The following is a 72,089-nucleotide window of genomic DNA, read 5'->3' as shown; positions in this document are numbered from 1 at the left end:
ACAAAGGGGTTTTTTAGTAACATTTTATGAATTTTTATGGTAGATTGTATGAAAAAAATATGATTAAATGAGTTTACATGAGACCTAATGAAAATAGACCTAATTCTGCACTATGAATTGCAGGTAACAGTATCAAAAAAAGTGGAAATGACTAAATTTTAATTTCCACATGTGGAGAAAAAAAAGAAAGGAAAGCTAATTTTAAGATTCCAGCACTGCTGAAAAAGCTACACTAAATTAGAAATCACACTATCTTTCAACAAGCTAGTTTAGGTGCCACTATATCAAACAAATTGTAAACAATTCCTGATCTGCATACTTGAAATGCTGCTGCTATCATCCTACAATTTATGTTACAAATGGGCTAAGCTATGAGAATTAAAATATGTACTTGTAATATTGAAATGATAAATCCTGACCATGGCAGTCATTAGAAACATGATAAAGGACTATTGTGTCAGCTTTCACAGTTATAACTAAAATAGTAGTAAACTGTAGTGTTGGCTATTAAAAAACAGGTAGGAGAGGAGCAAGAGCAGGCATTCAATGATACGGAACTTCATCACTTCGAAACTGTTCTAGGAGAGAACCAAGATAGTGGAGAGAAGTCAGGAAATTGCCTGAACTCTTCCCAGTTTCTCCCAAAGATGACATTAAATCAAGCCTCTAAAATAATTCTGGAGTGACAGAATCCACAAAAAAGGATTGAGTAAAACATTTTTTCCAGCCCAAGATAACTTAGAGGTACTTCAAGAAATGTCTGTCTCTTTGAGTAAAAAGAGAGTGCAATCTAGCACAGGCAGTGTCCAGGCAAGCTACCAGAAGGTTCTAAGCCACAGCACAGATCAGAAACTAAGTACCCATGATTCTGGCTCAGCAGTCTAGTCACACAGTAGGCCAGTTGTGAGGCCTCTAGCCTCAGCAGAGTAAGCAAAGTGCCAGCACCAGAACGCAGGGCATAACAGATACAGTTAGAGTGGGCCACCCTAGCACAGTGGGAAAGCCACCAAGCAAGAAGCTTGGGATAGAGCTCACTATACCTCAATAGCAGAGCTCAACTTTGAAAAATGAGCAAAAAAATTACAAAAAAAGAGCCCTGACCATATAAAGTTGTATGACAACAGAGAAGATCAAAACACAAACTCAGAAGAGTACAACAATGTCAAAATGCCTACATGTAAAGCCTCAAAGGGGAATATAAATTGGTCTGAAGCCCAAAAAGTCCCCTTGAAGAGCTCAAAAAGAATTTTAAGAAACAAGTAAAAGAGATGAGAGTTTGTAAGAGAATTATGGGAGGGAAAGAGTGAACAATTTGGAAAGGAAAACACAAAATTGAATGAAGAAAACAACTCTTTAATACATAGAATTGGCCAAATAGAAAAAGTAGATATGAAAGCTAGCTGAAGAAAATATTTTTTAAAAAAATAGAATTTTAAAAAATTAGAAGGTGGAACACTATGAGACATCAAGAATCAGTCAAACAAAATGGAAAGAATGACAAAAAATAGAAGAAAATGTAGAATAATTCATTGGAAAAATAAGTGACCTTGAAAATAGATCCAGGAGAAATAACTTAAGAATTATTAGACTACCTGAAAGCCATGATCAAAAATAAAAAAGAGCATGGACACTATCTTTCAAAAAATTATCAAGGAAAACAGCCCTGATATTCTAGAAACAGAGGGTAAAATATTAATTTAAAGAATCCACTAATCACCTCCCAAAAGAGATCCCAAAATGAATACTCAAAGTAATATTGTAGCCAAATTCCAGAAATATAAGTTCAAGCAGAAAACACTGCAAGCAGACAGAAAGAAACAATTCAAATATTGTGGAGCCACAGTCAAGATTACACAGGACTTAGCAACTTCTACATTAAAAGATCAGAGGGCTTGGAATATAATATTTCAGAAGGCAAAAGAGCTTGGATTACAACCAAGAAACTACCCCGTAAAACTGAGTGTAATCTCTCAGGGGAAAAGATGGACGTGTTATGAAATAGGACTTTCAAACTTTCCTGGTGAAAAGATGAAATTCAAGAGAAGTATTAAAAACAAAACAGGAAGGAAAAAGGAAACACATTATTCAATAAGGTTAAACTGTTTACATCCTAGATATTTGTAATTCTCAAGAACTGTATCTCTATTAGAGCAGTTAGAAGAAATATACTGAGAAAGTGGGTTTGGGTATAAGTTAAGTTTGAGGTGATGATAAAAAAATAATTAAGGGTAAAACAAAAAGGATTGTACTGAGAGAAAAAGAAAAAGAGAGCCAGAATGGGGTAAATTAAATCATTATGAAGAGACCTGAAAGAAGAATTACAGTACAGGGAAAGAAGAGAGGGGGTAAGCATTTTTTGAATTTGAATCTCACTGGATTTGGCTCAAAGAAGGAATAAAATGTACACTCAGGTAGAGAAGTGTATCCTATGTGATAGGGAATTAGGAAAGGAAAAGAGAAAGAAAAGGGTAAGTGCTAATAGAAGGGAAGGCAGACTTAGGCAGGTGGTGGTCGAAAGGAAAACTCTACTAAGGAGGGAATGGAAGAAAAGAGAAAGAAAAGCATAAACAAAGGGGGAAATAGGATGGATAGACACAGATAGAAATCATAACTGTGAATGCAATTGGAATGAACTCTCCCATAAAACGGAAGAGGATAGCAAAGTGCATTAAAAACCATAATCCTACAAAAAGTTGTTCCCAAGAAACATGTTTGAAGCAGAATAGATTATGCTTCAGCTGAAGTGACAAAAGTAGGATTTATTCATATCCTGATCTTAGACAAAGCAAAAACAAAAGTAGATCTAATCCAAAGAGACAAGAAAGGAAACTATATCTTGCTAAAAGGTACCATATACAAGGAAGTAATATCAATGATAAACATATATGCACTAACTGGTATAGAATGCAGATTCTTAGAGGAGAAGTTAAATGAGTTACAGGAAGAGATAAACATCAAAACTATACTAGTAGGGGAGCTCAATCCCCACCCCTCTCAGAACTAGATAAACCTAACCACAAAATAAACAAGAAAGAAATTAAGGAGGTGAATAGAATTTCCTAAAAAGACATGATAGATATCTGGAGAAAATTGAATGGAAATAGAAAGGAATAAGCCATCTCTCAGTGGTACATAGCACTTATACAAAAATTGACCATTTATTAGGGCACAAAAATCTCACAGCCCAATGCAGAAAGGCAGAAATATTAAATATGTCCTTTTTCAGGTCATGATGCAATAAAAATTATATGAAATAAAAGGCCATGGAAAGATAGATTGAAATTAATTGGAAACTAAATATTCTAATCCTAAAGAATGAGTGGATCAAACAGCAAATCATAGCAACAATCAATAATTTCCTCAGAGAGAATGACAATAATGAGACAATATACCAAAATTTATGAGATGCAGATGAAGCAGTAGTTAGGGGAAATTTTATATCCCCAAATGCTTACATGAATAAAATAGAGAAATAGCAGATCAATGGAATGGACATGCAATTAAAAAAGCTAGGGGTAAAAAAACAAATTAAAGTCCCCAGTTAAATACCAAATTAGAAATTCTGAAAATCAAAGGAGAGATTCACAAAATTTAAATTAAGGAAACTATTGAACTAATAAATAAAACTAAGTGCTGGTTTTATGAAAAAAAAACACAACAAAATAGATAAAGCTTTGATTAACTTGATTAAACAATAAGAAAAAAGAAAGCCAAATTACCAGTATCAAAAATGAAAAGGGTTAATTCACCACTAATGAGGAGCAATTTAAAACAATAATTAAAAGCTATTTTCCTGTATTCCAATAAATCTGACAGTTTAAGTGAAATGGAGGAATTTTTACAAAAATATAAGTTTCCCAGATTAACAGAAGAGTAAATAAAGTATTTAAATAGCACTATTTTAGAAAAAGAAATTGAAGAAGCCATCAATGAACTCCCTAAAAAAATCTCCAAGGCCATATGGATTTACAAGTAAATTTTACCAAACATTTAAAGAACAATTAATTCTAATAGTATATCAACTATTTGGAAAAAAATAAATGGAGTATTACTATATTCATTTTACAACACATAATGCTAATACCTAAATCAGGAAGAGCCGAAAGAGAAAGAAGATTATAGAGTATTTTCTCTAATGAACATTGTTGCAAAATTTTATGTAAAATATTTGCAAAGAGATTATAGGAATTTATAGTAAGGTTTATTATACATGTTATACATATACTGTGACTAGGTCAGATTTATAACAGGAATGCATGGCTGGTTCAATATTAGGAAATTATTAGCATAATCGACCATTTCAATAAGAAAACCAACAGAAATCATGATTATCTCAATAGATGCAGAAAAAGCTTTTGACAAAGTATACCATCAATTTTTATTAAAAACACTAGAGAACATAGGAATAAATGGATTTTTCCTTAAAATGATAAGTAGTATAAATCTAAAACCATAAGTAAGCACTATATGCAATGGGAATAACCTAGAAGCTTTTCCAATAAAATTAGGGATGAAGCAAAGATGCCCATTATCATCTCTATTATTTAATATTGTACTAAAACTGTTAGCTTTAGCAATAAGAGAAGAAAAAGAAATTGAAGGAATTAGATTAGTCAAGGGGAAACAAAATTATCCCTCTTTGCAAATGATGTGATGGTATTTTTAGAGAATCAACTAAAAAAACTACTTGAAATAATAACTTTAGTAAAGTTGCAGTATATAAAATAAACCCACATATATTATCAGCATTTCTAGATATTATCAACAAAGCTCAGTAAGAAGAGATAGAAAAAGAAATTACATTTAAAATAACTATAGACAACATATTATACTAAGTAGTATACCTGTGAAGACAAAACCAGGAACTATATGAAAATAATTACAAAACATTTTTCACACAAATAAAGTCAGATCCAAAAAACTGGGAATACATCAATTGTTCATGGGTAGGCTGAGCTAATATAATAAAAGTAAAAATTCTACCTAAATTAATGTACTTATTCAGCACCATATCAAACAATCAAAAATATTTTGCCAAATTAGAAAAAAATAACAAAATTAATCTGGAAGAAGAAAAATGTCAAGAATGTCAAGGGAATTAATTTTTAAAACTGCAAAGGAAGGTGGCTTAGCAGTACCCAATCTAAAACTCTATTATATGGCAGCAATCATCAAAACTATTTGGTACTTGCTAAGAAATAGAGTAGTGGATGAGGAATAGATTAGGTACATAAGAGACAGAAGTAAATGACTATACTGATCTACTTTTGATAAACCCAAAGATTCCAGCTTCTGGGATAAGAACTCACTATTTAATGAAAACTGCTAGGAAAAATGGAAAAATTATGGCAAGAACTAAGCTCAGACCAACATCTTATACTATATGCTAAGTTCAAAATAGGTACATGATTTAGATAAAGGGTATACCATAAGCCAATTAGAAGAGCAAGGAATAATTTACCTGCCAGATCTGTGGAGAAGGGAAGATTTATGACTAAACAAAAAATAGAGAATATTATGAAATACAAAATGGATAATTTTGATTACATTAAATTAAAAAGATTTTGCACAAACAAAACCAACACAACCAAGATTAGAAGGAAAGCAGAAAGTTGGGAAACAATTTTTACAACCAGTGTTTCTGATTAAGGCCTCATTCCTAAAGAATATAGAAAACTGTGTCAAATTTATAAGAATACAAGTCATTCCCCAATTGATAAATGGTCAAAGAATACGAATAGGCAGTTTTCAGATGAAGAAATTATAGCTATCTATAGCCATATGAAAATGGTCAAAATAATTATTGATTAGAGAAATGCAAATTAAAATAACTCTGAAGTACCACCTCCCACCTATCATAGTGGCTAATATGACAGAAAAGGAAAAATGATAAATGTTGGAAATATGAGAAAATTGGGACACTGATGCACTGCTGTGGAGTTGTGAATTGATCCAATCATTCTGCAGAGAAATTTGAAACTATGCTCAGAGGGCAATCAAGATGGGCATACTCTTTGAACAAGAAATATTATTACAAAATTGGTATCCCAAAGAAATCATAAAAAAGGGAAAAGGACCTACACATACAAAAACATTTATATCAGCTCTTTTTGCGATGGCAAAAGATTTGGAAACTGAGGACTTGTCCATCAACTGAGAAATGACTGAACAATTTGTGGTATGTGAATGTAATGGAATACTATAGTGCTATAATAAGTGATGAGTAGGCAGATTTCAGGAAAAAAAAAACCTGGAAAGTCTTACATGAATTGTTGCAGAGTTAAGTGAGTAGAACAAAGTGACCATTGTACCCAGTAACAGCAACATTGTGTGATGATCAACTATGATTGACTTAACTTATCTAAGCAACATAATGATCCAAGACAATTCCAAAAGATTCACGATGGAAAATGCTATCCATATCCAGAGAAAGAACTATGGATTCAGAACGTAGATCAAAGCATACAATTTTCACTTTTTTTTTGTTTTGTGGCTTTTCCCTTTTGTTCTGTTTCTTCTTTCAGCAATGACTAATGCAGAAATACGTTTCCATGGTTGCACATGTATGATCTATGTCATATTGCTTGCCATTTGGGGGAGGGAGGGCTGTCATGAAGGGAGAGGGAAAATATGAAACTGATAATCTTACAAAAATGAATGTTGAAATCTAACTTTATATGTAATTGGAAAAAAATAAAATATTATTTACCAAAAAAAAGAAATTAATCTAGAAATAACTGTAAAATACAAAGAAATCAACTGAAATAAAATCTAAGATTCTAATGGACAGAACTGTAGCAATTTCTATTGTCTGAGCAAGTAATGTTTCAGTGAAGCTATTTTTAAAAATATGTCAAGCTCCTACTATGTGCCACAGAGCAAGAAATTGACATATCTTTTTCAGAAACAATAGTAGTACTCATTTAATTTAGACTGAAGAAATAAGAGAAGGGGAAGAGAGAAATGGCGAGTGAGATCCAAATATAACAATATGATTGGGAAGAAGATAGATGGATAGTAAATTAAATATGTCTTAAGGTGGATTGATATACAGGATCATTCTCTAATAAAGACAGAATAGTCTTCATGGTAAGAGTTCTGGAGACAAAAAGGGTTGACTTTCACTTACTACCAAAAATAGAGGGAGTATACTCAGAATGATGTACCCCCTGAAACACTCCCATCTTTGATGTAATGCACCAATTACTTTGCACAAAAATTAAAACATTGTACCAAATCAGAAGTTTCATTGTAGAACCACTTTCTTCTCCTGGAATATAGAAAATCATGGGATCATAGATGTAGAACTACAAGGAATGCTAGTGGTAATATCATTCAATCAACTAATTTTAAAGTTGAAGAAAATGAGAGTTAGAGTGAATTTTCCAAGGTCAAACATGTATCATGTGGCAAAGATGGAATTCAAAAGCAGGCCCTATGAATTTTTATGTGTGTGTATGTGATTATATATGCACATGTATATCTGTATATGTATGTGTATATTTATATGTGCATACACACACACAATATATATGTGCATATATATATATATATATATATATATACATATATATATATTTGCTTTTGACTATTTCATTATTCTTTGTCTAAATATACAGCACTTAGCCTAAATTATGTCCAGGAGGAAGAAGGGGGAGAGGAGAATTCAATATAGCAGTAGTATCCAAAGTGTCTGTCCCTCATGCTAGTTTCTATCTGCCCTTTTTATTAACCTCAAGATAGTGTTAGTGATGAAAGGAAGTAATAAATTCAGGAAGTGAATTTCTTAATATCTAATCTGCATAGGATGGATATGAATACTTTGAAGGTGCTATTTAGTGCACCGTGTTTGGTAAGTGTGGTACAAATATATATTGCCCAGTTGTGGTGTAGATAATAGAAATGTAGATTTTACTTTATCACCATGAAGTACAGATGAATCATCTCTTTGAAGACATCCTGCTTTGTGCCAGTAGAATTTAGAATGGTTCATAAGGTCTAAACTGAGCTTAGATCTCTTAGAAGAGCTCAGAGTTCAGCACCTTCTCAAGAGAGATCATTGGTCACTTCACCGGAGAAACCTCCAGCTAGTTCTAAAAAGAGACCTCAAAGCTTGCAGCACCATTTTCTGCTTGAAAGTGCTGATTAGAGGAAAGTAAAGGTTTTTCTCTTAACTTTTTTCCTGAACTATCACCTGTTGTTTGGTAGGCAATCCAGTAGGAGGTTACAGCTCTCTTAACCTCAGGCATCCAGAAGCTAAAGATGTGAAAATGACTCACTCAACATAAGAGGTAAAGACACATAGTGCAAAATCAGACATAATAATAGTTGCAGTCAGAGGATGGACTCCACATTCCTCCTTTTTATCCCCATTGTGAGGTTCATCCAAATTCATAGCATCACAGCAGTCACCTCCCATTGAGGGCCTTACCAGGTAAGAATAGCAATAATTTCCCTCCATGCAATTGCTTTTAACACCAAATGATGGATGCTGCGTTAGCCTGGGGCAAGGGTGGAGAACCTGTAGCCTAGAGGCCAAATGAAGTCTTCTAGGTCCTTGGATGCAGCTTTTTGACTGTGTCTAAGTTTTACAGAACAAATCCTTTTATTATGGACAGTTTTTTCATGAAGTTTGGACTCAGTCAAAGGGTAGCACTTGAGGATCTAGAGGGCCACATGTGACCTCAAGACCGCTGGTTCTCCACTCCTGGCTTGGGTGTTACTCAGACAATTGTCAATACATGTTTGCTGACTTGAGTAATATGTTTTTTACATTTTACTGCTCTTAAATTTATTTCTGTTTCTTTTTACCCCTCTTCTATTTTGCAACCTTGTTTTCCTGCTGTCAGCTACTAAAATTTTTACTGTACTCACTACGATCAGAGCATTCATCTGTGTCCATAAATTAGATTATAGTAGGGATTGTAACTGGGACTGGTCAAAGCCTTCATAGATGGAAACCTATCAGATCCTAGCCAAGGGAGCCAAACTGGAAAAGCTTTGCAGGTCCCAGGGTTAGAGTCATTATTATTATTATTATTATTATTATTATTATTATTATTATTATTATTATTACTATTATTTTCTGAAAGAGTACTTTACTATTTCAATAGCTATGAAGAAGAGTAGCTCCACCTCTCAGTAAACTGTTGTATAGACTGCTTCTGAAGGAAATAAATGATATGAAGGCTAGAAATTCAGTTATTAGTTGTCCCAGGCATGTGTGTTTCCTATCCACATGCTTCTTTCCTATAGTTCTATAATTTCCCCCTACTCTTTCCACAAAGACACTATTTACATCCGTGGGAAAATGTATCCCTGGTTTATGAGAAATATCATAATATAATTATTCATGTGTTGCCCTATATTTAGTAAATGTTACTGAGTTAATAAAGTTAAGACAGCTTGATTTGTTAAATGAGAAGCACACAAATAGGGACTCAGTGGCTACAGTGTGCAGTAGTACTACTCCCTCTATCAATCTTACCCCTACAACCCTGCAAGAATTAAATGTAGCATTGTAGCCACCGGCTTTGGGAAGCTCCAACCATTTAGCAAGTGTGAATGTAGGCTGGAGTGATCAATCCAACCAGAGAAAGAAGAGAGAAGAGAGTGACATATTATGCCTGTATTACATGTAAAATAAGGGTACACTAGATAACCTTGGAGAATACTTCTAACTCTACATCCATGAGCCTACGAATTCATTTCTAGGAGTCCGGTTATAGGGAGATGACCAGGACTATGCTACTTCTAACTTTTTCTTTTTCTACTCAATACAACTGTCCTTCTCCCATGTGTTTCTCTAACGGCCTTAGACATTACCTAATTATTGAAACTCAATTCCATATCTACAGCCATATACTTCATAAATTGTAGCATTCTTCTATATTCTTGGCCCTAAAATCTTACAATATCCTAAGATATTTGGGATTTGTTTTTCTGTGATTTCAGCGTCCAGTCTGATTTACTTCATAATTTTTCCACATCAGTGAAGCCTGTCATATAAATACAACCCTATGCACTACCAGATGTGCAGAACAAAATCCTGCTAATATTCATTCTTATCCTTTTCCTTCTGTGGTGTATTCAAAGCCACTTTCACTACATATGATATTTATGTCATGTTTAAGAACAATAATGATAGGTGGCATTCATAAAATACCTAAAGATTTATGAAGCACTCAATACACATTATCTCATTTCACACAACACACACACACACACACACACACACACACATCAATCAGGAGATGTTTTTGGTACACTATAGTGATCATTTTGCCTTTGGGTTTTTGCTTCATAGTTTTATGTTGCTCTAATTTCTGCAGAAGTTTTGCAGAAATAAAATTCAATCATGTTCTTTCAGAAGTATGACTAGCCTGGGGTGAATAGGACTTTGCTCCATGACAATGAGATTCAGTGAGGAGGAAGGCATGCTTTCTTAGTAGGAAGCTGTGCTTCCTCCTTTGGTGGCTACTATTGAAATGCTTCACCTTGGCCTAAACAGCACACGTGTAGAGATATCACTGCTAAAGCCCTTTCATTATGCCATCTTTGTTGTATGATTCATTATGCCTTTCCCAACCACCCCAGAGAAAAGTGCCAAGTGACTTCTTCTCTCATAATGTTAATTCTCATGGGGCAGCTAGGTGGCACAGTGGATAAAGCAACAGGCCTTGGAGCCAAGGGAACCTGATTTCAGATCCGACCTCAGAGAAAAATTTAGAGCTCAAAATCTTACAAAAATGAACATTGAAAACTATCTTTATATGTAATTGGGGGAAAAATAAAATCTATTAAGTACAAAAGAAAGAAAAATGCATGAAAAATGTCAGGATCTGCACAAAGGTGGATCAGATAGTTGTAATTTTGGCCAGACTATATGCAGTACATCCCTGAACAGTTCATCTAAAATTATTGGCTAAGATGTGTTTAGTACCTTGAAATTGATTCTGTTTTGCAAAGTTCTATGAGGGGGTTTGAAACACGTCAAATTGCTCAGCTTTACTGCCAAAGTCATTTAATCTTTAGTAGGAATTAACAAAACAAAGTTTCCTTAAAAATTTTTATTGATTTTTCAGAAATATTCTAGAGGAAGAACGGTTGTGGTACTTTTCTTTGAATGGTCCATTACTCACTTAATTTCATCTTAAATTTGTTACAAAACCAAAACTCTAAAACAGTTATTTGATGAATCCAGACTATCCAGATATTATAATTTCTTACCATGGATTTTACTCTTAATTGAGTTCAAAGTCATTTTTTAGTGAGAAGTTTGTCTAAATTGTCACAGACATAAAACATCAGTATTGTAAACTGATGAAAGCTTAGTGTAGAGTAATATAAATGTCCTGAAGTTGAAGATATATTCCTAAGACTTCTCATCCTTCAAAGTGTCACTCCATGGTAGGCAACAGGAAGACGTCCAACCGAATTAGCAATGAGAAAAAAACTATTAATACACACCTCAACTGGCCTCTGAGGCCTCTTGTAGCTCTATGTTATGATCCTATGAGTTCTATTTATCCAGACTTACCTGACAACTTACAGTATAAGGCAAACTATAATGTAGTCAGAATCATAGGTTGGTAGAATGTGAAAGGACCTTACAGATCATCTGGGCCAACACTTTAATTTTAAAGATGTGAAAACAAATTCCCTGTGAAATTAAATGCCTTTCTCAAGGTCACAATAATAAAGTAGCATTAACTCTAATATGATAGAGTGAGAATCAAACTCATTTCTTCTGAATCTTAGTCTAGAGCCTTTACCATATAAATACTACTTTCTAACATATACTTAACTAAATTTTACGTGAGACATAATCTTTATTAGGGTTTTAAAACTATGCTAAGGTGAATTATTGCTTAATTTGGGCCATGGGAACTATGTTATATACAAATTCAGATAGGACAATATGGGATTACCATGTTAATCAACTGAAAACTTCATTCTTCTTCAGGTATCTTGACAGTAATAGCAGAACTGTTACAACTATCCCTTCTGCATTCATCTTTTTCTTCTGGCCTCATATTTTGTTGGTTGACTAGAGGCACAAAGTCAAGGAAAGCATAATTCAGTGGCCTCCCACAAGTGAAGTCATCTGAAATGTTCTCTTCTGTTCTCAAATCACAGAAACCACCTCTCAAAAGAGTATGATTTTGTAGTGACAGTAGCCAAAGGGAGAGCAAAGTCAAGGTGCACTTGCAACAGTATGATTTTATTCTCTTTGATGTCTTCTTTATTTTATATCTTCTCAGTTGCCACAGTTTTATGTTACAGTGATATTAGATTGTTTTTACTGCTATACTATTCAGTCATGTTGATGTCCTGTTTGTCTCTAAATTGTAAATGATTCAGCAATAAAGCAAGTCAGAGGCATTGAGGAACAGATTTAAGCAATAAATACAATAGGGGAAAATATGTGGTTTTTTATGCTCTAGGCTTGGAAGCACCATTCTTAAACTCCTGCCCTAGCTCTGGATGTTCTTGGCCTGGCTTATGTTTCTAAATTTGGCTTTTGATTCTGGTGCCAGTTGACAAAATCTGAGATATAAAAAGGAACTGGGATTCCTGAGAATACACAAGCTTTGCCCACATGCTTCCCAAACGGTCCAATTCAATGACTTGTTAAACATTTACCAATGTGGCTCAGAAAGTGGGCAAAGAAGGAGAGATTTAAAAAAAAAGCAGGCTTAGAGGATATTAAAGATATTCATAGGGTTCTGTGAGTCATTAAAGTGATTTCTGATTCCCTAGAAGATCCCTAATTCTTTTAGCACTTCCTTTTCACTTTCCACACTTTTAGAGGGATTTGAGGGATTCAGGCTTCTGAAGACTCTCTGCTTTGAACAAGCTGAGATCTGAGAGCTTTCCATCTAAAATATAAAATGGAAATGTTAAAAAAAAAGATGAAGTCACACTTCTAAGTAACAAAGGTAGCAGGAAGCACAAGAAAGATTTCTCTAATAAGTATTTATTAGGTGGCTACTATTAAGGAAAAGGAATACATCAGATACTTTATATTATCCAGAGTGCTTCCCACAATGTTTTTCACATAGCAATAAATGTTTGCTGAATTGAATTAAATTCAAATGAGCTGAATAGTAGCTAGCTAATAAAAAGTAGATGGATGACAGGGTTTATCTCTGCTAGAGAGAAAGCCTATCTCTTCTCTTCTAAGAAAGCTCTTGCTACATGTATATCCACAGAGCAGGGCATCAAAGGTTTCAGGGTCAGGACTGGTCAGCTAAGCAGTGTCTGTACTCTATTTGAAAGAGTAGGAGCGAAGAGCCTCCCCTTCTGTCCCTTGACTTTTGTTAAATGTGAGTCTTGTTGGAGCAATCAGATCCTTTTTTTTCTTTTTTTTGGGGGGTTAGGGGAGGATTTCCATTTCTCTGAGGCTTTCAGTAGGGACAGTTTCTTGAATGGGCTGTTACTGATTTTCATCAGAACTTAGTGTTTAATCTTTTCCAAGATACCAATCTCCAGGTGCTTCTTTAATTTCTGCTGCTAGATGGCCTAAATCTTCTTGGAGGATATAATGTGTCTTTACTTCTTCTGACTTCTACAAGGCAAAGAAGCTCATGCCAATTGGCATTGCCTTCTTTGAGGGTCTAGGGGTTTGAGACTTCTCTTCAGTGCTTGGCACATAGTAGGTGTTTATAAATAATAGTTGACTAACTGAAGTTTGTACCTCCCAATAGCTCAACCAAAGTGACATTATTTTCTTTACCTGTAAAAATAAAGTGATTCTAACAGATGATGTCTAGCTGATCACTAAACCTCTGATCTAGGAGTATTGAATACAAAGTATTATCCCAGGCACTAGGGCTACAGTGATCATATTTTCTTTCCTTTTGCCTAAATGATCATACATATCCTGAAAAAGACATGAAAAGCTTCCTTATAAGTATAATCCCTCTTTTCAAAACAGGGGCAATGACCATAATTATAGGGGAAATAGAGCATTGGACTTGTTCTCAAGTCCTTTACTTCAGTATAGTTAGGGAGAGAAGAAATGTTGGTATGAAGCAAGTAGACAAAAATGTAAAGAAATATTAATCAATCAATAGGCATTTATTAATCACCAGGTAGAATGCTAGGAATGAGGGACAAAAATACAAAACATGAAAAAGTCCCTATGATAAGAGCTGACATTCTAATTAGAGAGACTAAAAGTACATATAAAATATATGTAAAATAACTACAAAGTTAATAAATACAAATATATGCAGGGCAGTTAAACACAAGGTAGCATATTAAAACATTAGCAGTTGGGGAAAAGAGAATGGAATGTATTTATACATTACTAAGCATTTATTAAGTAATAACTGTGTGCCAGGCACAGGACCACCCAGCATGCCATGCCTTTATCAAAGAAGGCACTGTGCTCTATAAGCAAAGCAGAATTAATAATACTTCAAAAGAAATGGAAGATGCACAAAGTTAGAGATATCTTTGCTTCAAATGTTCATGTGAGCTATTTGTGCCCAATCTGTGGTACAGCCCTCTGAGCTCATTATTGGTCTGATTGGCCACAATCCACACACTACCTTTACCACAATATAGTGATGTCATTTTGGTCTTCTTTGAGAACAAAGGAGAATAACCAAACAATTGTGTGTGAGACACTGTGCTATTGAACAGAGAATATAAATACAAGCAAAACCAGTTCTTTCCTTTAAGGAATTTACACTGCAATGGGGGGGGGATGAAATATAAAAAGGGATTGAAAATATGGGGGTTGAGTTTTGAAAATGGGAAGTACCTGTGCCAGGAGAAAGTGCAGAAAGAGTCTTGGGATTCATGGGCTAAACTAAATTAGTGTTAAGCATGTCTGGTATGAGTACTTCCTCAAATGGAATTTTGGAGGTGAACTCAATCAGAGAAGACTGTAAAGATTAACAGGGTGAAGAAAGTCATTGCAATAGAGTTCTAAAAGACCAGGGAGCCATTGGCTGAACACTCATGCAAACAAGATTATGCAGAAGAAGTCAGGATGGATGATTTCTTGAAAGACAATGCAGTGCAGTGATCTAGGCTCTGAAGACTTGCCATTAAATCCCTGTTCTGCCATGAGGTCACCTGTGCGACCTTGATCATTCACTTAACTGCTCTGGGTCTCGCTGTCAAATAGAAAAGGTGGCCTCTAAAGTTCTTTTCAGCTCCAAATTTAGGGTCCTATCATCAATAAAGAGTAGAGTTTTTCAGAGAAGACTTTAACTAGGAGATATATGTAGAACTATAGGTTGAATGTTTTCTCAATTAAGGCAAGCAAATGGTCACTTTACTAAAGGAAAAAAAACCAAGATTATGATTCTACTGAATTAACTATTTGATGATCCACTGAATAATTGTTCCATCCCTTAATCTGTTGTCCTCTGTAGACAAAGCAAAGAATTAGCTAGGTTGGAGCCGCTGGTGCCCTGTCCCAGGACAAAAATTTAGAGTTGTTAATACCACCATTTCAATTTTCAAACCTCCCAGATGAGCCTCTTGCCTCTCCTCATCCTCAGCCTTGTCAAAGTACATAAATTGCTAGTTAGGGCTCTGAAACATAGCCATGTGACCTGAACATTGCTTTTATTTTGCAGGTTAAAATCTTGTAAAACTGAATGTAATTACCATACTTATCCACAAATAAATTATAGATGGCCTAAAATAATAGATCCCATTTTTTTTCTATCTAGGATTAATAAGGATTAAAAGTCCATAATGGATTGCAAAGAGTACTGACATTCTGCAAGTTAATAAACCCCACAGTAGGCTTACTTTTAGTAGGTAATAGTCAAGACACATAGAAGAAGGTAGTACTGGGGGATTTTATAAGCCAGTTGAAATAGTTTCAGAATTATTATATTGCTCATAAACTACAAATTGAGGACCAATGATCTATAATAACAAGAACTTTCTACACACCTCAAGACTTTCGCTTTTCAAATATATTCTGTCAGTCTTCATTTTTTTATTCTCAAGCTCAGCTTTTTTCTACATGTTCTCTGTTACAATGATTACTAATGTGTAAATGTTCATTCAATTTTAAATGTACACCTTTTTCAAAGGTACAGATCAAGGGTGAAGGTAAAATCCTTGACACATTTCATTTTTTTTTCCAGTGGAAAGGTTAAGATATTCTGGCTATTTATATTTCCTTTTATGTTTTCAAGGCTATTTCCTCCTCATAATGATTCCTATGCCTCCAACAAAGGGCAAACTTCATCTATGATTCACTATCTTCTGATTTCTGACAGGCTTTGTTTATACACAATGGGACTTGTCTTTTAATATTCAATACGCACATACTGCCTGTCTTACTGGTTACCCTCAAAAGCTGACCTCATCAGGGCAAACTCCTACTCCCTGTGTTTCCAAATATGGATAGGGGATTCTCATAAATACTCTTTCTAGTTATATATTTGTCCTTGTTCTCCTTAAATTGAAGTATATTAGCTCATAACCAATAAATTATATATATGCATCATTATTCACCATTGTCTGATTTTACTTGCTTTTTTTTTTAATATCACTATTTGGATTTCCTCTATATGAAGAACAAAGATACACCTGTCTTCTATAATAATAGGGATATGGTTTATGTAATTAGAAAAATAGATTTAGAGTTGTAAAAGAACTTAAAGGTCATTGAGAACAATTCTCTTGCTTTACACTAGAGGAAACTGAGATTTAGTGAGGTAAAGTGCATTGCCCAGGGTCAAAATACTAGTATGCATGAGGTAAGGTTTGAAGCTGGACTTACTTTTAATAGACTTTTTATGTCTATCACTTTTTGTACCATGACCCCTTGGGGAAGCAAGCAAGGAAGGAAGGAAGGAAGGAAGGAAGGAAGGAAGGAAGGAAGGGAAGGAGGAAGGAAGGAAGGAAGGGAGGGAGGGAAGGAGGGAGGGAAGGGAGAGAAAGGGAAGGGAAAAGGAGGAATAAATATTTATTATATACTATGTTCCAGAAACTGTGCTAAGTGCTACAGATACATATACCAAAAATGAGTTAGTATCTGCCCTCTAGCTTATTTTCTGAGGAAAACAAGAAGTTAACATGTATAAAGAAACTGTGACCAGAGGTCATTTTGGTCAGGACAGTCACAAAGTAGTGAGGTGATATATTTGGCAATTTATCCTCTCTCCAGATGGAATGGTACTATGGATGTGATTACTATGCCTAGAGCAAGAAGTAGAAATGAGGGTGGAATATGTGCAGTGGCAAGGCATATGGCTAGATGGCCTATTTGGTTAGCTAGATGATTGGATGGGATGTGAAATGTGATGTTGTGGCTTGCTACATAACAAATTTCTCATTCACTCAGTCTCTGGACTGAGGGCTCAATCCCTAGACATAAACTCCAGAGTTAAATGAATTCAATTCTCCAAGAATATTGTTTTTGAGGGTCTGGTGAAGAAGTTTATCCAATTAGAGAATTGAATGTCTCATACAAATAGACTTTTATGTAATATGTGTGTGTACCACATGCACACATAATGGGAGTCCTGATTAACTGATAATTACCTATAGTTCACTCTCGCTCATTATTTGGATGCTAAAATGAAGCCACGTTGTCTATGTCAGATGTTCATGTTCTTAAGTGTTAAAAACATTGAAGTTCAGTGTTGGATTGAGGAATACCTGGGTCCAGGTCCTTCCTTTGATTTTTCCACTTAACCTCTGAATATTCTAAGATTTTAAGTTATAGTTAATTTGCTAGTTGGCATTGGTGAAAGTTTTGTACACAAATGAAATCATAAGTCTTGACAAAAAATAAAATACAATTTTAATATATCATTGCCATCTTCCAAATAGAAGGCAGTAGTAGAACTGACAAGAGTCTATGATTTTTGTGACTTACAATTTAGTCCATTGCTGATAAGATTCTGATTCAAATCCTTCTGGACCCATGGCTAATAGAATAAGCTCAATGTTGCTAGCCTATGCAAAATCTTCAGCCTCAGAACTATCCCAAATATTCACATTCTTTTTCCAAAAGATTTCATCTTAGAATTATATAATATCAGAATTAGAAGAGAGTTCAAAGGTCACTTAGTCAATCATGTACCTGAATAAAGATAAGAATCTACTCTACTATACCATTGATAAATAATATGAGGTCATACCTTTTCCTCACCCAGCTCTTCCCCTTACACAAATACCAATAGTCAGCCTGAAGACTAAGCTCCCTACAGGATCTGGACATGCACTCCAGAAAAGATGTTGACCCCTACCCCATTACACATGCCACCTATATGCACACCCACACCCACACCCACATACCCACACAGACACACAGACACACACACACATACACACACACACACACACACACACATGCCTGTCTCCCAGAATCCCAATCTACTCTGATCTTTGGGTCCAATATCCCCTCTCCAAAAATCCTTGGTCAGAGACATGGATACAAATGCTGGTTAGATGAGAAGGGAATCACTAACTACAATCTTTCTGGTAAAATATTAGACCACTGGTCTTTAACATCTGCACAGCTATTGTTATTTAAGGTCCATCAGGCCTTACCACCCTGCTATGATAGTCTCTGGATCCGCAGGTATTGCAATCTGGCTTATTTTTGCAACCTAAGAACTTCTCAATCTCCTTTGCTGTTGTACCCTAAGGACTAATGACCTCTCTTTCATGTATTGTCTCTCCTAATTCAAGTGTGAGCTCCTCAATCACAGGAACTAACTTGATTTTCTCTTTGAATTCTTAAAATTGTCATTCACCTTTGGACATGATATCAATGTTATTCCTAAAATATCACTGTTAACTGAATGTAATAGTCCTGCTGTGTTCTAATCAAGTAATATAAGTGAAGATTCACTTCCCTCTTTCAAGAAAAGGGAAAGGTTTCAGACTCCTTTTACTATGCCTATGTGAGTCATTCGGTATCAGAGTTAGTTGTAGCCCTGTCAATAATGCAATGCTCAGTTTTCTTTATAGTTCACTCTCATAGCCATACATTACTGGAGACACCATAACTATGACTATATGGATCTTTGTTGGCAAGGTGTTTTCTCTGCTTTTTGATATGCTCTCCAGATTTCTCATAGCTTTCCTCTAAGTAGCAACCATCTTTTAATTTCTTGACTGAGTATCAATAAGTAATTAAGTTACTAACAAAGACATTTAAAAAGACAGGTAAGACTTGATCTGATATAAGAATGCAAGCACATCTTTTTTATGCCTCTAAGTATCTATGATTTTAATGGATTAAGTAGTTAGTAGATCCTTTTTAGAAAATTATCTGAGGGTCAAAATGGTTGAGTGATTATGCCCAGGCAGAAAGTGTGAGAAATGTGTTTTGATTTGAATTTATTCTTATATTTCCAGCATCTAAGATAGAGGAATTGACTGATAGATGATAGACATAGATTTAGATATAGATATGGATACACATACATATATACACACATGCACACATAAATACATAGGTACATAAATACACAATATATCTATGTATGGGTAGAAACTATGACAGGGATTGGACTCATGATTTTATTGTATGAAGATGTGATGAAGGTACCATATTTGCAACTGATACTTGGGGGTTCTGAATCTTTTTTGTGTCATGGACCCCTTTGTCACTATGGTGAAACCAATGGACAATGTTTTTCAATTCATTAAATAAAATACACAGTATTTCACAAGAAACCAATTATATTGAAATTGTGAAAATTAATATCTTGATTTGCTTGCCCCTTCCCCAATTTAACCAGGTAACTAGAAGAACTGCATAAGGACTGGCTGTATTAGCTAAGGCACAGAGTGGCTTGACATATCAATAGTCCTTTGCAGTGACCAAGAATAAACCTAGCTGACCATGCACAAAATCAGCAGCTCTGAAGCCAAATAAGCTGATTCCGGCTTTGAAGCAGACCCTGAGCCATTTTGTGATTTATGGACTTTCCAGAGACATCCTTATCTACAGAGACTCCCCTAACTTGGTTATGGGGTTCTCAGACACATCCTGTTTTGCATCCCCTTATCTTATTGTTTGTGTTCAAGCCTTGAACTGTCAGGCTGATTCATGTATCAAAAGGCCACAGTTCTGACACCTAGAAATCCTCATTCCTCCTCCTGGATCTCCCCATCCCTTTGGAGGATTTCTGGCCTTTCTCCCCAAAGTCCCTGCCTACCTTTGTTTGAAAAGTATAAATACCTCACCATTTCCAACTGTGCCTTGAACATATCAAAACACTGACCCTGTTCCACCTTGCAAGCTTCTTCTTCTCAGGCAATTTATAATGCATTTGTAATCTGTGTAAACTGTGATTGGACTCTAGTTAATTCCAGGCCCCCCTCATGGGTATGAGATTTCTTTCATTTAACAGTTCACAGAGGTTTTTCTTTAACAAAATATAGTGAGCAAAATATATTTAAAAAGAGATTTTGTAGATCCAAGGTTAAGAATCCCTGTCTTCAAGAGTTATGCTGGGTACTAAGAGGTAAAGTGATTTTTTGGGGGACACTTAGCCAATGTTTGTCAGAGGCAGGAATTAAATCCAGATTTTCCTGAATTTAAGGCCAACTCATTACCATAACATTCTGCATTTTGTAGTTCAATCCTGGAAATATAGTCCCAATACCTAGACCTAATATGTTCATCCATGTTTGGATCATTTACCATGTGTACCTTTATATTTTGAAAAGACATATAGCCTCAGTTCTATCTCTCTTTTTCATGCATATTACAATGAATGATTCATAGTTAGGAAAAAAAAATGTATGAGGCAGAATCCTTTTATCTCTTGAAAAACTATTGTTGGTTCAATTTTTCACTGCCTGTATAAAAGAAGAATGATGGAAGGTTAAAGAAACAATTGCTAGAGCATCCTTGGGTCTCCAACATTCTGTGACTCTGGTTGTTATGGAAATTGCTCTTACCAATTTTTTTTTCCATTCCAATCTTAACATTCTATAATATGGAAGATATGAAGAATTATGAGTGGTGAATGCAGAGACATATGGAATTACAGTGGACAAAGTAGGAGATGAAGACTAATGGTCATAGTTCTTCTACATCCTTTCTCCGTTCTTCTACCTCTCCTGTTCCTCTTACAACCACTAAGGTGGTATTCTCAAAACAAAGGGTATCTTTTTGGAAAATATCATTAATTAAGGGAGAGATGATAAAATAAAAATGTGTTTTATTTAAACATGAACTCATTCATATGAGAATGCAACATATGGCATTTTAAAATATTAGGTTTTATTTTAGAAGAACAGCTAAGGAAAAGTGTGTGACATGTGGTGTTGCATTCTAATTCACGCGTGCCTGCTTACTGCTATGTCAGCATCTGCTGTGTGTATGCAGTATGATCAGCATCAGGTAGATCTTTGTTGTTCTCCAGGGAAAAAAGGAGGATGGAGTGTTGATTACATAAAAGGGAGCACCATATTTAATGTTGGGAAAACATAGCAATAGAACCTGCACAGACAACAGTTTGTATGAATGTGAAAGTTACATGCTTACCAAATGAAAGAGATCGCACTGATAGGAAATTAAATCATCCATAAATCATGTAGTGAATTTTAATGTGAAAAGTATAGCAAGACAGGCAACAATCCTTTTTAAATATATACTGATGCATTTCTCAGCCATAGACTTTTGGCAATAGATTCTTACTTATATAATGATAGGTTGTGAAAGGATTTTCTGAGTCCATCTACTCCCTATTCCTGCCTTCAGAAAGGAATACAATGGATGCCTCAACAAATTCATCATGTAGGTCAGTTCCTTCTTACACTTCTGGAAGCACTGTTCCTAGGAACAACTGCTTCAGGTATCTGCAGAAAAGTCCTTCCTTCCTCTAGCTTGAAAATTGTTAGAAAGTCATTTCTTAAGGATGGTCCTCCTAATTATTGGGATAGTCCTTGCATCGCAGCTGCTCCACAGTTGTTTGTTAATATTTCATTTAGATACTGTATTTCTTCCAAAGACATGATGGGTTGTATAATTTTATTAGCTCTTGTGATAATTATGTCCATCGAAAAGCTGCCAACATCTGAAATTCAATTTATGGTTTATCATCGTGACTGGAAAGACAAATCCTAACACCATAATGAGCAGGTCACTAGTCAATGCTAGAGGCATTGATCCCTGAATATTAGTCTTCAAGTGGGGAAAAAGAGGGAGGAAGAAGACCATCAAGCAAATGTCACAAAGAAAAACCAGGAATTCAAGTCCTCAATATGCTCCCCCTAAATTTCCCCAAAGGATTCATTAACAGTAAAGTAGATAGGTAGAATTCCACGTCAATATCTATAGTAAGTGAAGACCCATACAGTTCTACATGGAAAACTCAAGGTCAAGGGCTATTAGATTTTTAATGGTATGTTATGTTCAGTCTTTTTTTTTTCCCTTAAAAAGTTGCAGCACGAACCTTCTGACCTTGCATTTATTTCTTGACAAGAAGAGAATAGGTAAGTATTACCAATTGTGGAATTTTTAGCAGCAACACTGAAGTCCCAAATCTTTCTTCAGTTCCATGTCTAAGAGATATGAAAGAATGAGGAGAGGGAAGGACTGGGGACTTTAATGAGCTGATTGCCATAACCTTTCCCCTAGCTTGTCAAATATAGCCTTGAGCCATGCAGAGAAACAAGTCTGAATTTAGCCTGAATTTTGTCTTTCACCTAGTGAATATTTTTCACCATCTATATAAGGTCTTGGTGGTCTGTGTGTGTGTGTGTGGGGGGGTGTTGGGTTGTTTTTTTGTTTGTTTTTTTGTCTCTCTGCAACCCTTTCATAACCCTTTGTTTCTGCTTTGGTTCGGATATGACATAGAATGATAATCAATTTACTCAATACACTATAGTAATATCATGATAATAATGGAAAAAGGCAGGATGAATTAATTTGAACACCTCAGAAAAAGAAACTAATTCTAAAGAGGCAGAAATATTTTAAAATTGTATATTTTGAGGCTTGGAGAATATAAGATATAAATGCCATGCAAGATGATATAGCCAATTTTTTTTTTAATGTTCAAAGGAGGAGAATATTTTATGGAAGATGAAATTCAGATTTAGGGTAGGAGAGGAAAAGGATTGAAAGGATATTTTCGAAGTTCCAACAAGCCCTAGCATTCTTTTTTTCTTCTTGTTCATGATTTGGGTATATAGAAGAGAGGAAGAAGGACAAAAAGGCAGGGGTTAGTGAAGGTGAAAAAAAAATGACTAGACACCACAGAGTGGGTGGGAAAATTCCAAGTGGTTTATTTCTGTGTAGGGGGCAGATTAAAGTAGGGGGAAACCTTGGTATAGAATGTAAGCTTTTTGAGGGTAACTGAAGCTTCCTTCCTTCCTTCCTTCCTTCCTTCCTTCCTTCCTTCCTTCCTTCCTTCCTTTCTTTTTTCTTCCCTCCTTCTTTCTTTCACTATCCTTCCTTCCCTCTTTTCTTCTTTTTTCCCTTTTTAATAATATTTTTTCAGAGAAAAGTTTTCAGCATTCACTTTTATAAGATTTTGAGCTTCAAAATTTTTCCTCCCTCCCTAACTCCCTTGCCCCCTTCCCAAGACAGCAAATAATCTGATAAAGGTTATACACGCATCATCATATTAAATATATTTCCACATTAGTCATGTTGTGAAATAAGAATCAAAGCAAAAGGGAAAAACCAGGAGAAAGAAAAAAAAAACAAAGAAAGGTGAAAATAGTATGCTTCGAACTACATTCAGACTCCATAGTTCTTTCTCTGGATTGTATTTTCCATACAGTCTTTCAGAACTGTCTTAGAGCATTATATTGCTGAGAAAAGCCAAGTCTATCAAAGTTGATTATCGCACAATTTTGCTGTAACTGTGTACAATGTTGTCCTGGTTCTGCTCTCTTCACTTAGCATCAGTTCATGCAAGGCTTTCCAGGTTTTTCTAAAATCTGTCTGTTCATCATTTCTTATAATAGTATTCCATTACATTCATATGCCACAACATGTTCAGCCATTCCCCAACTGATGGGCATCCTTTCAATTTTTAACTTTTTACCACCACAAAAAGATCTGCTATAAATATTTTTTTTACATAGGGGTCTTTTTTCCCTTTTTTATGATCTCTTTGGGATATGAACCTACTAGTGGTATTGCTGGATCAAAGGGTATGCACAATTTTATAGCTCTTTGGGCATAGTTCTAAATTGTTCTCCAGAATGGTTGGATCAGTTCACAACTCCACCAACAATGCATTAGTGTTCCAATTTTCCCACATCTTCTCCAACACCTATCATTTTCTTCATCTGTCATATTAGCCAATCTCATAGGTGTGAGGTGGTACCTCAGAGTTGTTTTAATTTACATTTCTCTAATCAATAGTGATTTAGAGTATTTTTTTCATATGACTACAAATATATTTAATCCTTTCATCTGAAAACTGACTGTTCATATACTTTGACCATTTATCAATTTGGGAATGACTTGCATTCTTATAAATTTGACTCAGTTCTCTATGTATTCTAGAAATGAGGCCTTTATCATGTACACTGACTATACAAATTATTTCCCAGCCTCCTGCTTCTTTGCTTAAGGCATTTGGAGTTAAGTGACTTGCCCAGGATCACAGCTAGTAAGTGTCAAGTGTTTGGTCTGAGGCTGGATTTGAACTCAGGTCCTCCTAACAGCAGGGCCAGTGCTCTAACCACAGTGCCCCCTAGCCATCCCCCTGCTTTCCTTCTAATCTAGGTTACATTTGCTTCATGTATTTTTTTTTAAGTTAATGTAACCAAAGTCACCCACTTTGCATTTCATAATGTTCTCTATCTCTTGTTGGTCATAAATTCCCTTCTCAATAGATCTGACAGGTAAACTGTTCCTCACTCTCCTAATTTGCTTATGATATCACATTTCATGTGTAAATCATTTACCTATTTTGATCTTATCTTGATAAGATATTGTTCCATGCCTAGTTTCTGCCATACTAATTTACAGTTCTCCCAATAGTTCTTGTCAAATAATGAGTTCTTCTCCAAGAAGCTGGAGTCTTTAGGTTTATAAAATTGTATATGACTATAGTCATTTATTACTGTGTCTTATGTACTTATTCCACTGATACACAATGCTATTTCTTAGCCAGTACCAAATAGTTTCAATGATTGTTACTTTACAATATAGTTTTAGATCTGGTACAGCTAGGCTACCTTCCTTTACATTTTTTTTTAAATTCCCTTGACATTCTTAACTTTTTCTTCTTCCAGATGAATTTTATTATTATTTTTCGATCTCTATAAAATAATTTTTGGTAGTTTGATTGATATTCCATTGAATAAGTAAATTAATTTAAGAATAGTCATTTTATTATATTAGCTTGGCCAACCATGAGAAACTGATAAATTTCCAATTATTTAGATCTGACTTTATTTGTGTGAAAAGTGTTTTGTAATTGTGTTCATTTAGTTTCTGGATTTGTCTTGGCAGGTAGACAGCCTCAATATTTTACATTGCCCACAGTTATGTTAAATGGAATTCCTCTTTCTATCTCTTGCTTTGTTGGTAGTATATAGAAATGCTGATGATTTAATGCGGGTTTATTTCAAGTCCTGCAACTTTGCTAAAGTTGTTAATTATTTTTTAGTTGATTCTTTAAGATTCTCTAAGAATACCATCATATCTGCAGAGAGGGATAGTTTTGTTTCCTCATTGCCTGTTCTAATTCCTTCAATTCTTTTCCTTCTCTTATTGCTAAAGCTAATATTTATAGTACAATATTAAATAACAGAGGTGATAATGGGCATCCTTGCTTCACCCCTAAGCTCATGGGGAAAGCTTGCAGCTTATCCCCATTACATACAATGTTTGCTGATAGTTTTCGATAGCTACTACTTATGATTTTAAGGAAAATCCCACGTATTCTTATGATCTCTGGTGTTTTTTTATTGGAATGAGTGCTGTATTTTGTCAAAACCTTTTTCTGTATGTATTGAGATAATTATATATATATATATATATTATATATATATACCCATATATGTATATATGTGTCTATATGTGTCTATATACATATACATATGTATATACATATGTATACACATATGTATATACACGCATATACATATACACATATGTATACATGCATATACATACATACACACATACACACATATTATAGTGTGTGTGTGTGTGTGTGTGTGTGTATATATATATATATTATATATATATATATATATATATATATATATATATATATACATGCACCAGGGACCAGGATGGGAAAAAGGGAAGTCCAAAAAAGGAGGGAGAGGATTGGAGGGAAAGGGACGCAAAGAGGAGAGGAACCACGGAGCAACAGAGGGAAAAGGTGGCAAAGAAAACCCCAGACTGAGTCTCTTGCCTGCATGCGTGCACGTGTGTCTGCGTGTCTGCTGTCTCACTGTTTCTATGGCTTCAGTCTCTGTTGCTGTTTCCATCTCCCTAGCTCCGTGTATGTTTACATGTCTGTCTGGATCAGTACCTCTATCTGTGCTTTTTCTGCATCCCTTGCCCACGGCACCCAGCCCCCACCCGTGGTTCTGAACTCTTCCCCTCGTCTGCTTATTGGGAAGTAGCCCGCTCTAGGATCCTCGGCTCATAGTTCTTTTTGGCCACTTGAAGTTTGAAGCCACTCACAGAGCTCCTGAGGCAGGGGGAGGCTTTCTGGGCTGCCAGAGGCTGGGGACCGCAACCACAATGGTGTGTAAGGCAGCGAGGTCTGTGTCCTGGACTTTTGTGGCCGTCCAGTTGTTGTCTACCTCCCCCCACCCCCACCTCCCACCCCGCCACCGCCTCCTGGCAGCCTCTGAGGGTCCTTGAGCCATTGAATCTTGGCTGTGGACATTGCCAGCTGCGTGAAGAATCTGTCGGCCTCTGTGCGGGTGATGCCCTCAGGGAGATCTGTCACCTCCAACACCCATCCCAGGACATCTGCAGTCCTCACATCGGTGGATGCAGATTTGAGTGCCTGCCTTTTTCTCTGGTTTCCATGCTTCATTCTAGTTTGTCCCTGGTGTGCTGTGTAAGTCCTCTCGCCGTGGAGCAGGGGAGGACAGATGGGCTAAGTGTACTGTAATGGCTAGGCCAGGAGAGAATAGGGCCCATTGCTCTGGGTAGAGCCAACAGACCCAGGGAACTGTGTAAGAAAGAGGGCTGAGTCCTGTGCAGACGCTGCAGAGCTGGTAAGGGAAGATGGGGCTGGGGACTAAGTGGGAGATGTGATAGGACTGCTACTCATCTGTAAGTCTGCCTGAGGGCTGCTCTCAGAATTCTACAGGTCTTCCAGCTTCTGCCTCCACTGGTTCATGCTGTAGTATCTATAGTAACTCCACTGATCCATAGATGAAGCCTGTGGGGACTGGGAACCACTGGGAACACTGGGAACATTCAACTGCATGACTACCACACCTGGTCCAGATGGGGACATTCCTGAGTACTGTTGTGCATCTGTGGTGGGCTGCAGGGGAAAGGCAACTGAGGCATCTGGTATTGCTCAGCACCAGGGGGCTACAGAAACCCTACCAAAGGGCTTGTGCCATTCTGCTCTGCTGGTGGGATCACATTGTAGTACACAGGCTTGCTCCCTGCTGGTAAGCCCCCTTGTAGTGACTGGCTAGCAGGGACAGCATAGGTTGCTGAAAGGGCTGCTGGACCACATTCTGGGACTCATTTCCCACTGGAACTTGGTATGAAGGTAGTGTAGTATACTGGCCTTGCATCTGCCCTCCCCCCCCCATATTGCTCCTCTGGTTGCTGAGAAGGCCTTGGTTCTGTGGCTGCTGGACACCCATCAAGCCCAGGTAAGCTGCTGGCCGCTAGTTGGACATTATGGGCTATAACCCAGCCTGCTGAGATGGCTGAGGCATCTGTTGACCATGTTGGGGGCTGTAGGCCACGAGGCAAAAAATAAGTCAGTATTGCTGGTTGGACTTGGGATACAGCCCAGGAGGGTAGTAAGAAACCTGTATCAATTTGGGGGGCTGTATGCCTGAGGCTGCAGGACTTGTTGGTCCAGGCTGGAGGTGGAGAAGTTGGAGGTAGGGAGAGGCTGGCCTATAGAGGCCATGATGAAGCCAGGCTATTGAGGGTTCTGGGAGAGAAATGGGGTCACGAACAGGGCTGAAGATGGATCAGCTGCTTAGGTGGAACCTTGTCAACTAAGGCTCATCAGCCCAAAGGGGTTGCTGAGATCATGTCTGTGAGACATGCATTACGCAAGGGTGGCTGCTGGTGGGGTTTGGCTGCTGCCGCTGTTGGGTAATGCAAGGGAGAAGGCCCCAGACGGGCTGGGATGAGGTGACCTGGTTGCACACTCTTGGGGCACCTAGTGCTAAACCTGACCTGGAGATTTTTCCTGCTCTGCCGCCTTTATTGCTCCCAATGCTGTCACACCAGGTGAGAATTGAGATTCCACCGAAGCTTCTGGCTTTGGTCACAGGTGGAGGCATACTACGGACAAAGCCATCTCAAGGGCCAAGGCTCCAGGGATTTGATCTCACCATCTGTGCTGCTCTGATGGCTGCTCAAGGGACAGCTCAGCCCTTCACGGTTCCCCTGATGTCATTTAAATAGTGGTTCTGGCCAGTCTCTTGGGCAAATATTCTCTCGAACCCTTTGATATTTCTCTTCTTTCTCCTCTATTGACTTGCTCCTCCTTCCATTCTATAACAGAACTCTAATCTGGTTATGATCCTGGTCCATGATGGTATCATCATCTGTCTTCAGGATGAACTTCTGTTGAAATTCTACATCCTTCTTTGATATGCTCTAAGAACCTCTGTTTAGGGATCCTTGTGTTACTGATTTTCTTTATGATGACAGCTTTTCCAGTTTGGTTGACATTGTGGCACATTCCAAAACATGCAGCAACCCAGTGTGATGGCATCCGGTGATATGAGGTTATCTGAGAAAACTTCTTTTTTTTTTTTTGACAAAATTTCTTGAGCTGGTTATTGTCATTAATGAATTCCAGATTCTTTTGTTCGAACTTTAGCAGTATCATTCCATCCCTTGTTTTTTGCTTGTTTGTTTGTCTTCATTTTTTGTTTTGTTTGTTTTGTTTTGGTTTTTTGGGTTTTTTCAGTGTATTTACTAGAAATTCATGTAGGTCTGCTCCAGTAGAGTTGGTATATTTTGACTGAAGTCTCTAGAAAGAATTTTCCTTGGGACTTTTTCTTTATTTTTGTCTTTGTCTTCCTTTTCAGAGCCATCTTTCATGAACTTCTCTTCCTCTTTGTCAGAGGGGCAATTGATATGCACTTGAATTATATCATGGGTTTCCAGTTGCCCATCAACAAAAGGGGTAGAGTACTCCTAACACATTGTCAGGCTCTGTACCAGCTTCAGTTTAGGGTTAGACTTGGCTCTTTTTCTTCCATGCCTATGGCTGGAAGCCTGTCTCTGTGTCTCCTGCCAAACACTAGTATCCTCACCCTCCTCAATCTCTTCCTTACTTGGTGACTTGGATACAAATTTATTCTTGATTACAGACTCTTACTAGCTTTTTTTCCCCCGATTCTTTCATTATTTCCAGGGTCTCTTGAGTAGCGGTACTGTTAGGCATCTTCAATAGAATATAGCCGTGTGTATAAACGTGGGCTCTGGCTAAGGCCCCACCAGGTAGTGTGCTCCTGGGGACAGGTTCTTCCTAGAGGGGTTTCCGCTGGCAAAGAAGGGGGACAGGAAAGGGGTAAGGGGCTAGGGGGAAAGGGGAAGAGAAGAAGGGGGAGAAAAGGGACCACAGCAGGAAATGGAACAAAAGGGTGGGAGAACCAGAAGGGGAAGAAAGGCCCAGAGTACCCTCCCTCTGCATGACCTGTGCACTACGAATTTTTTTCATTCTTTTGAATTTGTTTGATTCTTGATGTCTCACAGAGTCATTAGCTTCCATTTCTTCAATTCTAATTTTTAAGGAATTATTTTCTTCACTTAGCTTTTGTATCTTTTTTTCCATCTGGCCAATTCTACTTTTTAAGGAGTTGTTTTCTTCAGTGCATTTTTTTTTCCAATTTGGCCAATTGTATTTTTTTAGGAATTGTTTTCTTCAGCCAGTTTTTATACTTTTTCCCCCAAGCTGTTGACTCTTTTGTGCATAGTTCTCATTTCTTTTCCCATTTTTTCTTCTGCCTCTCTTATTTGACTTTTAAAATCCTGTTTGAGCTCTTCCAAGCAGGCTTTTTTGGGCTTGAGACCAATTCATATTCCACTTTGAGGTTTTGCATGTGGATATTATGACATTGTTGTCCTCTTCTGAGTTTGTATTTTGATCTTCCCTGTCACCATAGATGCTCCTATGGTCAAGGTTCTTTTTTGCTTCTTGCTCATATTTTTGTCTATTTAGTGGCTTTTAAAGTTGAGCTCTGCTTCTGGGGCACTGTCCCAAGGTTTTTATGCTGAGGGCCAGGGGCTTGGTCACTGGTTTGTGAGCTGGAGCCTCAGGTGCTGGCAGCTTGCTTACTGTACTGGGATGGCCCTGCCTTGTTGTGCCTGTTGTCTGGTTTCTGGGGTTGGCAATTTGCCTTCTGCCCTGGGCCTTAAGGCTTTATAGCTGGCCTGCTGTACCACTGGCCTGCTGAGCCAGAACTCAGGGGGCCTCAATTGCTGATCTGTGCTTTGGCTAAGAGCCTCCCTCTGGTCTTCCAGGACACCATCTGCACTGAGATGCACTTCCCTTTTCCCCAAGTGAGACAGACCTTTCCAGAAGTCCTTCTACATTATCTTAAGCTGGAAAATTGTTTCACTCTGTATTTTTGTAGGTTCTATCACTCCACAATCCATTTAGAGGCTTGATTTAATGTGTTTCAGAGGAAACTGGGGAGAGCTCAGGGAACTTCCTGACTTCTCCCCACCATCTTGCCTCTGACCCTCAAGGATGCCTTCCTTCCTTCTTTCCTTCTGTCCTTCATTCCTACCTTCCTTTCTTTCCCTTCCTTCCTTCCTTCCTTTTTTCCTTCCTTCCTTTTTCTTTTTCTTTCTTTCTTTCTTTCTTTCTTTCTTTCTTTCTTTCTTCCTTTCTTTCTTTCTTTCTTTCTTTTGCCTAATGCACTTGATGCTTAATATTTATTTAGTTTATTGAATTTAATTATTGAATTGTAAAAGTTTTTTTTTTAACAGTGGAGTTCTATAGCAGAAAGGATGCTTTAGGAAGAATAATCTAATGACAGTATGCAGTAGTATGATTTGGAGAAGGAGAGCCTGGAGACAGGAATGACAGAAAGGTATTAAAATAACATATGAGGTATTAAGGGCCTAGTTTAGGTTGGTGACAGTGAAATGGAAACTAATGGACCAGTACAAAAGTTCATATCATAGTAGCATTTTGAGTTACATCTTGATCTGGAATTCAGGAAACAAACAAACAAAAAAATGGTAGCACCGTATTGCACTCACCTACTGGTATTGCCCTTGAACATACACATTTACTGCTTGATCAATTATTTTTTTACTTGTAATGTAGACTGAACATAAAAATGTGGGCATACATTTATTATAAAATAAATTCTTTAACACTAACAAAAAAAAATTGAGAGAGAAGAGACAAAGACAAATACAGAGATAGATAGTAAGACAAACATCAGACAAACAGATAAAAGAAGTTGCTAAAGCCTGGAAGCAGACCTAGGGTTTCTGATAAAATCAAATGCTATCAAATGCTATATTTTAGTAGTACCACATAGCATTTATAAATTGGAATAGAACTGAAAAACATCTCATCTAACCTGTACCCCAAATGGTAACTCCATAACATCCAACTCTTTGTCTCCTTCTTCTAACCTAAAGTATATTCTTAATTTCTCAAGTCTTTATAAATCACCTTTTCTCCCATCCATCCCACTGTTAACAAGAGAAGTTTGAACAGTGAAGGGATATAAGAAGTAATGCTTGATGTATTCTAAAACATTTAGGGTATGTTGGTGGAAGACTTCGGGAAAGAAATTGGTTTTATAACTTTTCTGCAGTGATATTAAGCAGGACATTTGATGAGTAGGAGCAGAAAATTACAGACTCTGAGTCCCTTAGGAAGCTTCTACCTCTTTTTCTTGCCAGCTTAAAGGTGGCTACGCTCTAAATAATTCCAATTGTGCAGTGATTTTAAAACTGCATGGTATTTGGCTACGCCTAGACAGTGTCTGATTTAGCAGATTTCAGTATTGTCTTATTCTTCCAGTCCTAGGATTTCATTTGGAAATAATTTTACTATTCTACCTCCTGAGATGATCTATGAAAACATATTGTTTAATGTTATACCATTAATCTGTTTAATTATGACGTAAAGTATGTTGAAATTTTTAAAGTTATAAAAGAGTTTTAGTCATTAAAAAGAAAAGGTAAATTATCAAGACCACAAAGGAAGGAGTTAATATATCTAATTCATTTAAATTTATTAAATACCTTTGTGAACCAAGTGTTGTGCTAAGTACCAGGCAAGATTCAAAGTTTAGATAAGACAACATCCCTACCTTCATGGAGTTCATAGTCTATTAGAGAGCTATTACACATTCAGAAATCAGTATATTGCATGATAAATATACCTGGAAAATATTGGTAATTAACACCTATATTTCAGAGCACTAATTGTATTGCACATAATGCTTAACAGTCTTCATATCCATTATGCTGTACATTATCTTTCTTAATCAAATTTGGTTTTATATTGTCACAGAGGAATTTAAATCAGCATATTCAGTTTGGTTCTTGGTTAGGTATAGCAATAGATTCAAGGTAACAATTCAAATTTATTTCACTTTTTGACTCCTTTGTTACCAAGATATGTTTGAATAATTTTCTAGTCTCTGTGCTATTTCTGTATCAACCAAATGCAGAAGAAATGGAGAAAAAAATGTTTTAACAGATGTAGGTATAAAGCAATAGATTTCTGAGGATATCATTCACTCCCTTGCAATCTGAATATTAGCCTCCCCACTCAATTGAAGCAACTCATTCCAAGGGCGTTGGTATTTTCTCAAAAGATAAGGTTAGTTACCTTCCCCCCATTCTTATCCATTTTACCTCTGTATATCATTTGACACAGTTGACCCCTTAAACGTGATCTTTTTCAGAGTGACATTAACAGTATTCTCAAAGTTCAAAGGATTGTAACTGTAGGAGTCCTTAGAGGCTATATGTTCCAACCCTTTCTTTTTACAGATGAGTAAACTGAGGCTCAAAGAGGTTAAATGACTTTCTCAAAAGTAAATGTCTGAAGCAGGATTTGAACACAGGATACACTTATTTACCTGACTTTTACTGGCTTTTCATTCCCTGGTAAAACATTTTCAGGATATACATACATATGATATTTGTTATATATTTCATATATTATATTTCATAGAGGTTTGTTTTGTATATTTCATATATATTTGTTATATATGTTATATATGTACTGTATGTGTATATCTCGGGGTGTGTGTGTGTGTGTGTGTGTGTGTGTGTGTGTGTGTGTGTGATGCTTGCGCAATTTACAGTCTTAGAGAGCCTGACATTCTGAGGGATTAAGTAATTTGCCAAGCTCACAGAGACAATATGTAATATTGGGTCAGGATTTTAATCTAGACCTTTTTAACTCCAAGACCAGGTGTCTGTTCATTACACTGTGCTTCTCATGACTATATTTAACTATGCAGTAACTATTTTGTATTTATTCTGTAAATACTTATACTTATTCATGTTGTCTCCCTGAAAGAATTTAAACTCCTTAAGAATAAAGATTGTTTTTTATATATTTATCTATCAATATGTTTATTTATAGGCCGGTTTGCTCATTCATTCATTCACTCATTTATTCATTGTCTATCTGTCAGTCTGTCTGTTTGATTTATTATTCAGGTGCTTCTATCCCTAATACTTAGTGAAGTTTCTTGTGCAAAATATGTGCTTAATAATTGATTGTTGATTGGTTTATTTTATGTCTTTCTCTTTCTCCACTGTCCATAAATGTTAGTTTTCTAAGTAAATATTTGACCTTCTTTCCTTTGTTTAACCCCTCTCCTTGGTGGTGACCTAATAATTTCACTCATTTAGTCAATCAACAAGCATTTAAGTGTCTTTATGTGTCAGTTACTACCTTAGGTACTAGAAATAGAGAGATCAAAAATGAAATAATCCTTACTCTAAAAGAGCTTAACACTTGTATGCAGATAATTTCTGAATCTATATTACCTCTACCACAAGTACCATTTGCCATCTACAAACACACACACACACACACACACATACACACACATTCCTACACTTCTTGTTAGATAACCATTCCTGAATTCATAAAATGCCATTTGTATATCTCCACCAATATATCCGACTGGCATGCAAATCTCAGCATGTCCAAACTTCATTCCTCTCATCTTCCCATCACCTTAAAAAGCCTTCCTTTTGATGGCACAATATCCTCCCAGTTATACTGGCTCCAATATTGAGTCACCTTGCCTCTTTGGCAAAGCAAAACTTTTCTCCTTCCCCCAATCCTAATCTTCTGCTACCATATCCTCATGTTTCTATTTTAACAATATCTTTTGCATCATTCCCTAATTTTAGTTTCTCCCCAAACCACTTCCTTGCATACCTGGCCTCTCATCTATTCTATTCTTATGGCTTGTAGATGGTATTCTTGCCTCTATTCTATTCTATCTCTAATCTTCACACTATTGCCCAATTAATAATGCTAATCATACCATTACTCTAGCCCACATCCTTACTGCTCCTCATTGCTTTAAAAAACCAACCAACCAGACAACAGCAAAAACAACAAACGTGACCCTGATAGTTAATGTCCATGCCAAACTAGTTTCCATCTACATTTCTAGCCTTATTATGTACTCTCCTTCTGTAGTAGAAGTAAAATTCTAACCCATTCTCCCCATGCAATTAAGACTATTTTTTCTTAAAATATATTAAAACTCTCCTAAATATTTAAGTAGCTCAAAGGACTATGGCTTAGGACATGAGTGTGGTTTGTAGGTGGCCTCATATTGTAATGCAGAACATTATTTTACCATTTAGGTAGTAGGGCCCTTTAGGCCATGGAAAGCAGGAGTTGCTGCTTAATCTTGCCCCAGACCTCTTTCCTCTTAAATCTAAACAATAGTGAAATGTACTCTTGCATAGCTTAAGCACAGCCCAAAGCTCCAGCGCAAATGGATAAGAAAGCTTGCAATATAATTGCTTTAGATAATTATGTTTATACCAGAGACTAGGACACCTGGTCTGGTTTGTGTGATCTCTGACCCATAATAATGGGGTGCTCGGGTGCTTGTGCTTGCACTTGTGCCCCAATTTCTCCCTAGTCTCAGAAACACTGTCTCTAACAGCCATTCCCCAGCCCAAGGACACTGTGCCTAGCAGTTATTCATGCATGGGCCTCAGCACGACCCTTATCTCTCTCCCTGGTACAGCTACACAGAGCTGGGCTGCTCAGGCCCCAGCCCTCAGATCATGTCTCTGGAAGCCTCCAAATTCCTTAGTTGTGAGAAAGCTTTCCTTTGTTGCAGAGCATTCTCATGTCAAGACAGAGGGAGAGGGGTGTCCTTGACCAGCCCAAGAACTCTTCCTCTTGCCAGACTTCAAAGATCCATCCCCCTCCCTGTCCTGTATACTCCCTGTACTTTCCCATCCATAGCCCCCAAAGACACCTGCATCTTTGGATTACCTCATCAGTGTTCCTCGCATTTCTTTCCCATGCTCTTTTCTATGTAAACCCTAGCTCAACCCCTGATGGGGGCTGCTTGATTTGGATGTGCATACCCTTTGCAGCCGTGCACTAATAAAGTCCACATCTTAAGTCACGTCTGGGTCTCACTCACTGATTTCTCGGTACAACAATATAGAATAGCCAGAACAAGAAATTCTAGAGCTTCTCCCTGAAATTTGTCACCACATACCAGTAGAATGAATGCTATACTCAATTGAATCAATGCTTCAAACTGGATGAACATCACTTCTCTACTTTAAATATTATTCCCCCGTTACAATGAAGTTAACTTCTTTTAGTTAACTGTTGGATTACAACTGTTACATTTCATTCCATTTGAAGATCTAAAATACAAAGGGCCCAGCCTGGATCAGGCCTACCCTTTAACATCTTCACATATTATTGTTAATTTTTTGTTTGAACTGAATCAGACTTTTTTTTCTTTTGCTCTCTCAAGGTATGACCTTAGCTCAAGGTATGACCTGTGCATGAAATAGATTCCCATCATTCACACCTGAAGATTTTCCTTTTGTTTATTATTTCTTCTTAGCTGCCTTTTAATGCTAACATTAATGATAATAAAACCCAGCATTTACATGGTACCTACTATATGCCAAGTGATTTACATATATTATCTAATTTAATCTTGTTAACAACCCTAAGAAGTAGGTGCTATTATTTTCTTCATTGTATGATTGAGGAAACTGAGGCAAACAGGTTAAGTGACTTGCACAAATTGCCAAACACAGTAAACATTTGAGGGTAGATTTGAAACCAGGTCTTCCTGACTTCAGACTCAGAGCTCTAGCCACTGAACCAATGAACTGCTATCATTTCCTCTATAAAGTCATAGTGACCTCTTTACTTCTTTCATATAGTTTCATAGTACTGAGAAGTTGAGAGGTTGTGACCCCTCAAAGACTGAAGTACATGGGTCATCTGGAATGAATTCACAGACTCAAGCATTCTTTAAGCCAAGGTGGCAAAGTTTATTGTTATGCTTTTTTCAGCGGGCAAGGATTCTTAAAGGATCCCGCAACCTTTGAGAGGTACAGCTGAAGTGTATATAGGATAAAATACAATAAAATATGTGCCAAATATGCTAACTACAGGATTCAGCGTGGAATTAGAGAGTGGTTAAGGAGTGGTCAGTTCTTAAAAGAACATGCACTTCTTGTACCTACTGTGCAGGTGTTTTACCCAGAGCTCACTAGAAAAAGCCCACAAGGGGGGCCACACAGAGGTGTGGTTTTAGGCCTGCTACATTACTAAGTCAACTAGAGTTCAGGGTAACTGAGAGTTGTCCAGTCTGCCACCAATCAATGTCTTGTTTGACAAGATAGATGTAGGGAGTATACATGTGTCTTAAGTCTAGAATATAGTTAATGAGGAACCCAGGATGTAGATAATGAGGTAGGGCAGTAGTATGTCTTTATGACCCAGTGCAAAGCCGGTTTAAACTAATAATTCCTTCAGATGCTGTTTGGAACTGCATCAGGGAGAAAGATAAGGGTCTTGCTGGGGCCCACTCACAAGTAATTACTAAGCACAGAGTCTTTGGGCTGGGGAGAAACTGTCAGGGATAGCGTTTCTGAGGCTAGAGAGAAATTGGGGTCCAAGTACAAGCACTGAAACACAAGCACCCAAGCACCCTGTCAGTACTATTTGATATTTTCTTGATTCTAAAAATTCTGCCTCTCGTTGAAAATTGGTACAGGCAATGTATAACCGAGCTTGAAGTATATTCTACAAAGTGTCAAGTTTTTAAATCCTCCAGGACAAAACTGGAAAAAAATCATGCAAGAAAGATGATATCCTGTAAGAGATCTTGGACGAAGCTCTTCAACTCTTCTGAGTAAACTACTCCAGGATTTTGTCCACCTATTCTGTCAAGAATTCCTTTTAAAAATCATTCACTTCATAATAACCCGTCATATACTCAAAGCAAACTTTAAATCACTCCTTAATTTCTTCTGCTTTAGGCTAAATAGTATTCCTTTAACTTAGAATCATTTTGTGATTCTTTTCCTTATCATGTACTCCTTTCTGAATTGTCTACAATTATGTTGAGGGTATATGAAGTGTTCAGGGAGGAGAAGCACTTCTGGTGAGGGGACTTGCTGAGGGTTTTTTTTTTTTAGGCAATTAGGAGTAAGTGACTTGCCCAGGGTCACACAGCTAGTAAGTGTCAAGTGTTTGGTCTGAGTTCAGATTTGAACTCAGTTCCTCCTGACTTCAGGACCAGTGCTCTATCCACTGTGCCACCTAGCTGCCCCTTGCTGAGCTATTTTCATGACTGTTCTATCCACCCTTGGTGCCCATTTATCTCTCTCACTTGTGGCTCCAAGAAACTGTAGCAGGCACAGTGGCCACACCCCAGTTAAATTGGCTCTGTGGATGAGCTAAACCAAGTCAAAGATAATGGAAAGGCCTCAAACTCTTAAGCAAGTTAGGGGGATGTCTACCCCAATGACATGAAAACTTCCTCTACAGAAATAGGCAGATGAGAATAATTTGTTCTTTATGTCTTTTGAATTTAACAGTATTTTATTTTTTTCCAATTATATGTAAAGATTGTTTTAACATTCATTTTAATAAGATTTTGAGTTCCAATTTTTTTCCCTCTCTCCTTCCTCTCCCCCCTCCTTAAGACCGAAAGCAATCTGTTATAGTGGAGATCATTTTCCATCATGAGTGTTTTGGAAGTGTCTTAGATCATTGCATTGCTATGAAGAGCCAAGTCTATCAAAGTTGATCATTACACAATGCAGCTGTTACTGTGTAAAATGTTCTCCTGATTCTGCTTACTTCACTTAGCATCAGTCTATATAAATCTTTCCAGGTTTTTCTGAAATCTGCCTGCTCATCATTTCTTATAGTACAATAGTGTAGGGTAGCACATGATAGAGAAGTCCAAAGAGGAGTATCTGGGTAGGAAATGATGTGACGGTTTGAACTTGGTGTCTTCCTTAAATGAAGGTTCTGAGAGGAGCTCTCTTCTTCACCTTCCAATTAGAAGGGACAGAGTGGATTGATGAGATTTGTGTTCCAGGTCTGATATGATTCTGCAGAATGAAGAGGTTCCTGGGGCATGGCGGAGATTTCTAGAAGCATGCAGCGAGGTAGGAAATGAAGAAGTAAATAGCATAATGTTCAATTGGGTGCCAGTACTCCCAACTATTTAAGTTTGATTTTTGTGGAGTGGAGAGAGAAATTCTGTATGTGACCAAGAACCTTCATTTTGACCTTGTTGAGTTGACAAGGCTCCTTGGACACCTCAAATGATCGTGGTTAAGCAAATGGGTCTGCCCCACTGTTCTCCAATATCTTTTTGACCACCAGATCTGAAAAGTGCTACAGGATCTGGGAATAACTCCAGCAAATATGTGAACTTAACACCTCCTTGTTTAGTTAATTTTCACTTACCCGGCACTGGATGCAGTTGATTGGCTGTGTACTCTAAGGCAGCTTGAAAATTCATAAAAAAATATAATCAGTACACTAGGAATAGGAAGCTGTCACCAATAGTTCATTGACTTTATTATGCTAATAATCTTCTTTCCTTTTCAATTTTTAAGTTTGTCTATTAACCTCATTTGATGTCCAGTCTTTCGGACCATTGGTGGGTAAAATCCTTCCAGGAGACCATCTCCCTCCTTTGTAAGAAATCCCCCAATATCTCCAACTATCACCATAGCTTCTTCCGGTTTTCTACACCATACCAATATATATCTCTTTCTGGAAATGCATGTATATGAGTGTAGGATAGGGTGGGAAAGAGTTCAGTTTTAGCACAGGGGTGAGCCAAGCACTTGCACTTATATTTCTCTCCCTGTTTTCCTCTTTGAGGTTTTGTGCCCTGTGGTTTCTTAAACCAGTTTGAATAGCAAGTCAGAAGAAACTAATTCTCACCTCCAAGTTAATGGCCCACTAGAGAGACATTAATTATGCTTTTGCCCTGTAGACTTTCTTACTGCTTCACTTAATCAATTCAAGTCTCTCCAGTAATGACCTAAGATTGCTAAAGACTTTAATTCTATCTAAATATTGAGCCCTAAGGACTTTGGATTTGAATAGTCTTAAGCTTCAGGTGGAGATCTAGGTAGGACGTTAATGTTAGAATTATAGGAAAAAGGTTAATGTTTTAAATATTGTTTTAGTTAAAATAAATCATTAAAATGCCAGTAAGTAAAAATTGCTAAAAAACATAAATGAAATAAAAAAGCGTGTTAGATACTAAATCCATAAAAAAAAGTAAGTAAAATAAGGAGTCATCTTTATTAGAATTCAAATGTATTGGTTAAAAACACTGAAAAAGAAAATATTAATATGAAAATAAAGTTTATTGAATTAGGAAAATACATTATTAGGTGATTGTCTGTAGCTAATGTGTTTTTAGGCAAATTGTTCCCATGCTCACATGTGCCTGAAGGTTTTTTCTTTTTCTCTCTTTATCATATAATCAGTTCAGGACAGCTAGGTGGCATAGTGAATAGAGTGCCAGGCCTGGAGTCAGGTAGTCACATCTTCCTGAATTCAAATCGGGCCTCAGATACTTATTAGCTATGTGACCCTTCTTGCCTCAGTTTCCTCATCTATAAAATGAACTGGAGAATTAAATGGCAAACCACTCCAGTATCTTTGCTAAGAAAACCCTAAATGGGGTCACACACAGTTGGACACAAATGAAAAACGAACAACTACAATAGGCTTAAATAATAATGGAGTCCCAGTTCATGGTGACTTTTTTGGGGAAAAGGGCAGGATGGTAGTTGGACATATGTTTTCATTGACATACAGAACTCCCAAAGGGAAAATTCCTTCCACAAATATTAATCAGTAGCTGTCATCCACTAATTTGGGTGCTGAGAATTTAATGACATCTAAGATCACAAATCTTAAATATGTGTCACAGCAGCACTTGAAACTATTTTCTTGCCCAAGATCACCTTTGTATCCATGATGAGAAAGCTAGGTGATGCAGTGTATAGAGTTCGGGGCCTAAATCCAGTTTCATACACTTATTGGCTGTGTGACCTTGGGCAAGTGACTCAACCAGTGTTGGCCTTACTTTCTTCAACTGTAGAATCAGGGTAATATCACCACTGGCCTCCTAGGGTTGTTTTGAGGATCAAATAAGATAATCTTTGTAAAAGTGCTTAGCATAGAGCCTGGCACATAGTAGACACTACAAAAATGCTTATTTCCTTTGCCTTCCCTATAACAGGTTTCCTTTCCATGATATTAAGCAACCAAAAACCATCACATAAACACCTCACTAGATACAAATAATAATACTTGTCTCTTTTGAGCCTAACAACAACCCTGATATGCAGGTATCATAGATCTTATTACCCCTATTTTATGACTGAGGAGAAAAGAGAGAGAGAGAGAGAGAAAAAGATGATTTGGTTAGGATCATGCTGCTAATAAGTATTGAAAGTGAAATAAAACTGTAGCAAACTATACAAGGATACAGTAGAGCAATTGAAGTTTTCCACTGATATAAAAATCTTTGTGGTCTTAGATGAAAGATATCTATAGCTATCTCTTAATGACTACCTCAAGCCTGTTTTCTGTTTTCTTTCTTTCTTTCTTTTTCTTTTTTTGGAGGCAATTAGGGTTAAGTGACTTCCCCAGGGTCACACAGCTAGTAAGTATTTGAGGCAGGATTTGCACTGAAACCCTCTCGACTCTAGGGCTGGTGCTCTATCCACTTGGCTCCACCTAGGTGGCCCTACTGTTTTCTTTTAATCAACATGAGATTTCTCTGTCATTTGAAAAAAAAAAAAAGATATTTAGTCACCTTTTTTTCCCCTTGACCTGGCATGTTTTCACATTTTGATAATAAATTCTACCAGTTGCATTCCAAATAATCTCTTTTTCTTCCCTGATTGAATCCCTCTTCTTCTTCTCTTCCTTCTCCTGTGAAAGATATAACTATCTATTCTAAATTGCCATCAAGTGTTGTTGATTGACTGTATGCTGTAATTCAGCCTGAAAAGTCACAAAAACCCAATCTGCCTCCTAAAAACCTAAGGCTTCTACAAACCTGAGCAGCATTTTTTGTTTGCTTGTTTGTTTTGCATTTTTGACATGTGAATATATCTTTTCTTTTCATTTTGATTCTTCGAGATTTCTGACCCCAAAACATCAGATCCCACAGATGGGTGAGATTTTCCCTGGACTCTCTAGAAACTCAGGTTGAGAAACTATCTCAGGTAGAATTCAAATTCACTTCTCTTTTTTTTTTTCTATTTGGCAATTGTGGTTAAGTAACTTGCCCAGGGTCACACAGCTAGTACGTGTCAACTATTTGATCTGAGGCCAGATTTGAACTGAGGTACTCCTGACTTCAGGGACAGTGCTCTATCCACTGTGCCACCTTGCTGCCCTAGAATTCAAATTCAATCCAACTAAACTCCAAAGCCAGTCATTCTATCCAGTATGACATGCTACCTTTCCTTATCTGTTATAATATTTCTTAAACATTGGGGGGAGGCAGGTAGATTCATCGGACTTAAAGGTAACTGTTTAATAGCAATGGCCAAGTGAACAGTTTGAGTATTATTCTGCTGTCCAAACACTAATTGCCCTATGCAGGTTCCTTTGAAAGGGTATAGCATGCAATACAGTAATACACTATGGGAGAAAGGACGGTCAAAAGCCTGATCATGAGTTTCTCTGATGGAAAGACCATGAAAACTTTAATATGTCAGACATGAAATTTCAGTATCTATGTTGAAGTGTCTACTGTTACTTAACAAACCAGGACTTAGCAATCAAAATACATCTATTTTTCTAACCATCGGCAGATCTTTCCTACATTAAAAGCACAGGGGGAAAAAAAATACTGGCACTATAAACCAGAAAATATTAATTCATAGAAATACCCCATTTGTACATATTAGATCAGGCTTTTTTGCCAGATTAATGTTATAGTTCAGAAAATATTATGAGTCAGATGATAAGAGTTCCTACAGTCTGTATTTTCCTCAGGAAATATAGTGGAGAACAGCGACATAAAATTTTAATTCAAATTAGGGAATCATATAATGAATAAGAAAATGAGCATTGAATTTATTAGGTGGTTCCAGAGTTTATGGAAGAAATAAAGAGGAGAGGCCAATACTTCAAGTATTACATACCTGCCTTTAAATTGATAGAAAAGTAAAGAGTGAGGAAAATGATTTGTTTTATTTCATTTATTCAGTTTCTCCAATAAAGTCTTACTTGGATGCCTCAGTGGGAATGTTCTTAATGGCTATTGATTATAATCATATTTTGAAAGTGTATCGAGAAAGAGCTCTGCAAAGTATTACCAAACAGGAAAGTCTTTGAGCATAGGCCAAGAGATATGCTAAATTTCATTAAACTCATTACACAAATATTTATTAAGTGCCTACTAGGTTCCAAGAACTGTGCTAGGCTTTAGAGAGGTATTTCAGTAAAATTAAGCCATTGCTGTCCATACATTCATAAAAAATAAAATGGAAAACATATATAAATAATTTCTGATTAGGAAGAACATAGTGTTTTATCCTGGGTACACCATGAAAGATCAGGATTGGGTGGGATACAAGCATTCATGAGATAGAGCTGATGTGGATGAGAAGAACAAGCAGAAAGTGGTGGCTCAAAAAGGGAGCAACTTCTTTAGCAGCCTAAGATTTAATCGCAGGGATTCTGAGTGGAACTATAGGGCATTAGATTGTCATTAACTTCATAGAAGCAATGGTCAATCAGTCAATAAATATTTATTAAACACTCACTATGTGCCAGGCACTTTGTTAAGTGTTGAGATTTAAAAAAAAAAAAGACGAAAGAAAGCCTCTGCTCTCAAGGAGCTCACGGTCTAATAGAGGTGACAAATGCAAACAGCTATGTACAAACGAGATTTATACCAGCTAAGTTTAAGACAATCATAAGAAACAATAGTAATGTACTTATAAGTAATGGAGTAAGCAGTCAAGATGATACTTACTGGAATGCTGAGGAAATGTTGAATCCAAAGTCCTGCCTAAAACAGTTTAAGCAGTAGTACCTGGAGACCTTTGACCTGGTGGGTAGTAGAAGGTCAAGATTTGTTTGATATATACATCTTCTAATCCTCCACCAAGGCAGTTGTGCTCCAGGTTACACCCCAAAGATTAGCAGATGATTGGTTTAGTTAAACAAAAAGCAGACTACAATCAAATGTAAGGTGTTTCGCTTGGGAGGATGCCTGAAGAGATAGAATCATAGAAACAAATATAAATTATTTTTAAAATACCCTTTACTGGAAAGGTGGAGCCAAGATGGTAAAGGCAGGGATTCACCTGAGCTCTTCCCCAAACTCCTCCAAACCTTTAAATAATGACTCTAAACAAATTGTAGAGCATCAGAACCAGCAAAAAAACAGAGCAAAAGAATATTCCAGCCCAACAGAACTTAGAAGTTTAGCAGGAAAGGTCTGTTGCACCAAGGTGAGAGAGGTGTGCAGTCCAGTGCTGGCCATGAAAGCACAGACCAGGCCCCAGTGAACCATGAATCATTGGCAGCGGTGGTGATTTCCAGACTACAAAGACAACTGAGAAGGTCAGCAGGGAAGGTTTTGTCTTCTATTCTTTTCAGTCTTTTGGTTTTGACTACCCGTATATAACCTATATTGAATGTTAAAAATTGTTTTTACGTGTAACTGGGGAAAAATAAAATGCTAAATAAATACATTTTTTTTTAAAAAAGCATGCCCTCAACCAACAAAAATAAGTAAATAAATGCAAAAAAAGCCTATTTATTAAAAATTAACAGTTAGTAGAGAGGTACACTGAAAGACTATACTAATTCAACTCTCCAGGTACCCACCCATAGTAAGCACAGTGGTCCATAACAATGGATTGCGAGTGTTTCTCAAAACACTTTTGCAAAACTGAAAACAAGAGCCTGGCTTATGGTATGTACCTAATAAATACTTATTTATTGACTGACTAACAAGCCATTTAGGTAGTTATTACTGTTGTTGATGGTGATGATGATAATGTTCTTAATTAAAAGAGGAACATTTTCGGCCACAACAACTCATAATGAACTTCCTTTAATTTAGAAGGGATTTTCTTTATCATGGGTACATGGCATAAACATATTGATGAAATCATAGGTCTGTCAAATATGGAAGTAAATTTTACATTCTCTGAAGTACTAATACAGTGCTGCCACTGAATGACCATCCAGAAGACATAGCTATTTAGTTGTTTTTCTACTCTCCATTTTAAATTTCATTGAGCTCTTCTGCACAACTCCCTCAACCTTGACTCCTACACAATACATACTTGTCCTCCATCTTTTTTTCTTCTTCTTTTTTTTGGCTACAATATGCATCTGGGAGCCTTGGGTACAAGGACAGGGATCTTATCAGTGACAATGAAATAGAGTGAGAGAGGTGACATGTTACAGTAGATAAATGTGTAACATATGTCTTAACACAGACTCATGAAGATTTGAAGAATATAAAAATACATTACCAGGAAACATAGTGCTCACAATCAGATAATAAATTAAGCCAGCTTTATTTAGAGGAGATATAAAATGAAAGGCAATCAGAGGAGAAATAGTTAAAAATAGGTCTTGTCTAGCCCTGGGTGGGATGTGGTACACTCCCATTGGGGCTCCTGAGGGAATGTCACATAAGGCCTATAAGACTATAAGTATCGTGAGTTTTTAAAGAGGTCTTATCTGCATTTAGTAAGACTAAGCATGAAGGGATTGGGCAGGGAATAACTAATCTGGAGCTGGAGACTGGTACTAATTTATGCTAGTAGGGAATCTGGGTGGGGTGATTAAAGACTTCTGAGGAATTAGAGGCTATTTGATATTGAAACTCACCTCTCAGGTAAAACAGGGCATTGGACCATACTAGTGGTCTTACTCTGATAGAGTGACTTATTTTCATTTTGAGGGATTTTTGTGCTTCTCTAGGACTTCTTCATTTAGTCATAATCAAGGAAGCTACTGTCTTTACAATAAAAAGCTGACTTTATTGTCAGGAATACCAGGGTTCAACTTAAGCCTTGATCACACACTGGCTATGTGATCCTGGTCAAACGAATTAAATTCTCAGTGCTCTTTGTTGTTAGTATTATGTCATATTGACTCTTTGTGACCCCATTTGGGATTTTCTTGGCAAATATACTGGAGTGGTTTGCCATTTCCTTCTCCAACTCATTTTCCATATGAGGAAACAGAGGCAAACAGGGTTAAGTAACTTTCCAGGGTCATACAGCTGTTAAGTGTCTGAGGCCAAATTTGAATTCAGGAAGATGTCTTCCTGATTTCAGGCCCAGGGCTCTATCCACTGTACCACCCAGCTGCCCCAATGTTCTAGTAAGCTCTTTAAGACCACAAATTGATAGGGAAGTATCAAACTAATTGGCAGAATGTATTTCTTCACCTGGAGCTTCTTATGCTAATTAAATCACTGGTTCAATCTTATGAAATAGGTTAAGATTATTCAAGGACTGAGTTTATGATTTTACCTCATTAGTACCATACTCTAAGGAATTTAGAATGCCCTTTTATTAATCGGTCTTAAAATAATGGCCCCACTTCAAACTTTACCTCTCGTTTGATGCTGATTTCAGTGTTGCCTTAAGGCAACTGCTTGTGGATAATAAGTGGTGAGGAAACCCAGAACAAATGTGTCTGAAAACAAGGAGTTTATAGGTATTGATCCATAGTGATTCAATATATAGGTAAATGTTGCCTGCCTTCCAGTATAACCTCTACTTTATAGAAGAGGTAATAAAAATGAATAAAAACAAACAAAAGGCAGACAATAAGACCTTTATGAATAAAGCTGTTAGGACAACATCTATCATCACATAGCTTAACAAAATAATCAGGTAGGAGGTACACAGATAGAGTTCTGGATTGGGAGTCAGGAAGACTTGAATATAAATCTGGCCTCGGATATTTGTTAGCTGTGCGACTCTGGGAAAATCACTTAACCTTGGTCTGCCTCAGTTTCCTCATCTGTAAAATGAGTATAATAATGACACCTATCTCTTATGGTCGTTGTGATGATGAAATAAAATAACATTTGTAAAGCACTTGGCAAACCTTAAAGTGCTATATAAATATTATTATTATTGTAATTATTAATTTTATTCTTATAATTAAAATATTCTTTATTCTTACATTTTCTACAGTGGTAAAAATCAGAGTGGCTTACAGAACCTGAGGTTAAACACTGGCTCTGATGCTTACTATGTGTGTGACCTTAAATAAATGCCGGGTCTTCTGTTTCTCTATCTGTAAAATGAGAAGGTTGATATAAGTGGCCTCTGAGATTCTTTCTACCTTTCGATATGAGAGCCAGTGATCCAAGTCTAGTACATCATGAGAGACAGTGCAGTGAGAGACAGCTGATGAATTGCCATTCTGTTCCATCTCATCCCATCACCATAAAATAAGTAAGCGTTTGTTTTATCTTAACCTAAACTAAGTTCCACATCATTTGAGTCCATATCCAAACCACCATGCTATCTTGTCTGATGCTCTTGCTTTGAACCCTCCTAATTTTGTTCTTCTCTTACTAGCATGATTTCCTTGAAGGCAAGGGCAGTCCTTCTTTCTTATCATATTTATATCCTCAGGTCTTAGCACAGTGGTTTACATGCAGTATCCATTTAATAATTTATTTATCATCCATTCCTCTATGTCTCAAGAAAGTTAAAAAGGCACTCAGTATATTCAATGAGATAATTAATGGTCTCCTCATAGAAGGATATGGACAGGTTCTTCAAAGGATGAACAGGACTGATTGATGAATTGCAATCTGCATCATGGAAGGGTCTCTCAGACATCTCTCTAGAATGTATATATTGAATAACAGACAGGAGAAGATCAGTATTGGTGGGGTCCACGGTAGAATTTCACTATGATGAAAAAAAAAAATTCAGATCCTCTGAGTAGTCTGCATGTGCTATTTTTACTTGTTGGATCTTCTTAGGTAATGCCACAAATAAAGAATAGTCATAGAAAGATCTTTTGATTTTGTAACATATTAGCTCATTCATCATTTTCCTGGCTCAGTATTAGTTAGAGAAAATCAGAATCTTAGCCATCCAGTAATACAAATTGAAGACAGTTTTCTTTAAAGAATGGAAGCAAATGATAGCAAGAATATTATACCTCTAGTGAAGTATGGGTCCAGCCATCAATGGCAAAGGGTATTAAATGAGTTCTTACTTCCATCCTTTGGGGCCTAGCATATCTCACTGTTTCTTTAATAAGGTCTCACTTTTTTCTGCATATCAAGACAACTAATATATATAGAGATATAGCTATATATAAATACATACACACGTACATACATACATTCCAATTATATATATATTCCAGTTATATGTTATATAATGTTTAAATTATAATATATAATTGTAATTATATGTCCAATCATATATATGTATGAAAATTTAATAAATGTGGAATTTTATAGCATTTAATTGTATGCAAAGCACATGATACATTTTTATAAATAATGGAAATTAAAATGAGGAAAGGACTCTATTAATTTTTATCAGATGCTGATAAAGTTTCTACCATTCATCAGATTCTTCCTCCTTTCTATAAAACTTTGAAGTTTACAAAAATTTTTTTCTGCCTACTTCTCTGTGAGCCAAGTTAAGCAAAGGCAAATCATGGGGTTAAGGCTAAATGCAAAATTTAAATGGAATTCTATTTTCTTCAGATTCAAATTGCACTGTTCTTTCTGTCCCACAATACTATCTATACTAAGTTTTGTAATCTAAATAAAAAGTGCATTCTTGAACAAGTTAAGATGGCATAAATGACTTAATTTTGCTTATTTGGATGTTGATAATTGCCTCAGCTCTCCATTTTATGTGCCTGTGTTCCTTGAGCCTTGATTTCTTTCCTAACTGTCTTAAAAAATCAAGTTTTTTTAAAGTAGCAATTTTAAAAAACACTATCCTTCTACGTGTTTTGATTATTTCAAAGTTTAGTGGATGTAATATGGTGGACTTGGCATTCAAATATCATTCAGAGGGTAAATTAAATGTATTTTAAATTTGGGGAAATTTGCATATATGTGTTTGTGTAGCACATATATTGGAACCTCATAATATCACTATAGAGTCGAATTTAACACAGAACATGTCTGCTGTACATGCCATCTAAGGAATTTCAGTTATTGAAGCACTAAGTGAATTGCATTATTTATTAAAAATGTATTATGTGCTTTGCATATAGTTAAATGCTATCAAATTCCACATTTATTAAACTTCTACTATATGCAAGGTACACAGGAGAGAGGCACAGAGAAAGAAAGAGAAGGAACAAAAAAAGGAAAGAAGGGGAGAAGGGAGGGAAGGTGGAAGAGAAGGAGGGAAGAAAAGAAGGAAGGAAAGAAGAAAAATGGAAGGAAAAAAGGAGAGAAGGAAAGAAAGAAGGAGTAAATGAAAGAAGGAAAGAAGAAAAGAGGGAAGGAAGGAAAGAAAGGAGTAAAGTAAAGAAGGAAAGAGGGAAGGAGAGAAGAAAAGAAGGAAGGGAGGAGTAAAGGAAGGAAAAAGGGAAGGAAGAATGGAAAGAAGGAAGGAAGAAGAGAAGGTAGGAAGGAGAAGAGGAAAAAGGGATGGAAGGCTTGAAGGAAGGAAGGAAGGAAGGAAGGAAGGAAGGAAGGAAGGAAGGAAGGAAGCTTCAGTTACCCTCAAAAAGCTTACATTCTATACCAAGGTTTCCCCCTACTTTCTTGATAAAAATTTTCTCTGTACACCACAATCTTGGGTGACTTTTTTCCCCCTTCTTATAGAGATTATGATCTATTCATTGGTGAGTGAGTTCCTCTAGGAACCCCCATCTTGAGGAAGGGTCCAGGATAGCCAGACTTCATTTTCTCCTGGATCTGCTATTGACTTTCCACACTTCAACATCATACCTCAACTGATCTCAGTGAACATTTTCCCTCAGCACCTGAAGCCTCTTCACTTTGACACATCCCTCTGTCTCTGCCATGGCCTACTTCTCCCATTGGCAAATTCCTACAAGGGTCTTCATTTTAGGAAGGATCCTATGTTGGCCAGACTTCATTTACTTCCTTTCTCTGCTTTTGATTTTTTGAATTCACAATCATTCCCTGGTACAGGTGCCTTGTTTCAGTTTCCTTTTATGTATATTCTTCCCCCATCAGAATATAAGTACCTTGCAGGTAGGAACTTTTCTCTTTTTTGCTTATGTTCATATCCCCAGAATATAGCAAATGCTTAAAAAAAGAAATGCTTGTTGCCTCCTGCTTGAATTTGGCAACAGTAAGTGCTGTCTTGCCATTTGTACAGCATAATGAATATGTTTATGTTTTGTTTCTTCAAATTTGGCAATAGGATTAAGGGGAAAAAAGAGGGAGACAGTAGGCTGTTTTTGTTTTGTTTTGTTCTGTAACCTGAGAAGAATTACAATTTCTGGAAGAGTGAAAACATGCCCCATATTGCTCTAAACTCCCTTACGGGACAGTATTGTGCTTTGTACACAAAACGCACTCAGAGACTATTGAATTGCTTTACTTTTTCAACTTTCCTTGCTTCCAGGGCTATTCATTCATCCCTCTAAACCCCTCCACCTAATTCTAGCCTATGAAAGCCCTACCTCTCTAGCTGACCAGTGCTAATTCTAGGGTTGCTTCCTCTAGTAAGTCTTGCTAACCATTGCCTACTTCCACCCAATCCTGAAGTGTTCCCCACCTCTTTTTGAATTGAATGCCCAAGACATTTTCCCTCAGCACTTTAGAATTACACACAATGATGCTATCACTAAACTTGATGAGCATTTTAAGCTCTTGATTAGAATTTTGATTGCTCACCTATAGGAACTACAATATCAAAACCACTCATGTGGTACTTATATATTGACTTTTATTACATTTAATTGTGTGCAAGAAAGCAGAGTGCTTAGCGGAAAGAACACTGAATATGGAGTCAAAGGACATTCAACTAAATAGTTTTGTGACTTTGAATAAGTCACAGAATTTCTCTGGGTCCTGAGACTTGTTCTTGTCCATGATATAGGATTAACAATGTTGTATATTTCAAGAGGTAAGTTTTAGAATTAAAGGGCATAATGAATATAAAGTGCTATATTGCTTACTATTATTATTAAATTTTCTGTTTTCTTAATTATAATATAAATTCTCAACTGGTAGAGTCTATATTTTATGCTTTGTATCTCTCACAGTGCCTTGCAAAATGTTTTTACTTGTCTTGGGTTATAGCAAATATTGCTACCATTTACTTTTCTAGCAGTGAGAAATACTGTTGGGCCCAAGGGAGTAGGACATTCACAGTTCTCTCCAGGGACCCCTCTACCCTGGAACCAAGAACATGGTTCAGAGCCTGTTCAGTCCTAAGGGGGCCTAGTTTCTAAAAAACGTGAATTAGGCTCCCTTTTCTAATAGTCTTTATCTTATTAAATCATTGCTTCAGTGACCCTAGGAAAAACTGATCAATGGTAATATTTCTCCTCATGAATGAGGTCTTTCCCAAAGGTCACCTTGGAGGCTCACCATTTTGAAGATAATGTTTTGTCAATTACTAAGGAAAGGAATCACATAGAAAAAGGCAGTCAGAGACCTAGACTAAAGCTTACCTAGTTGACTTCCACTTTTTGAGCTCCAATAAAAGCTAGGGAGAAAAGTTCCACCTGATGAGGATGGGAACTAAATCTCAAAAAGGAAAAACCCTGGACTTTCCCACCTGGTCAAATCTCTGGTGTTTACCTTTGGCTATAATCCCATCAACTAGCCTTTCTTTGTGGCTACACCCAATCTCTCAGTTCTGTTACCTTTAACCTAGCCTGGCCCTCCCTATTGCCCTCAGCCATTTCCCACACTTAATCCTAGTGAGGCTCCATTATCCAGGTCCCAGGAGTCCTGTTCACCCCAGTTTACTGGCCATTCCCATTCACTTGTTCATTAGACTCCTTGTCCAGTCACCCCAAACTACTTGGCCACTTCTAGATCCCTCCCACAGTCTTTGTGTATATAAGGTCCACCTTGTCTCCATTAAGGTGCTCAGATTCTTATAATCTAGACACTGCTCAGATTTTTACAATCTACCCAATAGCTCACAGATGCTCAGACTCCTCCAGAATCTAGCTAATATGGCAGAGCTTTAACAAACCTTCTCTTTGGCTGAAAGAAGGCTTGGGTCAAATTATTTTAGGCAGGACCCACATGTCATGACTTTGGGATTCCAGCACCCTTAACCTCTAGACCTCATCACACCCATCCTTTCCACCCCATCATTGAATCATTAATGAAATAGAGAACTACTACTTGTTAAAAGAGAGTGTTCAAAGAAGATAATCCCAGGTGGAGAGTTATTCCTTTTGAAAGATCCACTGGGATCTTCCTCTTCAGGGCCCATGAGGATATGCTTTATCTCAAAAGCAAAAGATTGATCTTGAGGAATGTCAACCTTCCATAGAGTCTGTTTCAAGAAATACAAATGAAATTAGACTGTGTCCATGTTTTTAATTTCTCTCACAAGCTGGCAACATGTATTGCATGGGAGTTACAGTCCAGAACTGGGCCTCCTTAAAGAGGCCAGTCTAGAACTGGCTCAGTTTGGGGGTTGGGGACACAGAGGTGTTCCTAAAGGGTGCCAATCAACTAACTGGTCAACACACTGGGAGGTGGGTTATATTAAAATGAAGGTCTTGAGTATGTGGCTTAGGTCAAAGAGCAAGAGGGGTTGATATCACCCAACTCCTGACAGAGGAAATACCTCTCCTATCAGATCACCCTCCAACCATACCAGACCACTCCCAATCTTGGGCTATGTAGGCAGAAAAATCTGTCTCCACCCAAGCCTGAGCAGAACACAGTGGAGCTTCCATACCTTTGATTAAATAATCTCATTATCAGTAATGTCCTTCTGAAGAACTTTGGAAGAGGGGCTGATGGGGAAGCTCTGAATCTAAAAATCATTTTTCACAGGAAGCAGACAGAATGTTTCTTATCCTTTAAGTGCCAAGCACTGAGCCAGCCAACATGGCTAGAATCTGGTAGGGCAGCTTTATTTATGTTTTATTTGACTATATTTGAAATGTTTTATACTTAACTCAAACACCCAAAACAAACAACAATGTATGAACATTTCCCTATGCATAGAATATGAAAAGATGATTGTATATTATAAACATGTATCTCTTCTTTGTTGTTGTAAAGTTTTTCATTTGTGTCTGATTCTCAAGGATCCCATTTGGGGTTTTCTTGGCAAAGATATTGGAGTGGTTATGATGTGGTTTAGGGGTTCAGGGGTGCTGAGACCTCAAAATCACAACATACAGGTCCTGTCCAAAAGAATTCTACCCAAACCTTCTTTCAGCCAAAGACAAGGTTTATTGAAGATTTACCATATTAGCCAGACTCTTAAGGAATTTTTGGGCTATTGGCTAGATTGTGAAAATCCGAGCCGTGGCTTGATTTTAAGAATCTAAGCAGTGGCTAGATTATAAGAATCTAAGCAGTGGCTAGATTTTAGGAATCTAAGCATCTTAATGGAGACAAGGTGGACCTTATATACAGAAAGACTGTGGGAGGGACCTAGGAGTGGCCAGTAATCTGGGGTGAACAGAACTCCTGGGACCTGGACCTCGTGGCCAAGGGAGAATGGAGCCTAGCTGGGATTAAGGATGGGAAATGGCCAGATGCCATAGAGAGGTAAGAATATAGAGGGGAGATTGAGTGTAGCCACAATGAAAGGCCAGTTGAGGGGATAATAGCCTCAGGCAACCACCAGAGATTTGGCCATGTGGGAAAGTCCAGGGTTTTTCTTTTCTGGGTCTAGATCCCATCCTCATCAGTTAGCCATTTCCTTCTCCAGCTCATTTTATATATGAGGAAATTGAGGCAAACAGGTTTTAGTGACTTGCCTAGGATCACACAGGTAGTAAGTGTCAGGCCAGCAGTGAACTAATGAAGATGAGTCTTCCTCACTCCAGATCTGGCACTCTATCCACTGTACCACCTAGATGCCTCCCATTTCTTCTATACAACTTGATTTTTCATTAAAATATGTAATAAATTGAGCATGTAACTTTAAAAGATTTTCTTATTTGTACTTCTGTTTTAATTTCTGTTATCTGTTATGTATCAAAAAAAATCATGTACTTGTTGGACCTATTTTCTTCTTTTTTTGGGGGGGTCATTCATTGTTGCTATGGCCTCAACACCCAGCTCCCATCTCCGCTTTACAAAACAAACAAACAAAAACACTTTGTAACATACAAGGAGTCTCAAGCCAAACAGATTCATACAGCATACAACAATTTATGTCTCTTTATGACTTAGAGTCCATCACTTCTCTGTCAGGAAGTGGGGAACCTATTTCATCATAGGTTCTCAGGAGGTGGGTGTTATTACATTGGTCAGTGTCTTAAAACTTTCGAAGTTCTTTTTCTTAAAATTTGTCATATTGTTGATGTTGATTATGTTAATTATTTTCCTGGTTCTGCTCACTTCACTCTGCATTAGTTCATATAAGCCTTCCTAGAATCTTCTGAGATTGCTTCTCAATATTTCTTGTAGTATAATACTATTATGTTCCTATATGATAATTTGTTTAGCTGTTCCCCAATTGATGAGTAACTTGTTTTATCTAGTTCTTTAGTATAGTGAGAAATTACTAATTAAAATATTTTTGTACATATGTGTGTTTCTCCTCTTTCTTTGATTTCTTTGGCATATAAGCCTAGTAGTGGTATCACTAGATCAATGGGTATAATTGATTTAGTGATTTTTGGAGTATATTTCCAAATTAAATTGCTTTCCAGAATGTGAACCAATTCATAGCTCCACTATAACTAGCACATTAGTGTTTCATGTTCTCTGACTTCCCTTCTAACAATTATCATTTTTTTTTCATCTTTGATAACTGATGGATATGATCTGGAAATTCAGAGTTTAATTTTATTTTCTCTTATTAGAGATTTCAGACAGATTTCATTCCCGTTGGTACCTTTGTTTCCATTATTTAAGAATTGCCCATAACCGTTGGGCATTTGTCTATCTGAGAATGTCATTTTTAATATATTTGAATCAGTTCCCAATATATCTTGATATCAGACCTTTAACAGAGAAATTTGCTCAATTTTTTAAAAAAAATTTCCAATTACTTCTTTTCTTAGCATACTCACCTCCCTACTTTACAAATGAGAAGATGGTTAAAGAGATGTGATGTGGTAAAAACAAAAACAAAAACAAACAAACAAAAACAAACAAAAAACAATGGTTTATAATATACAGAATGTTCAATAACTTCTCCTCTCTTCACCTTTATCAGATTCCAATCCCTGGTTCTTAGCCTTTCTCCCACATAGCCCCTTTTAATCTGAAGCTCTATGTTATGGATAGAGAGATGGCCTTGAGGTCAGGAATTAGTCATTCACTCAATAAATATTTCTTAAGTATTTGCTATATGTTATTTACTATTTTAAGCACTGGTGTTAAAAAAAACACAAAATAACAAAATAGTAACACCAACACCTACTTTCAAGGATCTCACATTCTAATGGGGAAGACAATGTGCAAACAATTATGTAATATAGTTTATATACAATATAAATAGGAAGCACTCTAAGATAGAAGACACTAGCTATTAGTGTGAGGGGAGGGGATACAATAAAAGACTCACAGAAGGTGGAATTGAAAAAGAAGGGAATTCTAGGCATGGGGGACAGCCAGTGAAAAATCACAAAAGTTGGGAGATGGAGTATTGTATATAAGCAAGGAGAGCAGTACGACATAGTAACCAAAGTATCACATAGTAACCAAAGTGTGAGAAGAGTGGAAAGATAAGAAGGATTGAGGTCAGGAAAGGCTTTAAAAATGAAACCAAAGATTCTGTATTTGATTCTAAAGATAATAGGGTATCACTATAGTTTATTGAGTAGAGGGCTGACATCGTCAGATCTGCACTTTAGGTAGATCATTTTGGCAGGTAAATGGAGTGGGGAGAAAATTGAGTCAGGCTAATTCAGTAGTCCTGGTTCAAGGTTATGATCTAGTTTCAAATCTTATATCTGATAACATAGTGAATGTGCAACCTTGACTTAACCTCTCAATGACCTAGGCAACTCTGTATACTAAAATTTCTAGAAGAAGTGCTGGCCTGTATTTGTAGAAGTTTTCTTTATCTCTGAATTTCTTCTGCTAATGAAATCACAGGTCCGTTTCCTATCTTTAATCCTCACTTCAGTTTCCATCTCCAAAGTTTCAGTTTCCCAACTTCTTTGTTTCTAGTATTGCACTCAGTGTGCTGGTAAATTTGGAAAACTCAACAGTGAACATTGGATTGGAAAATATTAGTCTATGTTCAGAACCTAAAGAAGGTCAATGACAAAGAACCTTCAAATTACCAAACAATTTCACTCATTCCATGCCCCAGCAAGATTATGCTTAAGATTCTGCAAGCTAAGCTTCAGCAATATGTGAAACAAGAACTACCAGAAGTGTAGACTGGTTTTGAAGAGGCAGAGGAACTAGAGACCAATTTGCCAACACTAGCTAGATTGTGGAGAAAGCAGAGCAGCTCCAGAAAAACAAAACAAAACAAAAAAAGAAAACATCTACTTAAGCTGCATTGACTACACTCAGGCTTCTGACTGAGAAGATTATAACAAAATGTAGTAAATCTTCAAAGAGAGGAGAGGACCAGATTGTTGTCCTTGTTTCCTGAGCAATCTGTTTGCAGGCCAAGAAGCAACAGTTAGAAATGATCATGAAACAACTGATTGGTTTAAAATTAGAAAAGGAGGACAAGGCTGTACATTTTCACCTTATTTATTTAAGTTACATACAAAGTATGTCATATGAAATGTCAGGCTGGATGAATCAAAAGCCAGAATTAAGATTGCCTGGAAAAATATCAACAATCATATATATGCAGATGATACCACTCTCATGGCAGAAAGTGAAGAATTAAGGAACCTCTTGATGAGGGTGAGAGAGAAGAATGTAAAAGCTGGTTTGAAGATAAAACAAACAAACAAAACAAAAAATAAAGATCTTGGCAACTGGTCTGATCACTTTCTGGTAAATAGGGAGAGAAGTAGTAGAAGTAGTATCAGATTTTACATTCTTGGGCTCAAAGATCACCACAGAAGGTAACTACAGCATGAAATTATAAGATGTTTGCTCCTTGGAAGGAAAGCTATGGCAAATCTGGACACTATACTAAAAAAGAAGAGATATCATTTTGCTACCAAAGGTCTGTGTAGTAAAAGCTGTGATTTTTTCAGTAGCAATGTATGGCTCTGAAAGTTGGACAACAAGGAAAGCTGAGTCCCACAGAATTGACACTTTTGAATTGTGGTGCTGGAGAAAACTTTTCAGAATACCTTAAATTAGTCACTACTTAAAGAAATTAATTCAGAAGGTCAAATACTGAAACTTAAATACTTTGGCCTCATAACAAAAAGACAGGACTCGTTCAAAAAGACTCTGATATAGGGAAAGATTAAATGCAAGAGAAGGGAATGGTAGAGGATGAAATGGATAGATAATCTTAAGGAAGCAATGAATATGAGCTTGGACAAACTTTGGAAGATAGTGAAGGATTGCCTGGTATGCTATAATCCACAAGGTCATGAAGAGTCAGGCACCACTGAATGCTGCCAACAACAACATTTTTAAAATGTGCATTATCCTGGAATATTCATCACACTTCAACCCCTGTATTCAATCAAAATTTGCCAAAATTGTCCTTTCTGCCTTCATAGTGTCTGAAACATCCTATTCCTTCCCTTCACTCACAGCTACCACCTTAATTCAAGCCCTCATCATTTATCACCTAGATTATTGCAAAAGCCTCCTAATTGTTCTGTTGCAAATCTCTCTTCCCTCCAATCCATTGTACATACTGTTTCAAAATAACTTTCTTTAAATACAGATCTAATAATGTGGCTCCCCTACTTAGTCAAGTCCAGTGGTCCCCTAATAACTCTAGGAAAATATTTAAACTGTTTAATTTTTAAAACCCTGTGCAACTAGGATCCAACTTATCTTTCCAATCTCATTGCACATTACGCCCCCATCATACTCTTCAGTCCAGACATAATAGCCTTTTCTCTGGTCCTCACATGTTTCCTGTTCCACTAGTTGTTTAGTTATAGTTAGCTGTCTTCAGTGTTTGTAAGACATTCTTTATCTCCTCTCTCATAAAAGCCCTCTCTTCATGAGCTCTTTCCTCATCTTCCAAGCTGCCAGTGTCCTTCCACTCAAACTACCTTTTATTTAATTGCTTTGTGTTACTTATTAGCTGTATAATTATGCTTCGCATGATTTGTATGTACTTAATTTCTTCTATTTTAGAAAGTAATTTCATTAAGAATAGAGATCATTTCATTTTTTGTACTTGTATTGCTAATATATTAAGCACATATTTAATTGTTGGCAAATACTGTTGATTGATTTTCATTTTGATTACTCCTCCCTTGAAAATTACCTACTCTTTTAATCATCTTCTTTGTTTCTCTTTTTTTTAAAACCCTTAGGATTTGATGTATTTTTACACTAAACATTGCGTCTATATATATTGCCTGTGTATATATGAACATATGTGTATGTATTTGCATATGGTTTTAACCTACATGTTGTTTCAGATAAGGGTAATTTTTTTCCCTAATATCTGCTCCCTTTATTCCTTTCTGCTTGTTTATATACTACATACCAATTATGAGAAATATTAAGTTCCATTGTCCTCTTCCTCCATTTCACACTAGTCAATTCCTTTTTAGTAGGAATGACATTCGATTCTTCCTTGTGGACAAATAAGGCTGGTTATTTTCCTTAAAAGGTCTTGGGGCCAACCTCTTATCTTGGTTGACTCAGGCTTCTAAAGGCTCAGATTGTTGATGTCTCCATCTTTTTTTCTTGACTACAAAACACACAAGAGGAATTCCTGGTGATTTCTGGTGATTTCTGGTGCTTGATTGCCAGATCACAATGTGTATGTAGGTCATTCAAGAAAGCTTCCTTCAGCTAAACCAACTGAAAATGTCTTCAAGGCCTATCCTTGTTGAATATATTCTTCTCCTATTTTGGGTAAGTAAATCTCTGTTAACTATTCTCTGATTATTTCATTTTGTTCCAGTGTTGAACATAAACTACCATGGGACTGGCCTGAATCAGGACCATGTCACAATTCTTTTCCTTTTCCTTCACCTTTTAAAAAAGCCAAGATAGAACCAATATACCTCCCTCTCCAGGATCTATGATTGTCATATTTTAACACCATCAATGCCTTTTGGAGACATCGAGCTTCTAAAGGGATATTTGTTTCTTTTCTCACTATTATAATCCTGGTCTTTCATTATACAGGCTCTTCTTTAAAGATATTTACCTTTCTCCCTTTCTTTGTCTCTTAATTCTTGTGTTTGCATTTCACATTTTCTACTCAGCTTTTTTTTTGTTTCTTTGTTTGTTTTCCCATCAGGAATATGTAAAAGGACTCTATTCCATTAGAGATCTATTTTCCACCTATAGGATTTTACTTATAGAAATGTATTCAAGTTTTTAAGCCTTCATCTTTTACCTTCTGGAATATGGCATTCCAAGATCTGATCTCCATTATGGAAACTGCCCGGTCTTATATGATCCTGACTATGTTCTGTAGTACTAGAACTCTTTCTTTCTGGTTACTTGTAGTATTTTTTCGTTTTCTTTTATGTGCAAGCCTAGTTTCAGCTTTGAAGTTTGTGGGAAGTTTCCTTTTGGATTACTTTCAGAATGTGATTGGTAGATTCTATTTTCAGTCTCACCCCAGGCTTTAAAAAATGATTATGAGGTATTCAAATGTTATTAAATTATTTCTTTATTCAATTTTCCAAGTTGGTTGGCTTTGATAGGACATATTTATATTTTTCTTTTAAATTTCTTTTACTGTGACTTATAGTCACATAGAGTCATCAATTTCTGTTTGGTATTTTCTAATTTTCAGATACTGTAGTGTTCATAAGGGTTACCATTTTCAGTTTTAATCTATTTATTCTCCTTCTAATTTTGCCCTCAGAATTTTTATTTTATTGTTTTTTCTTTCTTTTTTTTTTATCTTAATTCATTTCTTCCCCCCAGGTATTCATGTAACCCTTGTGAAATATGTATTATCTTTTTCTTTGAGTGCATGCTTGAAAACGTTGTGAACTGATTCTTTTCTAAATTCAAATTATTATTATCTTTGAATCTGTAATATTTTTTATAGTGATCATGTCTCCTGTTTACTCATATCTCCAGCATTAATTCCAGAATTGGGGTTTTATTCTAGGACTTGCCCTCTGCCACACATTTTGTTGGGGTGGTTGGTCCTGCTTTATTTCAAAATAAATGAATGTTATAAAATCACTCCCTGGGTGTATCTACACTAAAGTTAGTACATTTTTAGGACATACCCCCCTTCATCTTTGAGGTTCAGAGCACTAAATCTTCATGGCTGTCTTTGATGTCTCAAGACCGAGTACTATGGACTTTGGAGACACCGGGCCTACATTCTGTTCCAGGACAGACTCAGTCCCCTGGCAGTTTTGGCTCAACACTTAAATAAAATAAGATATTCAGAGAACATTCAACAATTACTGAAAGGATATTTACTCAGAATAGCAAAATAAGTGCATTAAATAATAATTTAAAAAAATTAGATCATCTGAAATTGATTTACTTGAAGGATGTACCCTTTCCTGAGTTGTTCATTGGGGTCATCTATCCAAAGATCAGAGTATCTAGAGTTTGTTATGGCTACTCGGGTGACCAAGAAGCTATATTAAAAGCCTGATTCTTTAGTGCCCTGAACCAACCAAGAATTCAGAAAATCCTCAGAAAAACCTTTTATGTAAGAATTAGCCTTGCCTTTGGCGGGAAGAAGGAGGCGTCTGTATTAGAATATTGTTCTTACTAGTCCGGTGTATATCTGTTTGAGCACTGCCACGGCCAGACTCGTCTCTGATACTTCTAGATTGGCTTCCAACCACCATGAGTCTTTTACTTGGAATACCTCAATTCTTGCTGCTTTTGGATACAGAGCGTTGAAGGTTACAGACCTCTCTGGCCAGTTTTTAGTCATGAGGGGAGGTAATATCTTATCTACCTATGTTGGCAATAGCTTTCCTGGAAGAATTCCATTCCTATTGCTTATAAGCTTCCAGCTGACTTTTTTGTGGAGTTCTTGAGTGGATGAAGACACTTCCCATGATTTCTCGTTGGATTTCTTTATTAGTATTGCCTAAGGCTATTTTTAGCTTTTTTGCTAGCGAATGTGTTCGGCATCTAGTCTTCCTGCATACATTTAGGCATCCATCTTGGTCTTATTGAAGAGAGAAATTACAATAATCCTTAAAAAGATACTTTGGTTTAAAATCCCAAATAAACAAGTAAAAAATGTTTGTGTGATGTTTAAATTATTACTTGGATTTTCCATGTTAGCTGTTCAATTGTTATTATTTCAATTCAACTATTAAAGATCATGTTTGTATAATAACCACACAATTGGTTGAAAGAGAAAAATATAATCAAGCATTCTTATTTAAGTTACACAATTCCAAATAATTTCCTTACTTATTCATTTTTCATTCAACAAATATTTACCAAGCATTTCTCATGTATAAGACCATAAATGCAAGGTATCATGGGAGCAAGCAAAGATTTATGAGTTGCCTTTTTGTCCTCAAGGAGTTTTTTGGACTGTTTATTTACTTTTATCAAACAAAGTAGATATCTTGCATTATTTAGACAAGTCCTGGGAAGCAGTGTGACAATAATGAAGAGAAAGTTTGACTTAGAAGCAGAAAAACTCCAATTCAAATCTTGTTATTGACAGATAACATATATGTGTTATTGAACAAATCATTTAATATCTCACTGCCCTTAGGAAATTCTATGGGATGAGTTATTAATGAGTTACAATTTGCATTGGTGAGAGGGTAGTTCCCTATGCCAAAGAATAACATGTTCAGACCAAAAAAGGGACTGGGACTTAAAGTAAAGAAAGCAGGTAATTAATTTTAGGCCTGAACTTTGGTGTGTAGAGGAAGAGATATGTGAAGAAGCTGCAAGTTCAGTAAATCAAGCTGAATTTTCATTTGTGCTCGATTTATTTGCAATATTTACACTATGCTTAATAGATTGTTGGTGAAGACAAATTCCCTGAAACTAAATATGTTATGATGAAGCTCAACAATTTTGCCTGGGAATGAATATGATGACAAATAATTGTTAGTAATCAACATGTAGCCAAAAAATCCCAAGCAATTTGATCAAAATCCAGGATACTATTTTAGCAATTTCCCTATGAATATTCAGGGCTGATTGGTATGTCTAACATATAAAACAAGCACTATTTTCTTATTAATATGCAAGTATTTGATAAGATTGCCATGAGCTACTAATTGGTGATTTTTTTCTCCTCTAGTTGAAGTTAGAGAAAACAACCAGGGGAATATAGTGGTATTTTGTTTTTTGTTAATATTTTGTACATATTATATGTTACCATTATTCTACAAGTCCTTACTTAGCCATTATATGTTCAAGATTCACTTCTGAAATATACTATCTATGCAATTCTGAGAAAGTCACTTTACCCTTTGGTGCTTTAGATAATTCTCTAAGACAATAATTTGTAAAGAAAGTATTTATTTGCATTTGTAGAGGGAATTTTCTCACCTGGAATTTCCCTATGCCAGTGAAATCACTTGTTAAATCCTTACCCCTTATCCCTATTCTATTCACAAAATGAATACTTTTCTGTAGTACTTCAAGGAACCCTAGTTCCTATCCTGATTTTGCCTTCACTTTCTTTTTACTAAGGAAAACAAGTAATAGAATTAGAGAGGTATTAACTGGAAGACCAGTCAATAAGTCATTTATTGTCATTATTGTTTGTTTGTTTGGTCATGTGATTTTTTCTTTGTTTTGCTAATTCTAAGGACAATGAAAAGGATCGGTTTAGAAGAAAGTAGTCTGTAGCATGTCTCCAAGGAATAAAGCAAGAAAAGTGGTATGTCAAAGACATAGATGACCATAAGAAGAGTCATGTGGTCTAGCTACATGTTAGCTAGGGTCAGAGATGACCAAAAGATGATGAAGACTCAAAGACAGGGAGAGGGAATGTCATTTCTAATGTACATCATTCCCCACAGCACAAGGAATCCTCTCAGAGCCTTTATTTACCGGGAGGGGTTGGTGTCCAGGAAAGCCACTTCATCATTCCCCACTTAGATGCTCTCCTGCACTTCATCACTGTCTTGAGAAACTCATCTCCTTTCAAAGGACATCTACTCTGAAACTCACATTTCCTCAGTATTCCCTGCTTCTGGACTTTATCTAACCTCACCCTCATCCCCATACCAGGTATTCTTTCTTCTCCTTTCAGCTTATTTTAATGTGTTATCTTCCCCCACTGGATTGTGAAAGCTAACTCTCTATATTCTATCAGCAGCTTTACTCGGTTTCAACTCCACTGAACATCACACGCCTAACCCAGGTACCCCCTGGTTACCCTCCTCCCTGCTTTTCAGCTTCCTTTTGTATTTTTTTTCTCCTATTAGATTGTAAGTTACTTGAGGGCTGGGACTGACTTTCTTTTTCTTATTTGTATCACCAGTGCTCGATTAGCAAAGTGCCTAGAACATAGTAGCTTCTTAATAAATGTTAATGGAATTTAATTTAATTGATCTCTTTAAGGGCAAGGACTATCTTTGGTCTTTCTTTATATTCCCAGTCCTTAGCACAGTGCCTGACACGTTAAATAGTTGCTTAATAAATGTTTATTGACTGACAGGTCATTTCCTTTTTCTGGAATTTTGAGAGCCTCCTCCTTCTCCTCCTCCTCCTTTTTTTTTTCTTTTTTGGCTATTTGAAAAACGGTATTTTATTTTTTCCCCAATTACATGTCAAGGCAATTTTTTGCATTCATTTTTACAAGATCTTGAGTTCCAAATTTTTCTCTCTCTGTCCCCTTCCCTCTTCCTAAAATGATATGCAATTTGATATAGGTTTTACTATCATGTAAAACAGATTTCCATATTAGTCGCAGTTGTGAAAGATGAAACAGATCAAAAGGTCTTCTGGTTGCCCTGGCCGCTCCCAGACCCCTCCGTGTGTCTCAGTCATGGCCCCGCTGCTGCTGTCCCGGATGCCGCTGCTTCCCGCACTGCCCGCCTCCACCTCCAGGAAGGAGGAATCGCCAGAGGGTCAGGACCCGTCCCCGCCTCTTGCAGTCACATCGGAGCACGCCCAGCCTGTTCTTGTGCACGTGCCGGGGGGAATCTCCACACCGAGGGCGACAAGGCCTTTGCCGAATTCCTGACAGATGAAATTAGAGTAGAGGAAAATCCAGAAACACAATTCCCTCCTCAAGATGTCCGGGGATCGGGAACTGGGTGTGCAAGGGACAGAAGCCAAGTTAGTGCGGAGATTAGCTGGAGAGAGGCTCACAGGCACATTCAATATTAACAACAGGATCCCGTCCCAGAGGGACAGAAAGCCCAAGAACAGCAAGAGCCTGGACTTAACGTCAACTTCAAACTTGGTGGTGGAGGTTGGGAAGGAGAATGCCGAGAAGGCCCTTGTATTGGACTGCCACTATCCAGAGGATGAGGTTGACAGGAGGAAGGGGATGAGAGTGACATTTTCTCCATGCGGGAAGTTAGATTTCAGCCACCAGCGAATCCCACTGGAAGGATACAAACTACACGCTGAAGACGGATTCCCTGGATTGGGCCCTGTACGACCACTTGATGGACTTCCTGGCTGACCAAGGGGTGGACAATACATTTGCAAATGAACTTATGTAGCTCAGCACAGCCGTAGACACTAGAAGTAAGTCAACCTGAAGATCTGAAAGGCTTTGTCAAGTGTCTGTAGGGGAGGCTGAAAGACCCTGCTGTGCACCCAGAGCTGCCCTTCGAAGAGAATAGTTAGGTAGAAGATCTCACGGAGAAGGTGCGGTAAAGTGCTGTCAGACATATATTATGTTCCCTAACCCTAATTTCCTTGCTCCACTGGTATTTTTGTACACCACCACAGAATGATGAGAAATAAAACTCTTGGACCCCTCAAAAAAAAAAAAGAATGTAATAAATGGAAAAAAAAATGCTTCCATCTACATTCAGAGTCAATCAATTCTTTATTTGGATGTGGAAAGCATTTTCCTCCTTGAGGCCTTTGTACTTGCCATGGATAGTTGTGTTGTTGAGAAGAGCTGAGTCATTCATTGTTGATCATCACACAATGTTGTGATACTTTGCACAGTGTCTTCTTGCTTCTGCTCATTTCACTTTGCATCAGTTTATAAAAACTTTCCAGGTTTTCCTGAAATGGGCCCATTCATAATTTCTTAGAGCACAGTAGTATTCCATTACATTCAGCCAGTCTTTAATTGATGGGCATCCCCTCAGTTTCCAATATTTTGCCACCATGAAAAATGGCTATTATAAATATTTTTGCACATAGTGGTATTGTGGGATCAAAGGATATGTACAGTTTGGATTCCCTTTGGGCATAGTTCCAAATTGCTTTCCAGAATGGTTGAGTCAGTTCACAACTCCACCAATAGTGCATTAGTGTCCCAATTTTCCCACATTTTCTCCAGCATTTATTATTTTCCTTTTCTGTCATATTAGCCAATCTGATAGGTGTGAGGTTTTGTTTTAATTTGCATTTCTCTAATCAAAAGTGATTAAGGCATTTTTTTTCATATGCCTATAGATAGCTTTGATTACTTCATCTGAAAACTAATTGCTCATATCCTTTGAGCATTTATCAATTGGGGAATGGTTGTATTATTGTAGATTTGACTCAGTTTTCTACATGTTTGAGAAACGAGGAGGATTCTGATTTTTGATCCACTCTGCTATCTGCTTCCATTTTATGGGAGAGTTCCTCCTATTCACATTCACAGTTATGATTACTAACAGTGTGTTTCCTTCCATCCTATTTTTCCTTCTTTTTGTCTTCTCTCTACTTTCATCCTTTCCCTCCACAACAGTGTTTTACTTCTGTCTACTGCCTCACATAAGAATGTCCTCTCTTCTATCCATCCCCTTCCCCCTTTACTTAATTTCCCCCCTCCAACTTTTTTGTTGGGTAACATAGATTTCTATATTCAACTGATTGTACATATTATTACTTCTTTGAGCCAATACTGATGAGAATAAGGTTCAAGGGATGCCCATCGCCCCCCCTCACATTCTATAATAATAATAATTTACCCCATTCTACCTCTCCCTTCCTTCTGTACCCTGTATACTCTTCTTTCTCATACTCTAATTATTTTGTTAAGTCGTTTGCTGAAATTCACCTTAACCTCGTACTGTCTGTCTATGTATATTCCTTTTTGCTGTACTATCAGTGGTACAATTTTTAAGAATTACAAGACCCTTCTTCCATGTAAGGATATAAACAGTTCAACTCCATTGAATCCCTTACTTTTCCCCTCCTGTTTACCTTTCTAGGCTTTTCTTAGATCTTTTCTTAGAACTTTTTCTTAGATTTTCTTTTCCTTCTATTTCATTGAATGACCATATTTTCCTCTGAAACATTCCCTTGAATGTTTAATTTCACCAGTTAGGTGATTCTTGGTTGTGGTCCTAGTTCCTTTGCCTTCCAAAATGTCATGTTTCGCGACCTCCTATCCTTTAATGCTGTGGCTGCTAAGGCCTATGTAATCCTGATTGTGGCTTTCTGATATTTGAATTGTTTCTCTCTGGCCACTTACAGTATTTTTTTTTCCCCTTGACCTGATAGTTCTGAAATTTGGCTATAATGTTACTTGGAGTTTGTATTTTGGGTTCTCTTTCCTAAAGTGGTAAGTGCATTCTTTCAATGCCTATTTTGCCCTCTGGTTCCAGGACATCAGGGCAGTTTTCCTTGATAATTCCTTGAAAGAGGCCCAGGTTGTCCTTTTGATTACGGCTTTCAGGCAGTCCAATGATTCTGACACTGTCTCTTCTGGATGTATTTCTAGGTCACTTGTTTTTTCAATGAGGTATTTCAATGAGGTATTCCTTTTCTTCTATTTTTCATTCTTTGGAATTTGATTGATTCTTGAAGTTTCATAGAGTCGTTAGTTTCCACTTGCCCAATTCTAACTTTTAGGGAGTTGTTTTCCTCAGTTCGCTTTTGTACTTCCTTTTCCACTTGGCCAATTGTGCTCTTTAAGGAGTTGTTTTCTTCAGCGGATTTTTGAATCTCCTTTTGCCTTTGGCTAATTCTACTTTTTAAGCAGTTGTGTTCTTTTTCCAAGTTGTTGACTATTTTTTTTTCATAATTCTCTTGCATCGCTCTCATTTCTTTTCCCAATTTTTCTTTGGCCTATCGTGTGATTTTTAAGCTCCCTTTTGAGCTTTTCCATGAGTTCTTTCTGGGCTTGAGACTGCTTCCCATTTTGGGAGGGCTTTGCCTAGCGATGTTTTGGCATTGTTATCCTCTTCTGAGTTTGTGACACTTTCTTCCTTGTCACCACAATAACTTTCTATGTTCAGATTCTTTTTTGTTGGTGTTTTTTGCTCATCTTTTTTTGGCTTTCTTCTTTCTTTAAAATTTGAGCTCTGCTTCTGGAGTGGAAGGGACATTCTTTAAAGCTTCTTGTGCCAGGTTGCTACAGGCATTGGCTGTTTCCCTGGTGCTGCATTGATGTTGCACTGAGACCCACAGGGGAATTTCTTAATTGATGCTGCACTGAAGGGGTATGGTAGGGGCTGGCTGGCACTGCTAGAGGCTGTAGGGGTCTGTGCTTTCCTAGTGTTGAGCCAGGGTGGTAGTTCTGGTGTCTGGCATTATTGGTATGGCTTCCTGTTTGCCTGGGTGTTTGCTGAAGCATGTGGTGGTTCTCAAAGCCAGAGCCTGCCCATTCCCTGGCTCTGCTGATCCGCATGGGGGGTCCTGGTATTGATGTTTGCCTTCTCCACTGCACTGGGTCTCAGGATCTCCTGCTGGTTTGCTGAGGTGTGGCTTGCTTTTGCTTTGCTGGGGACACTTCCTGTCCATGACTGCGCTTCCCTTTTACCCAAGAGAGGCAGACCTCTCCTGCCTATTTTCCAAGTTTCTTGGGCTAAAAAAATGTTTTTGGATGTGATTTTTGCTGTTATGATAATTTACTGCTTACTCCACCATCTTGGATCCTGGAAGTTGAAGACTTTATATTCTTAATGTACATTAAGATATAGGATATAGGATAGGGAATAGAGTAAAAGATATCACAATATAGGATACATGTGCACCAGAGTGATATTTAAATATCTATTATTAGGCTAGGTGCCTAAGGAGAGTGGGACCTTAGGGCCAACTCCAACATTACAGTCTCTCGCCTGATAATTTTTAGGCTGGCATGTTGTGATCCTATATACTTAAAGAAAGCAGCTCTTGAGCTTCTTTGAGTAGATGCTTCTATTACAATGTCCCCAGTATCATATTCAAATTTGACTCATTTGATATTATTTTAGTAGAAGCTGGTTCATTAAATATATTTACCACTTCTATAAAGGGAAAACAAGCCTTGTATCCGGATAACAAATAAATAAACTACTATATTTCCTTTTTTTTCCTCAAAACTGAACAGTGATAACCAATAGTTTCAGTGGTAATCAGTCTCTGCATTTATTTCACATAGACATTTATAAATGATTGTTGCTAATTTTAAACATGATACAAAGTCCTAGGTACAAATTTTCAAATGTGATCATGTGTAAAGTCTTCTATAAATATTTAAACATATTAATTTTATTCGTAGTACCTAATTAGAGTGTGATGGATGACATGTCCTGTACAAATTAGGAAAAATTCACATCAGCATAGTTTGATTAATTATATGTTGTCTTGAAAATTCTTCTGTAATCTACACATAGGAAAAGTGTAACCTAATTTAGTATTGGATTTAAAGAATCATGTCATATCAATAATGTTGAAATATGACTATTTCTCATTGCCATGTCAAAAGAGATTATATAAGTATTTTATGATGACAATTGTTTAACATCTTTTCTGTGAAAATGGTATCTAATAATATCTTTGTTCTCTAATGTCTGTTCTTACATGTGATGCTCTCTTCCTGAATGGGGAAAAATAGCTACAATTTTGGAGCTAAAATTGACCTTAGCTATATCATTTAGACCTCTCTTTCCCAGTCCTTACTTTTACTTTTAGGCATATAGGGTTTAAGTCACCAACTTATGTGTGGCAGAGGTCGGTCTGGAATTCTAAGTTTCCTATCTTTTCCCTATATAAGAATTATCTCCACTATACCATTCTAACTCTTCTAGAATGGCCCTTACTATTTTAAAGTCATGTTAGGTTTGTCGAAGAACTGGGCCAAAAAGTTTGACTTAGTAACTAGTACTGAACTTGGTTTTATTTAAGTTTACTCAGCTGAACAAATGGAAAGTTGGTTGAAGTTCATTTTGAAATATGGAAGTCAGAGTGGACCAAAGCTGGGATTATGCTCATTCAGAAAGCCAATGGAGTTCAATTTTAATGCTAGAGAAATTTCTCTCTGGGGGAAGAAATTCTGTTTTTAAAACAGAAGTATTTGATCCTACTGGGTGAAAGAGGCAAAACTTATATTGTGATGATGGGGTGGAGGAGAAACTGAAGGAGCTGAAGAGTCAGAATGAAGGACAGAGACATTATTACTGGTACTGATGGGGTGTGGGCCCAAGCTGAGATCTTCACCCCTTGAACCAAAGGGAATCTGGCTCCCATTTGTCTACAGGTCCCAGCTCCTTATCTCCCTTTGAAAGCCCTAGCCCTACCTTTTGATCTTCTGCTTTTTCAAACTTCTTTCTTCCAGTTCCTCTCAGTATTTATTCCCATTGTCTATTCAATCTCTCAGACCTTCCAGTCAGAATTCTCACTTAGACCCTTTTCCCAGCCCCCTCCTCTGGCCACCCCAAGTTACTTTAGTGTGTGTAAGATGCACCCTGGCCCTCATTAACAGGCTGAGACTCTCATGCCCAAAAGGATGAGACTGTCTCACGCCCGCTTGTCCTTATGGGCGTCACCTGGCCTATATGATTTATCCCTAATAAACTCTTTTTCTGACTGGAAGAAGATTTGAGTTGAATTCATTCAGGAAAGGCCCAAGTCACAATTTTGGGGTTCCAGCACCCCAAACCTCTAGACCTCTTCAGTACCTAGGTTCCTATTGACTCAAAGGACCTTTAACCTTATCTATTTCATTGTGGGAGTAGAATTACATTCCAAGAAAATGTAAAATAAATCTTTGAGTGCTAGGACTAGTTTTATTTGCTTTTTGTTTTGATGTTATTGTTGCTCTTTGTTTCACTGTATTTTTTTTGTTTTGCCTTTGAATCCATAGCACTTAGCAAAATGCCATACAGATTACTGGTGCTTAATGGATCTTCATTGCGTTGGATTGGTTTATATTTATTCAGGGAAAGGACTGGACAAGAAAGAGAAACTGGGAATGAGTTTTAGTTGAGACCATGTACCAGGATGATTGCTCCATCACTTGTCAGGGACACACTGAAAGGGGTTGTTGTTGTTCAGGTACAGCATGGCCTGCCTCTGAGAGGCCTTCCAAATCTGATTTTCTGTTATTCTCTCATTCTGGAATTTCGTGATCTGTATCCACAGGAATACTAGTACTCTGAGTCTGCAGATTCTATGTGCAATATGAATAAAACACACTGAAAATAATGGGTAATCAAATCAAGAACCATACTTAAAATTGCAGCTAAATAAGTACACCTTTTATGAATAATTGGAGAAAATGGTTAACATCTAAATAAGCTTAAAATGTTGACTGCTTTAAAAAAGTCATTTAAAACTTGATCTATGTTTGCACATTTAACTCTAGCCTCTTAGCAATAACAATGGGAAAAAAGTTATTATTTAAGATGTATTGAAAATAGCATTAATTTATTATAATCAAGGAAGCATTCCTTCTGTTCAACATGTTGCATTTTCATTTGTAGTTCTTAGTGGAATAAGAAATCAGGATAGTTTGATGAATGCAATCTGTTAACAATGAATAGCTATATACCGTAGCAAAATTATTCTTTAGCAATAGAAATAAGTCAGATAATTCAGCAGTCAGGATCAAATAAACAAATGCTCTGTAAAGATGTTCTATCTGTGGCAGTGCTATATGGAAATGTACATGTGACATAAATATTTTTAAACATAATAATGCTTCTTGAATTCAAGCATTTTACTTATCCGCCACCCCTCCCCCTCTCAACTGAAGGAAGATCTTAAAGCTTAAAAATGCAGTGTCATCCTGATGGGGCATGGGAGTCGATCTGAACCCTAAGAGAAAAGGACCGTGTCTTTGAAAGCAACCCAGTCCCTGAATTTTCCCATACATTTCAGTAGCTCATATCACTGGTGCCTCTACTCTCCGCATCTGGGCCAGCGCAGCCCACCTTGATTACTTAATTTGCTTACTTGACACTCCTTAATCCCCTCCAGGCCCCTTTCTCAATTACCTCCAGACTACCTCAGGATACTTGCCACTCCTAGATCCCAACCAGATCTTCCCACAGTCTTTCTCTATAAAAATATCAGTCCTATCCTCATCAAAGACTCAGATTCTTAAAATCTGGCCTGCTTGTATTGGTGTCACAAATAGTTTAGACTCACTAGGAATCTTGCCCACCCTAAATGGTGTCATAATAAATTCACTACTTGGAGTAAAAGAAGGCTTGAGTGGTTGAATTTTTTTGAGGCAGACAAACACCTCGTGTCCTTGAATTTCAGGGTTTCTAGCACCTCTAGACTGCAACAATCCTGGGATTAACCTTTGAGTAGTCTCCTCCTTATATCATAAGGTGATTCAATGTGCTCTAGGCTGGATCTGACTGAGGCCAGTCTCCTTTCATTTATAATAGATATTATGAAATATAACACTGGTCATTCAACAGTTTTAAAAAAGGAGGGGAGGGGAATAAGAATTTTTATACATACATGCATACATACATAACATACATGCATGCACACACATTTACATATAGTACATATATAGGGCCTTGAGGCCACATGTGGCCCCCTAAGGCCTTCAAGTGTGGCACTTGGACAGGATCCAAATTTCACAGAACAAATCTTCTTATAGGACCTGTAATGGGCAGGCACTGTACTAAGCACTTAAAAAAATACATGTCATTTGATTCTCATAAAATAGTGAGATAGGGGCTATCCTTATAATTTTATAGGTTGAGGCAACTGAGGCAAATTGGGGTTAAGTGACTTGTCCAAGGTCACATGGGTAGTAAATGTCTGAGGCCAAATTTGAATTCAAGTTTAGAAGTCTAGGGCCCCAACTAATTGCCTAGCACAAATACTGTTTCTTGGAATACCAATCAATAGAGCAATAATTCCCTGCCCTTGGGAGCCCCATTAGGATATAGTGTGGGAATATAAACCTTTGTTCCATA

General features: G+C 37.0%; 2 pseudogenes; one reads left to right on the top strand and one right to left on the bottom strand.

Annotated features, from left to right (window-relative positions):
- Positions 1 to 26,542: 26,542 nt before the first annotated feature.
- On the bottom strand, positions 26,543 to 29,543 carry LOC110197663 (R3H domain-containing protein 2-like; annotated as a pseudogene).
- Positions 29,544 to 38,754: 9,211 nt separating this feature from the next.
- On the top strand, positions 38,755 to 64,563 carry LOC110197671 (complement component 1 Q subcomponent-binding protein, mitochondrial pseudogene; annotated as a pseudogene).
- Positions 64,564 to 72,089: the final 7,526 nt, after the last annotated feature.

The sequence above is a fragment of the Phascolarctos cinereus genome, unplaced genomic scaffold, assembly GCF_003287225.1.
Source record: "Phascolarctos cinereus isolate Bilbo 61053 unplaced genomic scaffold, phaCin_HiC Scaffold_5;HRSCAF=322, whole genome shotgun sequence".
Lineage (NCBI taxonomy): Eukaryota > Metazoa > Chordata > Mammalia > Diprotodontia > Phascolarctidae > Phascolarctos > Phascolarctos cinereus.
The sequence above is the reverse complement of the archived record's forward strand: the minus strand, read 5'-3'. Positions and strand labels throughout refer to the sequence as shown.